We start from the raw sequence: 72089 nt of genomic DNA on the forward strand, positions 1-72089 counted from the left end.
GCCCCGGCTGCAGGTAAGGCGCGCTGGGCCTCGGGGAACGCCGCACCCCCCCGCCGGGAGCCTCTCCCCAGCACCGCTCCCTTCCTGCGGGTAGCGCTCTTGCCTTCCCTTCTCGTTCCTCCCCCGCTGGTCAACCCGTTTCGAAAGCCGCTGGTTTTTCCTCTCTGAGGTGCGATTAAAACGCGTTCTGCCGGATTAAAATATCACGGAATAACTCACATTGCCGTTCATGAAACAAACCAAATCTGAGAAGCGAGTTCACCCCCCAAAAGCCTGCAAAAACCTGTGTTTTAAAGGGAAGGGCATGTGGAGAAACTTCTCCCAGAAAGACAACTGAAGAGTCACCTTCCATTTCCCCCCCCACTCCCTATCAAATCTGCACATCTCGCCTCAAACGCGTATGTAGAGCGACTACTTAAAAAGGTGCACAATATTTGAATGAAAATAGATCATGTTGATTAAACCTGTTGTTGGGCATCAAGTCACGATGAAAGGAAATATTTGAATTAAATGAAATTATTTTATTTCTCCAGCAGGCTTTTTTTCTAATTATAAAAAAAATACCTGCCTATATACATAATTTCAATGTCTATTCAAACTTCATAAATGGGGTTCTTAAAGGTTGTTCTTCGTCATGACACAACTGCAGGTAATTCTAATGACTGTCAGAATAAAGCTAAAGCAGTATGTACTTAAAGAAAAGGAAGATCCTCAAACAGTCACACACTTACCACATGGGAAGATTAGTTAAATATGTATTACTGAAAAAAAATCTGAAATACATGTTTTATTGAAAAATGCCACATATTTTCAAAACCCCTCTTGTGATTTCCTCTTAGACTAAATTCCTGCTAACTTTGAGCTTAGTTCCACAGCTCAGTCAGAATAAATCCTCTGAATTCAGCCTTGGCAGGTACAAAAGTGTGCGGCTGAGCCCAGGACACTGAACTTTGACAACATTCACATTTTTGTGCGGCTGTACAATTAAAAGCATTTCTTCCTGTGGTTATCATTTGCCAATATATGTGTTTCTACTGAGTAATTTTAATTACATTAGTTCATGCCAGTTCATTTCAAATGAAAAAGCTTCCTGGATTGTAAAAACAACCTAAACTGCTTTGAAAGCTGATTTTCTCCTTCCTAGGCTTTCATCCTGTTGCACTGCTCAGAATGGTTAGTTCGTAAATGTCTTGGTTACAGGACAGGTACCAATTTAGCAAGGAATTACAGACCTTAGACTCAAACTGACAAGTAGTTGGTGACTAAGTGTCTCAAGAAAAATACTTTCTCTGGAGGTTTACATGCATGCATAAGAACTGTTAAACCAGGAAAAATCCATGGTTCAAAATCATAGTTTGCATGGAAAACAAGGCATCACTGGGGTATATATTCCCTCCCTTCTTCCCCTTCCGCCACTAAACAAATAAGCCTTTGCAATCGCAAACAAAATTAATTGCAAACCAAGGGGCTGATTCTGTCATAAATCTGAGGCACACTGCAAAACATTCAAGGAGAGAAGATGGATATGATTAAGCCTAATCTGCTACTGCAGGGCTCTTATTTTTCACTCACAGCCTTGGGCGTGTGTTCAGTGATATATAGTGAGATGTCCCTCCTTCTCGCATGCCAGAGGCTGCATGGAGGGAAGCTGCAGGCAGATTAGTTGGGTCCTGGATAGTTTCTACAACATGAGAATGCTTGAGCAAAGCTCATGGACATCAGGGTCTATGTGGGGAGACTGTCCTCCAGGTTAAGAGCTAGAAGATTCTAGCTCTGTTAACTTTCATAAGGAACAATAATTGAAGCTGGCATGAGAAAGATGCGATTTCACTTGTCTTTTCAAATCAAGTTGTTACTTTCTTAATCTGAACCAACACATTCTGTCCAACTTCCTGGATTTTCAGCTATTTATATCAGTCATATCTATTTTGATAGTGCCCAAACAAAACCGTGGCTCCCTTTTGCTTTCGGCTATAGAAACAAGTTAGCCTGGTCTGCGTAACTAGTGAAGTACAGTATCGATGCTGCAGGACCACTGTATCTGCTTTCAGCCTACACTTGTGGGTGCCCTTTAGAAACCTGGTGACCTAAAGCGCTCACCCAGGCAGCTGTCAGATCTCAGCTGGGAGGTGGGAGACCACCCAGCCACCCGTGTCAGCCACATGAAAGCTGTTTGCTCCTTCCTGCAAAGTCAAAACCTTAAAGTGCCTTTGAGGTTTCATTCATCATTTGCAGCCTCTGAAGGTTGCCTGCCTCTTTGACTGGACTCAAAACACACTCATTCTTTAAACTGCATAAAACCTGAGCACCTCTCTGCTCTTTGCTGCTCTGGTGTAGCCACATGGGTGGGCTGCAACTTGTGACTGTCACAGACTAGTGTGTAGAAGGTGATCCCTGACTGTCTGTGGGATTGGGTGTGGGAGGACCTTCCAGTGTTGATGTGCACCTTAAAAAGCCAGTAAAGGTCTCAGATTTGAGAGACATGTAGTTTGGTACAAGAGGACTCTTAAACACTTGCAGATATATGTAGAAGTTCATCTGCACAGATAACAGAACTGGCCTGTACAGAGCAAAAGATTTAAGTAAAAAAATTCAACTATTAACAAGACTACAAACTTCTGATTAACTTGGATAATTACAAATGGCAGTAATCTTCAACCATGCCTCAAACACTACTGGTCTGCTGGATTTTTGAGGGTCAGCTATCTAAAAGCATATTTAGGAACAAGATGGAGGTAAGTTACTTAATCCATTGCCTTTTTTACTAGAAAATAGACTGTGTGACACACTTTCTATAGATTTTTCAATAGATACGAGCAGAGCTTGTAATGAGTGCTATATTTAAGCAGTCACATGAACACAGTCATTTATTAAAACATATTCTGTGAATGTTTATTACTACATCAATTTCTATACACTGTTGAAACATTTCAGTTCAGTGTTACGCTTGTGGGAAGTAGGACATCTGATACTTGTTCCATGAAGGTAACTCCTAGAATTATATTGCCATCCTAAACACCCGGTTGTTACAAATCTGAAATTCATTTTCCAGGAAAACATTAACATCTCTGCCAGTTAACTTATTTCCCAGCTAACCCAAGATACATACTAACCTATTTAAAATGCACAGAGTGAAAACAACAACAGATAAACATGCAAAAGAATCCTATTATAGGTTATATAAGTTACTCTAAGGCTTTGATGTTTATGAAATTGATAGTGCAGATAACTTGGTGAGAAATACAGACCTCAATCTAGAACAGCAAATGTCTAATAATTAGACAGTATTCACATACTTAATACTGTATTAGCAGCATACTGCTAGTCCTTACTGCTTTTGTGTAGTATCCTTCCACTGGTACAAACAAAAAAAAATTAAAATGGCTGCAACAATGGATTTCTTTGACCTAGCTTATGACCTTCCAGGGTATTTTGAGGATAGTGAATTTATATGTTAACTTGTGTATTATTCAGGATATTGAAATATGTCACAGAGTTGCTGCTGATACAGTCTGAAACCTTGCCATGCTAATTTATTTATTTTAATAAACAAACTTGTTTGTCATACAGATTTATTCAGGATCATTTTAAAGACTCTCATACAATGCCCTATACATATATAAGTATGTTTAATTGTGAAGTTTTGCTTACAGCTCATTTTGCTACACTAGAGAAGCAGATTTTAATTTCTGGTGAACTTTAAATTCATTCTACTTATTTTAACAATATGACTTTCTGCTGTTGAACAATATCTTTGACAAAAACACCTTAGAGCACAACACTTGAGAAGGATGTTGTACAGATTGGAGCAACTTCCCAAGTGTTTTGGTGAGAAAGTGAAATTTTCAGCTACTATTTGTATTACCTGGCAGATGCGACAACTGTATTGATCAGAACATCAGAGCGTAACTAGAATCCAGTATTTCACTTTAAACTATTGCTAGATATATCAACAGTAGAAAGTTAACACCCATCCAATTGCTAACATAGCACTGTCACCACAGATGGCCCCTGTACTGCCTGTCTCTGCAAAGAAAACACGACAAGACAGCTACTTTCCATGGACCAAGTAAATCTAACTTTGCTTACTTGCCCAAGGAGACTTTGCATGGTTTACATCCGTGCTAAGCAAGATCAGATGTGCCTAGGGTTTAGAAACAAGCTAGCTGGTACGCCAAGAGCCAAATAAGAGGGTGCCCCTTATAATAAGATGCAGACACATGCATTGGTCCACTTTCATCAGTCAGTTCTCCAGTTAGACCCGGAGTTTTGCTGCTGCTGGGTTTTGTTCCTTCTTTCTAATTTGCCCCATGAAAAAAAAAATCTCTTCCTACATTTCACTCAAGCTGCACTCTGCAGTATTAATTGATCTTAACATGAAAAATAATCTTAATGTGTGAAAATTTTGCATTTTCTTCTCTTTCATGATCTATTTTAGAGAGACTTAAAAAGTATCATAAAACTGGGCCTATCATAGACATGCATCCAGATTAATACAAAGACGGCATGTCACTTTATTCCACAAAGTGCTATCCGTCAGTGACTACTGTCAATCAGTTGTGTGCAGTTGGCTTTTCCAAATGGTGAGCAAAAGTTACTCACTGTCCCTTTATTTTCACTTGTTGCTTGTGCACAGCTGAAAGGAGATAAAATTATTTCCTATGCAACTTGGAAATAAGAAGAGTAAGGAAGACCGCCCAGAAGAACTGGAGAAGCCAATGAAGATGGCAATATAGTGTCAGGTGCCAATTTGCTAAAAGCAAGGGCAGACATGAAGAATGAATAAAGAATCTGGAACCCACAGTGGCATTCTGGGGCCATATCCCATAGGAGTTTTTCCTTTTTATCTCTCTGCCCCTCTACTTCTGAATCTTATCTTGTGACTGCCTTCCATATATCCACTCCCTTTCTCCCACCGAGTCTTTGGTATTTTCAGCTTTCCATCATTTTCCCTCCAGTTGGTTCATATTGATCTAACCACCAGAGGATGGAGTAAAGAATATATATAGACTCATCGGCTATGCTGCAGTTGTAGTGGACAAGGCTAGTAGGACCATGCAGAGGAAGGGAGGTAGTTACACTTTGGCACTCTGGTTGAATCCCTCCTGAATTTCTAGCTGCTTTTCAGTCAAGCACTTAAAGGCACTGTCATTCAACAGTTTGGATTCAGCAGTCAAATGCAACTGCAGTGCTAATTCTGCTTATACTATCTATAAAACCACTACTGACTTTTTATTTTAAGGTAATTCTACATGCAGTTTTAGATGCCTGCAACAGCAGCCATGGGAATTCAGGCATATGGCCACTACCATATGACAAAGTATCTTTAATAATTTTTAGTCTTTTCCACATGTCCACTTGTGGATAAGATACTTCAGTATAACAGGCATTTCATGCTTTGATTCGTTCACACAAAATCCACTTCCAGTGACATTTTAAGATACTGGTACTACCTCTGCCAGCTCTCTGCCTCATCCCATTTCAGTCCTGGAGGTTTGTGAAACTTGCATAATTCACTTTTCCTCTCGTACTGAAGATAATAAATACAAAATTCCCAGGAGAAATGCCAAAACATTAGGTACTATTTTACAGTCCTAATCTGATCTGATTCAAAGTAGAAAGTGTTGTTGTCTCATCATACGGGAAACTGGGGCAGATATTTGTTACCTTCATCTCAGTTACTTAATGGCATGTTTAGAACATGAAGATGTGTCAATATATGCACAATAATCTGGACAGCATGTAGTCTGTCTGGTAAAACCAAATGGCTCCGTATTCAATGCAGACAACAGGTTATGTATATTTTTCTAGGCTCTGGGAAAGACGAAAATATTATGAGTCCTGCTGAACTAGTTCTAAATACCAATAGTTAATAAGGTCTACATATGCAGGAAGGAATCCTACTGTGAGTGTATAGCATTTGATAAAGAAATGCATGACAGAGGAAAGGTCCAGATGTGCAGACATGCCAAGAGGCAGGCTTTTCAATGGAACAAACCAGCTCAGTAAGGCCCATAAAAAACAGCCAGCAGAGAAACGTATGTGTGCACACAAGCGTGTATGCACATGCAGCAGTAATTTATATATGCAGCTTAAGTATTATCTGTGATACTGCTTAAGACTTCCATAGCTACCCAATTCTGTTCCTTGGCTGGCATGCAGTGTCCCTTTGCAGTGATGGGCTGCCAGCTGACAAGGCAATTAGATCTCTTGATTAGTATTTCTTATACAGATATAAAAGATCCTCTCCTTCCTGTTATTTCCATGCTCTCACTTCCCAAGCATACAAAATAAATCCCCATACCATAGAATGGATTTGACCTTTTATGTATTAAAGACTAAAATTCTCCATGCCATCCCCCCATAAAATTGCTAAATTGGTTGTTGGTTAAGGTCTGAAGGTAAACCAGTTGCTTTAGAAAGAGATTAGTAATCAACCCATTCATTTTGATCTTCAGTACTGTAAAAACTAAAACCAAATAAGTACAGAAATATCCATAGGTTTCCTTAATCTGTTTATAAAGGACCTTCAGACACATTAGGAGCTCATAGTAGCAATTCAAAAGCTAAATATAAAAGAAGCTTTATGAAGTACTTATAAAGTCGGTAAGAGGCTTTCTGGGAAACCAGAAAGATAATACTTATTTTTAGCGTATTTGCCTGTGAGATAAAGATAGTAAATGTAGAATGTGTCCATCCAAACCCAAAATGAGATACGCAAAAGAGATCCCACGACATGCACCAGGAGTGTTAGAGAATCAACATTTAGAGAACAATGTTCTGACAACACCATCTGCTCATTTGTGCTGTATCTTCCTATTACAGGCTCTTTTAATGTCTCATGCATGATTTTCTGTGGAAGTCAGTAGGAGTATATGATTTATTTTGACATTAATATTTACCAGGCTGGTGTATGCTTAAAGTATCCAAGATGCTGAGAATTTTTGCTTGTTTAAAAAGCCATTGAAATGGCTTTCATTTTTCTTTGGAGACATTAACAACTTATTTTGTCACTTCACCAGTTACATACAAGTCAGATACCATTCACACTGCATTAATTTAAGTAAATACCACTAGTGTTGCTTTTACTAGAGCTACAGACTGAAAGAAAAATTGCTTTGGGGTAAAAAAAAGTTTGCTAGCCTTTTGTTTTGGTCACTAAAGGATTGTGAAGCAAAGCTTCAAGTTGTGAAGCTTCAAATTCTTTACTGTTAATAATTTATTGTGAAATTGAAGTGAAAGAGACTCCTGCAAAATTCATTCTGAATATTGAAAATAGTATTGTCTGATAGTCCCTTCCTAAAACCTACAACAGATATTTCATTTGTATTTATTAACATTTAACAGTTGTCTTGCAGATTCTGGGTAGGTATTCCTGTCATGTAGGGTTTTTTTTTTTAATTTTTGAAGCAAGTCTTACAAATAAGATTTCAGTGCTTTGATGAAATATAGCAAAAGCTTGCACAGTCCATGAATTTCAAATCTGTTGCATGACTGCATTAAACTATTGATTGATACTCTCTTCATCCAGAAATGGATTACAGAGCTGACAGATTACTTGAAATAACCATTATGGATGTGAATCATACTGACAAAAGCAAAGAAATCCCATTCAGAAGAAAACATCTTGCCTCAGCCAAACATTTTGATGAATGTGGATAGTTATATAGGATTATTTATATACAGTCACAGGATCTTTTTTAATAGCTGGAGGTAGAAACATATAATTTCAATTTTCCTCATTAACAAAAAGCTTACCAAAGATATCATAGAGCAAGCAGAGATGTTGCTCTTAAACAGGTCTGTGCTCTAAGACAGGGTAGTGTATTTTCCATTCAGAGGAGTGCACTGATATGCCATGGATGCACTCATTTACAAGCGTGAATAGCAGAGACAAAACTCAGTGTTTATGATTTTCCTGCACATGATCACATTATTTTTCAAAACAATTACTTTTCCTAATATTTAAAGGACAGATGCAAAAATGAAGCCGGTGTAGTATACTGGAATGGAACTTCTCTTGGTAAGTTAAATTATTGCTGACACCATGTCTTTTTTGAAGTTTTGAGGTTTTTTTATTGTTGTAGGTATTTACAAATACATTTATAGCAGCACCTATTCAAGATACAATATCTTCAGTGTTGAAAACCTTGTGAAATTTGTGTATTTGAAATGCAAATGCGTCGTAAAACATTACCTCTGCACTTTTTTTTTTTAGGAACTGCAAGAACTTTTGAGACCACACCTGACAATGTGCTGTCTTAAATGCTGCAGTCTCAGAGCCCTTTTTCTATTGATGCTGTGTAGGTAAGAAATATTTTCTAAGAATATTATTTCTTCAATGTATAATAATATCATTTGGTTTATAATCCATTTACATTTAATTAGAAATATATCTGACCAGGTAACAAAGCCAAATCTACTTGACAGTTGAATCTTGCCCTTTACAAAGATTAACCAACCTGGATATTAATAACAGAAATACAGGACTGAACTCCTTCACAAATCATCTCAGCTGCCTTGATTGAGTTACAGTTTTAACTGAGAAGTCTGATGGGAGGGAAAAAAGAAAGGAATTTAACTTAAGCAAATAATCCTTCAAACGAAGGATTATTGTGAAGAGAGAGTGAATATCATATCAGATGCTTAGCAAATTTAGAAGGGCACATGGTCCTTGCCTGGAGCATAGTACCTTGCCCAAGGACAGAAGCACACAGTCCACCTAGATGTACTATAAGCTTGAGGTAGTAAAGTCATCATTGTGCATTCATTACTAAAGGAGACTGTCTTAAAAAGAATTACCTGGTTAAAACATTGTCTTCCTATTCTCTGTTGATGAAATCGTGAAGTCTTTCAGAAAGCCGTGTTGTGTTAAGCTGGAAAGTGAAACTGATCCCTTCTGTGTACAAGTAATCCTGCTAACACTGCAGTTGCCATAGCAAAAAAAACTTAAGATAGAAATGGAGCACTTAAAATATATTCCTTCTGCAAAAATGGGGAAAAAATTATTCTTTTAGTAATTCTAATAAGAAAATGCAGGCATGGACAGGTTAAACATTGTCACTACTACCTTTACCTGAAATACTTAAAGTGTCTTAGCCAATTCTCTGTACAGAATTGCCTAACCTATTTGGTCTCCCAGTAAATTCCTCAAGATTCTGCCTGAGCTTTAGTTCAAGTGGGTGTGCAAACACATGTTTAGATAAAGCCTCCGCTTGGTTGTGAGGGCAGGTGGAACAGTCCCCTGAAAGAGTTTAAAATATTTATCTCCACCACCTTCTCCAGTGCTATAGAGATCTTTGTCCAGAATACACACCTGCTCTAATTCCACCTTCCTTCCTTGTCAGCTGTGACTCGCACACTATAATCACCAGATGATTCATAGCTTTGCAGTAATAAAACACTGCTAAGAGACCAACAAAATTTCAGAAGCATCTAAGTAACAAGGAAGCAAAATTCCCTGAGATGTTCAGCCTGTAGTATATAATTGCCTTCATTATTATCAGGTAGACCTTGTGAATCCTCTCTTACAGCTTCACATGGCTAAGAGTATCCAGAAGCACGGACAGTTAATTGCTGTATAGTATCCATGGGAGTTATGTGCATGTACAGCACCTGTTTAGCTTGGACACAAGTGCACAGCATTGAGCTGATCCCATCATGTTGTACCCAAATCCAAACATGGGCTGAGGAGCAGCTCTGCCCCTCGGTTAGCTCACAGCCAAGATGATGCTTAGGTACTCAAAATGCCTTTTCCAGTGCACAAATCAGGGAGGTTGGGTCAAAGTGCTGTTTAAAACAAAAACTATTCGCCTTCACACTGAAAGAGAGAAATATTTCTAAGCAATATCCAAGGACTGAAGCAAGGGCCAGGATTGCTCCCGAAGTGGCCCCTTAGATATCCCACTTGTATAAGCTCTGGCTAGTGCATGAAGAGGGTTTCCTCTACCGAGTACTTTATAATCGAAAAAACCCCATCAAAAAACCAAAACTAGTCCCCCTGCTGCTCCCCCCTTAAGTTTAGAGTCAGCCAGAGCTTCATCTTTCCTGTCGTATACAGAGGACAGGATCTGTCACAATGCACGTGCTAACAGTGTCACACCAGGCTATCAGACCCCACCTTACCTTCTAGTCCTCCCTTTCTGATTGACATCTCTTAACTTCACTTTCAGCACTTGACATCAAATTACATTATGATCACATCATAGACACACATAATAAAATCTATATCCAGGGTGATGCCTGGATAGTCACTTTCCCAGAAATATTTTAAGAGTAGACATGAAAAAATTGAGGCAAATTTATCAGAGTAATCAGTAGAATTTACACTTCAAATCATTATCAGGAATCAGCTTAAGTAAATAGATACTATTTGATCCCAAGAAAGGCTCCCATTTATTTCCGGAAGGGTGTTTTCAAATTAAAGAATGCTAGCCTGTGTTTATAGGATCAGAAATGCAGAAAATTCTGTGTTTTTTTGTTGGTTTTTTTTTTTTGGCTGAGTTTTAGAGCACTTGCATTATTTATTTGTTCCTGTATCTGGTAAGTGGTAATATAATGCTACTGCTTCAGCCTCACCAATTAGCCAAAAACCTGTGACAGTACTGGCTGTTTTGAAGCAGAGAATTAATCAGTGTTGTAGGTGATTCTGCTGGAGTTTATCTACAAAGACCATACAAAAGCTTGTATCCTTGAGCACATCAGGTATGAAACCAGAAGTACCACCTTTGTTTGCATCTAGAAACCCTTCACCTGTCAACGGATTGCCTGAAAAAAGCTTCCCCCCCAGCTTTTCCTGAGGGGGGTGTTTCAAAAGCTTGCTCAGACTGTGTTTGGCATTTTGTTTCTCCCTTCTCTCAGTTCCAAAGTGTTTCTGCCTCTTTCATGATACATAACTTCTGACAAAAAATAGCCAGGAAAAATATTCCTATACATGTGTCTAGACTGTACTTTTGTTTTAAGCAGTGATATATACTACTGTTCAGGGCAGATGTTACCTTTTCCCCCTCTGGTTACCCAATTGTGTTAAAACACTAACTTGAAAGTATCTTAAATAACAGGAGTTGTTATACCTTCCAGGTTTAGCCTAGCCTGTAAAAATACTAAGTTTGAGCCATAAGAATAACTAAGGAAATTAAATAATTATAATTTAGCTTTTATAAAAGCAAGCATGGGTCATTGAACCTGAAGAGTTTAAAACATGTATTATACATTGACAGCCCAGAACAGATAGATCTTCCTGGCTGTCAGATAAATATATATATTCAGTTTTCTCTTGTAAAAGCCTATTCTCTCCCCTCAGTGGCTGGAACAGCTGTTTCAAGGCAATTCCATACTTAGATGCATGCCAATATATTTCAAATACATTAAGAAAATGGAGGAACTAAAACATAGGCAGCTAGTTAAATATAACAACTCAAATTCTGGGTAAAAGAGAAGCTTAGATGCAGATGTACATGCATAAGGGGAACAAGTCTCAGCTTTTACTTTTATCCTTCATGATCCCTGCATAAGGCTATATGACAGAATAGAGGAATGTGTGCAGCTGTGAGCACACTCTTGCTTAGTGATGAATGGGGCACATGAATTTAAGAGCACTTTAAAGTAACAGAGCATCCTCCCTTAAAACGTAGATAAACAAAACCACTTGGGGCATGTAACATCTGTAGGTTCCTTGCCTTTCAACACTTGCAGACCGCTTCTGAGTATCCCCAAAATTACCAGGATGGTAACACCACACACTCACCTTTAGGAGGCATCAGGTTCCTCACATACGTTGGCTCACTAGGATACAACTTCTCAAAGATTGTATGGCAAAATAGCACACAAGGGACAGTGCCCCATTAATTCACACCCTCAATTACTGCACAACAGCTTTCCCATGCCAATATGTATTGGCTTTGTGTGGCAAGGTTTTGGTAGCGGGGGGTGTTACAGGGGTGGCTTCTGTAAGAAGCTGCTGGAAGCTTCCCCTGTGTCCGACAGAGCCAACACCAGCCGGCTCTAAGACGGCCCCGCTGCCGGCCAAGGCCGAGCCAATTAGCAATAGTGGTAACGCCTCTGTGATAACAGATTTAAGAAGGGGATAAAAGTTGCAGGGGGCACAGAAACGGCAGCCGGAGAGAGGAGCGAGAACATGTAAGAGAAACAACCCTGCAGACACCAAGGTCAGTGCAGAAGGAGGGGAGGAGATGCTCCAGGCACCGGAGCAGAGATTCCCCTGCAGCCCGTGGGGAAGACCCTGGTGAGGCAGGCTGTCCCCCTGCAGTCCAGGGAGGTCCACGGTGGAGCAGATCTCCACCTGCAGCCCGTGGAGGACCCCACACCGGAGCAGGTGGGTTCCCGAAGGAGGCTGTGACCCCGTGGGAACCCCGCACTGGAGCAGGTTCCTGGCAGGACTGCGGATCTGTGGAGAGGAGCCCACGGAGCAGGTTTTCTGGCAGGACTTGTGACCCCATGGGGGAACCACGCTGGAGCAGTGTGCTCCTGAAGGACTGCATGCTGTGGAAAGGACCCATGCTGGAGCAGTTCGTGAAGAACTGCAGCCCATGGGAAGGACCCACATTGGAGAAGTTCGTGGAGGACTGTCTCCTGTGGGTGGGACCCCACACTGGAGCAGGGGAAGAGTGTGATGAGCCCTCCCCCTGAGGAGGATGAAGCAGCAGAAAATAACATGTGATGAACTGACCGTAAACACCATCTCCGTCCCCCTGTGCCACTGGGGAAGGTTGGTAGAGAATCCAGGAGTGAAGTTGTGCCTGGGAAGAAGGGAGGGGTGGAGGGAAGTTGTTCTGAGATTTGGTTTTATTTCTCATTACCCTACTCTGGTTGATTTGTAATAAAGTGAGTTAATTTCCCCAAGCTGAGTCTGTTTTGCCCATGACAGTAATTGGTGAGTGATCTCTCCTGTCCTTATCTTGACCCACAAGCTCTTTGTTATATTTTCTCTCCCCTGTCCAGCTGAGGAGAAGGAGTGATAGAACAGCTTTGGTGGGCACCTGGCTTCCAGCCAGGGTCAACCCTCCATACAACAGTTCTTACTTAACCGTAAAAATCAAAGACATGAGGCTACACATCATGTATTAATGAGGGAAATCAAGAATTGCCTCAAAGGGCACTACAGGTGATTTAAGGAAATGACTTCTATATAATAATCCCAAATATTTAAGATATATTTCAGAAAATAGCTGTCAATGATAACACAGCAGACCACTCTGCAATTGCATACTGATCAGCAGAATAATATTATACCCTTGCAGTGGAAGAGGGAAAAGTTTTCCTTTATTGTTTCACAATATGTGAAAGTTATTCAAGAGCAATCCAGTAAAGCTGTGAAACTAAACTCATGCAGCTCACTGAAAACTTAGCTAAAACTATATGTAAATTACAAGAGTAGAAATATCTGTTGCAAGTACAGTATTTAAGAAGTGAATTAAATTCAAGTACATTTCCAATTCCAACACTTTCATGCAACATAAAGCTGGCCTTTTTATTTATATTCACATGTCAACTCAACGTGATTGTGCTTGTTTCTTTAGGACACAACTTACAGGAGAAACATTCCCTATTTCAATGCTGGCATTACTCAAGACCACACTTAACATTAAGTAAAGTAATAACATAGATCTCTAGCAAAAAAGAAATAAAAACCAGGGACAAAATAAGGGAAATAAATAGGATCATTCAAGTATCTAAGCTATACGAGCTACAAGACTGCTAATGAAAACCAGCTACTTATGTGGGAATAAGATCTAGCGAACAGAAAAATTACACAGCAATAGCAGCACTTCAAGGCAGCAGACATCACATCTAAAACCACAGTGTGATTTGGCCATGTGCATTAAGTGAGATCATTTTAGCATTTAAGTTTTGCCAATCTAAGATGCTAGATTATTCCTACTGGATGAAAACCACAGTTTCCTGACAGAACAGCTCAAGCTCTCTCAGAAACATAGTAAAATTAAAATCAAGGGAGCAAGGTTTGGAAAGCTACAGGAGGCCCAGAAATATCATTAAGAAGGGCAAGCAGAGTTTTCAGGAACAGCTTCTGGGAGAAATAGGGAAGAAAAAAAAAATCAGCAAGGACTTGGCAAGACTAAGAAAAAACACAAAACACCGGTGCTCCCTTAGCCCTCAATTTGTACTTACCTCCTTCTCCCCAGCACTGAGCTACTACAGCTCTTTTACCTGGTGTAGGAGAGCTAAGGGATAGAGCTGGTCACTCTTAACAACCAGTCAGTTCTGGTGTGGGGGGTAAGAAACTTAGAGACCCTCTCCTGGTGAATATATAGGTGGCTGCTCTCCATCAGCAGAGATAATGCCTCTGCTTGCAGCCAGCTGGGCTTCCTTGAGTCAAGCAATTACCTGCTTCTCACTTTTGTAATTAAAGAAAAGTCATACCCCCACTCTTCTCAAATCATTGGCAACAAGCAGTCAGTCCCACTTGTGTTTTGATTTATGAAGAGCACAGCCTGAATCTGTGATGGCTGAGCACACCCTGCTCGCACTGTTGGGGTGCTCACCTTAGGGGTTAGGCAGAAATTAAGAGTAAAACCATGATATCTTTTGCTATGGGACTGGTACTTGCAGTGTAACAGCCCTTAATGGCCCCAGGTGTCCCTCCCACAGCTGCTAACCATCAAGACCTATAAAAGGTGAAGGGGAGTATATAAAAATGAATCCTAATATGATCTGAGTAAAGAATTGTAATTCAGGTATGTGTTTTCCCTAGTCCCTTCACTCATTTTCCCAATGAGGCTATTGTAGGGACGCCCAGGGCAAAAATGGGGGATTATGATTGCTTATTGATATTTGATTTCTGTGGATTGTATTTGTAGCTGTTTCTGAACAAAGGATGGGTTTACATTTTCATTATACTTCACTGATTTTGCCCAACAGCAGTATTTCTGTAACGTGGTGAAAAATTACATTGTAAAAACAGGATTTTAAAAGTGTTTTTATGTACTAATCTCTGATGCTGGTTTCTGTCTCTCTCTGGGAGCTAAACTGAATGTATTTCATTATGTAAAAAGAAGCTTAATTTTAAATGCTGAAATAAACAATCAGTACCCCTCCCACATTACTAGATTATAACAATAGTGCCCTATTTATAGAGAAAGTTATTAAATAAGACTGAACTGTTTTTTCAGGTGAGGTGTTAAGAAATGATAGACTTTAAAGAAACAATAGGCTTTAAGATATAAAAGTGTTTTTTTTTTAATAAGACTAATAGAGATTATAAAATATGATATTTTTCTAGAATGTTATTTTTTACAGTGCTGTGAAATGCAAACATACAAATGTTTCATGACCTGTTATCTGGTGGACAGTAATCATCAGTAACCTTTAAACTAATACAGCATTTTCCTGGAATGTCATCTCTGCTGTAACTGATGATGCTCTTTTAAAACATCCTCACTTTTTTCATTTTTTTAGGTCAATACAAATTCCTGAAGCTGAAGCAAAAGGTGAAATTCTACCTCCAACTATACAAAAAGTAATAAAAGGTTACAACAAGTATCTACGTCCCTTTTTTGATAGTAAGTAGAAAAGCTGTTTTAATAAGATTGAGCCATAACATAATGTAGTGTCTGAAACTCAGCAATGAGAGCAAATGTTTTTTCACTGTACTTTTTTTTTCTCCAACGCTTGACAGTGACTGATCTGATTATACATGATGTACTATGATATAATAAGATAGAGCATAACAGCTTTTGTGGCCCAAGGTGAAACTTATATATTCCAGGCATTCACAAGCAAAGCTTCCAGACTCTGTTAGAAACTTGGCTATCAATGTTCATGCGTCCTCAGTGGAATAAACTGTAATACCGTACCTATTTAAATGCATAATTTCCTAAATAATAGCTACAAAAAATTTTGATTAAAGATAAGAAAGCTTTATTTGTCAAACTGGTCATAAAAGCACAGGCAAATCTTGATAGTATACCAAGTATTATGTGCATCTATGATAAGATTGCAAGAGAGTTATTTGATAAATACTTCTTGTCTTGGGTCTTAAAGGCCACTGAACTGGCTCACTGCAGAACTGTGAGGCAAAATGAATATAAAATGTCAGTCCCCTGTGTCAGAAGGCCACAGTCACCAGGTTGGAAGACCCACATAGTTACTGTCATAAGGCTGATTTTACTGCCCTGCAGTGCAGTCAGTGTTAGGTACGTGAAATCTCAGTGACAAACATCTTCCTTGCTTGAATCAGGCTATTGCATGTATCAGAAATACTGAAGAGTCGTGAGGTGGGGTGAAGATCTTTGCCTGGAGTAACTGCAGAACTGTGAAAAAAACCTCTGCATGTTGAAAAGATACTCAGTACCGCGTGGCTGTCAGAAGATAAACTTGCAGAGTGAATGCTAGGCAATAGTTCTTAAGTTAAATATTCAGAAAGGTTAGAGGTTTCAAATGAAGACTTTTATATCCCTTTATATCCTGCTTAAAAATTATTGACTAATTATTTTTCAGACCCTACTGTTTCCTCTTGCCATCCAAATACTTGGTGGGACTATCAGCCTGTTCAATAAGGGCATTACAAACCATGTGCAATTTCTGAATCGATTTCATAAAAATATTAAGATAGATCTGGATTTTAGGTTTAGGAGAAAGGGAAAACTATTTAATCTGTTTGGTTTTATTGTAATGGTCTCAGCTGCTGATACTACTGCTAAAAGTATTTACATGGCCTAAGAAGATTTTCAGCAAAATAAAAGTAATGCTAATAAATAAACTAACCCCTTATCATTGGAGATGATGCATAATGGAAAATACATATTTAGTGGCCATTAATATATTTCATTCATTACTTAGTGCCAACATATCTCTAGTCCTAGCATTATCAGGATGGATGTGCTTTGGTAGACAGCAAACAGAATTGCATTGCAAAATCCTATGATAGTAAAGACCAACAGTAAAGCACTTCTTTAAGTTATGAATCGACCTTTCCTGGTGTGGGCCAATTTTTTTTCTCAGCTGCTGTAATGCAGCAAGGCCATAGCTCTTTTTCTGCCTGGGAACTTTGTTCAGAGGGATGCTAAGGACTTTCTGTGTTTGCCTGGAAATCTCATAGGAGCTCAAGCCCACATCAAATCTATGTCATATACAGAGCCAGTCTAACACTTCCAGACGCTGCCGGCATCGCTGCATATGCTCACCATAGCTCAAGCACGCAAACACTGTGCCTAAAATTTTTGATGTATCTATATTAGCCCTACTGCTGAAGGAATGGGGTGAGACTCTGAAAATATGTTTTATTGATGCCATTTCTAAATGCAGTGTTCGTGGTTTTGTGAGAAATGACTTTCTTGTGGGATTAAGTTAGGTTGGGATGACTGAGGAAGTATTCATCCTGATTTTTGGACCTGTAGCTTTCTGCAAGATTATTTGGGATCATTTGCCATGTGATAGAGGCATGTATGCCTGGGGTGGGGAGTGGTATCTGCCCAGCCCTGATGCCTCTCTGTTACTGGCAAGGTGGGCTGCATCTTGGATGAGATTCAGGTCCAGGAGAAGGTATTGCTTTTTCTCAGAAGCAGAGCTAGTAAACCACCTGAATTCTCAGCTTAAAAAATCAGTGGATTATAGTGATCTGCGTGACCACAATTATCCTAGCTTTGTTCCAAGTAATATTTTCCTTATTTCTATGGATATTACCTGCCTGCAGCTGGTGTATCTTGTATCTGTTCTTTGTGAGAAAGATTTCAGTATAACTGGCTTTACTCAGAATTATATCAATGGCTACAGCACACCTGCTAAATAGTTGATGAAGCCAAAGTATTAATTTAGTCATTTATACCGCTTCTGTGACGTGCTTTTACCCTCCTTATCCCCCCAAATTAATTTCTTTGGTATGATATTTGCATGTTAATAGTAAGAGACTGATGAATCAAAAATGGAACATAAGATCCAAGTTCTGGTTAGACTTGAGTAGGCTAATGAACAAATGCATGATAAGAACATAAACTGGGGTATTCTGGTACTAGTGGAGATTATCAGCTACTATAAAAGCCTGCACGGTTCTAATTGTGCCAACCTATTGGTGCTGATTTACTCTAGAAACATGAACATAAAAGGATCCCAAGATCTATGTTTGCTGTTGGAAGTGCAGGAAGGGATTCGCATAAAATGCAAACCTAGTATGTGTATGTTGACGTGCAGAAATATAAAAAAAAAAATATCCTACAGTCAGCCTCTTTAAGACACTTGTCTCTCCTTTTTTTTTTTTTTCCAAGATTTCTTTGCTTTCAAAAGTGTGCATATTTCTGTGTGGTCAGTTAGATATCCACGAAGAAATTTGTCGTAAAACTAGATGGTATTTGTTGGCATCTACAGTGCTTTGAGCTTAATGTTAGCTAGTCAAAATGGAACACTGAAATGTGATTTTTATCAAGTGTGAGAGGGGCAGAGGTCAGCTTGAATTTTAGTGTAATGTAATTCAAAGTCATTTCAGAGTTATTTGTCCTTGAAATTTTTCTTTAGGCAGGAAATGGGGATTTTTGGTGATGCTTGCTGCCAAGATACAATCACACTATTACAAAATCAGTGACACTGAATTCCTTAATATTTAGCAAAATGTTTTTTTTATTCCCCAAAAGAAAGCATTAGATATAAACAAATGGTCATAAAATGAAGGTTCCTTTTTCCTAAAGCCAGGAGAAGCAGAAATATTTACTAGTCAAGGAAATTTTATGGCAGCTCTTAAGTTCTTAGTTTAATAAGCCCTCAATTTACCTATTTGTTTTTGGTTCTTGTACTGGGACTGGTAGATGACTGGAAATTACTTAAGTGGATACAACTCAGCTAGTGTTATTAACGAGGGGATTATGAAAGTATTTTTCATTTGAACCCAATGGCTGTGCATAACAACATAAAAACTTTCTTCTCCTCTCCTTGTATGGATTGGAACTAATAGATTTCTAGATTTTAAGCCTGGATTAATCTCACCTTACTTTAGTCAACTCCTCCCCCACAGGTCACCCCTCCAGACCCTTGCTACCCAAACACTGCCACTTGTGACCAATACAGACTGTCATTCCAATCACTAGTTAGATTAATTGAAGACAGTCTTAATATGGTAAAGGGTTGCAGACAAGTAAAATTGACTGAATGTTTTATGTTTGTCTATGGTGGGTGGCATGTACCAGTTATCAAATTATGGTGGTACTTTTACACAGTGTTTAGCACAGAGGAATCCCACCTGGACTGGTTACTTGGCTCTGCCCTCATCTAAATGTTGCTATTAAGAATGTTCTCTTTCCTTAACTATAGCATTTTAATGTCCCTCTTTGAGCTGGTTCATCAAGCAAGTCTTAGTAAACTGAACAGATAGACCCAGGAAGTTCCATTAGTAAACTAAAAAATTACCTAACCTAGAACGATTTTAGCCGTTCTTTGGACTGGAATATGAAATATTCCTACACTAGTGTTAGTAGATAGTACCCCTTAATGTAATAATATGCATCCTAGACTTTCAGATAATGCGAAAGTCTTCCACAGAAAAGCTGACATAAGAGATTTAAAAATGCACAGTTATTTCCCTTAAATGTGCTACATAACCCTGGCACTTTATCTCAGCAATACAAGCTGATTTCAACACCAGGTTTTCTGCTGAAACTGTGTGGACCAATTTTATAAGTTTAGGTGCTGTGCCAAATCTCTCTGAATTAATAGCAATTCCTGCTGACTTCAGTGAGCCTTGGATCAGGTTCATAGAGCTGTTAAGGGATGCATAAAATCTTGTAAATAATTTTATACAAATAGATTTTGCTCTGTGATTGCATGTGATAATTTAAGTGTTCTAATTAAAAAGAGAGAGACTAGGAAAAGGTCATAGCTAAGTACATTTGAATATGGAAGCTGCTTTCAAGTGGTATAGAGAAGTGTCATGCTTAAGTCAGTTATTCTAAACCACATTGAAAAGATTATTTTCCTTAGCTTTGTAATGAGTAAAATATTTCATGGCCTTAAGGTTTAAAATCAAGAAAGCAAATTAAATCGAGTCCAACCTTCTGTGGACATAAATTTTTTTTTTCCCAAATGTTGTTTATATTAAGTTCTATGAGTTTAATTAGATAAAGGCATTTTAGTCCTCAGAAGTTTACAGTTTACTCCTAAAAGAGACCAGGAGATACCAGAATGTTAGCCATGTCTAAGAGCCTTTGATTTAGTGAGACAAGTTCACAGGGTACATGAGAAGGCAATACCAAATAATCATCATCTAAAGACTATTTTATATACCAATTAGTTAACATCTAATCCTTCTGAGAAAGGCAAAAAGCCCAGAATATGTATGGCCAGTTGTATATTGGAAAAAAATATCTTTTGAATCCCTACTGAATCCTTAAAATTGTGATTGATTCAATCAATGACTTGGTGCAAAACTGTAAACTTCAGCATACAGATAATAATATAGATTTTCCTTCCTTTCCCATGGAAATAAGACACACTGTGAGACTACCATTGCTACCAAACCCAGCTTCCTGCATGTAGGACAGTTTTGTTTCTCCCCACCCCTCGCCCCCCGCCCCTAAATGCTGAGTTCTAGACACCCTAAATGATGAACAGTGATTAAGTTCAGTTAGGAAAAAAAAAAAAATTATTTGAGGTTTCATGTTGTCTCTAGCTTCCATAAACTGGGATCTTGCTTTGTTTTGTCAGACAATGTGTACAACTTTTTTGTTGTATGTTTTCCATGCACTTACTGACATTGGGCACGTCACCTTTCTGCCTTTTCTTTGAGGAGGTGAGCAAATGCTGTTCCTTAATTTTCACATTACAAGCTTTGATAAAGCTTCCAGAGGTTTTTTTGTCTTTTTGGAATATTTCTCTCTCTCAATTGAACTCTGTCTGCTGTTTGCACGTATTTTTTTTCCAAATGTGGAAAACAAATCTTGTCACAGTAATCTCATAACAGTCTTGCCAATGCAGTCTAGATTGCAAGATAACTTAATTCTGTGTGTTGCTCCCTGTTGCAACAGTGTTTCTGCCAAAGCATAATATGGAAAGATCATGTTGAAATGATTATCTGTGACAACCTCTGAATCCTCAAAGGCACTGCTTGCCAAGATAGTTTCCCATCCTGTACATACTGCCTGCATTATTTGTCCTCACATTAATTGCTTGCATTTGCCTGTATTAAAATATGTTTTTCTGACAAATGAAGTAAGAAGCTGTTATTACGGTCCCCACCAATTTTTGTCTTGTCCACAAACTGTACTAGTGAAGCTACATCACTGTAAAGATCATTGATGCAAACAAACAGGATTGAAGCTGATTCCTGCTAGAAATGGGTCAGTCTTCTGATGTCTTTGTATCAAAGATTACAGTTGAGATCTGTCAGAAGGCCTATCTTAATCTGTCCAGCCTCCTCATGTAACGTATATTTATTAAGAAAGATGTCTTGTGGTGGGAAGTTAAATGCACCAAAAAAATCCGAGTGTAATGTATCACTTTTTATCTAAAAGCCCCATAATACTCTAAAATAAAGCAAAGTTGGCCATCAGGCAGACAAAAACAGTTTTTCATAAAACTATAATAAATTGTTCTAGTGATACTTTTCCTTCCAATTCTGTTAGAGTTGCACAGTATTTTATCCAGTATTGTTGCAAGGATGAGGTGTCCTTTCGAAAAGCCATACTTTTTGAGATATTTCTGAATGTCAGAATTGTTTTAAGTTTTCTTAAACTAGATGAAAAAAGCTAGTACTAAAAGCTCAGCACTGGCAGTTCCTGATAGTGCCGATTGACTTTAGTAGGTCTTCAGAGTTACAAATACATATGTGACACACTGGTGGCTTACTTTGTTGGTACAAAGTCTAACAGACTGTGATCGTTGCAGTGATCCAAACTTAATTTTTAGGTATGCTATCTGCCACTCTTCTGGCTCCTTTCCCATGGGGGATTACTGTGAATATCTGTAAAGTACATAAAGTAACAGTCTTTGTACATAAATTTAAGTAGAAGTTAAAATGTATGTTAGATTGTGCCCCCATTGCTGTAACAAGGCACACCCTTTGGCATTTCTTTGCTATGTTTTGAAGATTCCCTTCATTGATGCAGGACAGAGTGACTTTAGTTTTCTTCTGAAGATCGGTAGATTTCTTCTGAAGTTGTCACTATACAGGCAATTCCTGCCAAACATAAGGAAATGTAGGAACTGACTGCCTCATCTGGTCTACCGCCCGGTTTTTGGCACTGTCAACAGGAGCCCTTTCAGAGGAAGTTCAGGGGAAACCCTGGTGGATAATTACGGGAAGACTCATTCTGCTATTAATACTTTGCTTACTTAGTAAGGCACCATAAATTGTATTTAGCCTCATACACACAAAAAAGAAATTAGCATTTAACTATTAATATTGTTCTGATTTAATTAACTGTTAAGGCAAAGCTATTCTCAGCAGCTTGTATTGTGTTACTAAAGACCCCTTCCATATTTTATTCCCCCCGCCCCCCGCACAACTCTTCGCTGGCATGTTGCTGTATCTGAGGGGATGTAATTTTCTGCTGAGTTTTCATGAGTGTCTGGCTTGACAGGCTGGCTGCACAGCACAAGCACTTGGGTTGTGGAGACTGTCAGGGCTGGCGGAGCAGGATGGTTTTGTCCTGACTACACTACCACCCCTTAGCACTTGAACCACGTGGCAGGTCTGTGCTAGGACAACCAGTTTGAGCTTGAAGTACCTCTTAACCTAAGCTAGATGTCGTCAGGTGGTTGGGAGTCACCCAACACTACAGTTCTGCTGTGTTACTCAATAATATTTTGCAAATTACAGCAACCGGAAAGAAGGAAGGAAGAGATGTATAAAGTCCTGTTTCTGTGATTCCAGAAAAGTTAAACCTAATTTAATTTCAGTAGTCTTTCTAGAAAGTCAGCTTTTCCTCTCAGATGTGTAACAATAGCACTGATGATACTGAAATGCTGCTAAAGAACCTTTCCCCTAATCGGTATCCCCTTTACTTCAAGGATCAAGTAGTATTCTTACCAATAAAATATGATATAATAGGAAAGAGTCTGATTATTCCCAGTGACAATTCCCACATAGCCAGCTGAACACTGCATTCTCATCTCCTTAGGGTGGTCCATTAAGCATATGCCTTCCATGATGAAGTTCCCCCCAAATTCTTGTGTGACAGTGGGCAATAATATGTTTTGTTACAGTCATACACAGGAATCTGTAGGAAGACTTTAAAAAAATTAGAAAATGGATTATGAAGCACCCATTTTTAAATTTAATGGGTTTTGAGGGTCCAACATCTTTGAGGCTGGCAATATTGTACCTATAATAATGATATAGTACAATGGTAAGCATAAGTATCAATTGACTCTGCTGTTGCACCCTAGAAAGTTGGGCTGAGTTTCCTAGAGGGTCAGGTTTTTAACCCTGGAGGGACAAAACATAAATGTATTCTTGGAGCATCAAAACGTGAAAAGAATGTGAAGAAACAGAAGAACAAGCTGTCAATGGTCTGAGAACTTTTCAGTCAAACAATTTTGTTCCAAATTCAACCTCCAAAGCTTTCTTCCGATAGATGAACAACTTCTTCTAATCCCTATGTATGATTTATAGTATATAATAAACACTTAGATTACCATCAGGGGATGCTGCAAGCCTACAGTCTGGCTGGAGCTTTATATTTGAACTTTCAACTGAGTCCAGAACAAAGCATTTGTAGATTCTTTCTGGAGTGCCAGATGTTTAACAACTTTAACACCTGCATTACAAATGGAAATTATTTTGGGAAAAAATAAAAATACTAATACACTTATACTGCTTGGAATGACGCATTTTTTTCTCTAGTGTTACTCAGTGGGGTAGAGCAGGACCCCATCTTCCTCTAGATGCCATCTGGGGGCATATAAGAGTTATGTACATAATACATTACAAGGAGCCAAGAGGGGGTTTCAGCGGTGTGCCTGCGATATACTGGCACCATCAGCTACATAGATCTTATCTAAAGTATTTCTGCATTTCTCAGTACTGCATTCTCTGCTTCTCAATTGCTTGAAAAGATGCGCTTATTTAATATGTGTTTCCTTGTACATGTACTCTGTTAATTATTCTGCACATATTCAACCAGGAATAATGTCATGTTTCAATGAAAGCTCTGCACAAATTCTGCATTTTAAAATGCATAGCTGATGATCTTCCTTCTGACACTGTAAAATGCACGTTCACAAGAAAACAAGAGTCTGAGCATACTAACATTACAATGACAACTACTTAGGTAAGGTATTTAATCACACTGAATAAACCTTCAGCTGATATTAAATATTAAAAGAAGAACAAGATGATGAGTTTTCCTTTACAAATGCAAGTATTTAAATCAAGCGAACTGCTAATGGTCAAAAGCAAGACAGTAAAATGCAGTGACACAATACAAACAATCTATTCTTAAATAGGCAGTGAATGAAGTCACTCAGCTGTCCCATCTGGATATTAACCATGTGACATTGCCAGGTGCAACTCCTTAGTTCACTAACATCTGATGGACCAGATGTTGCAACTGGAAGATTCTTTCCACTGCTCTGCACCTTGGAGCAGGAGGGTGTGATGTGCCATGGGGATTGTACCTTCCGCACCTTGTTGTGCAACATTTTTCCCAGCACTTTTTTTTTGGGGGGGGTGAAGAAAAAGAAAATTCATATAAACCAGGAAATATTTAGGAAATAAAGCATGTTTGTTAAAACTAAGATACTGTTAGTCTAGAAGCATTATCTTTTGGTTATGAAATTGTTAAAATTCTTTCATGATCTAAGTTTGAGGAATATTTCCTTTTGAAAAAGCTACTAAAGGTTTAGAAAAAAATGGATCCTATTGTTGAAGATTTTGGAGCCTGTTCTGCTGAACACTGAGTATTAAAGAACTTTGTGCTAGATTGTGACTTTCTCTTTTTTGCAGATGGTCCTGTGTCAGTTGGAATGAGTCTGGATATTGCAAGCATTGATACAATATCAGAAATAAATATGGTATTGTAGCTTTTGCAATCTCTTTCATTTGCTTGTTGATAAGCTAATGTCTCGTGTTTACAGCTGCTGGCAGTGTGACTTTGACGCTTTTCTCCTTGTGCAGTCAATGTGTGTTACGAGATGGAATTTTATTTTTTACTGCGCATAGTGGCTATAGCACTATACTTATAGAAGCGCGGCTGCAAATCACACCTCTCACAGATGCAAACAGAAATTTGCTACTGACTGCTAATCTTGACGAAGGGCATGTAGACTGGTATTTATTTTCCAGATGAAATGCCTAAATCTTTATGCATTTCAGAAAATTAAAGATGTATTCATGTGACTTTGAAGCCACTCCCTTTCTTTGTGATTAGACACAGCTGAACTCATGTTATTTTTCTCTTTTGCTGTTACTGTCACACATTAATTTATCCCAGCTGTGTTTCATTACATTTGTGTCATTTTATTTTTGAACAAACTATGAAGTGGAGTATACTTTTCTAATTAAAGATCCTCTGTTGGTACATAGAAATAAAAGGAAAAATTCATTAATCAGATATTCAATATTAGAAAATATTTGTGTGCATGTATATATATAAAAATGTGTACACATATAAATATCTAAAAAAAAAAAGTGTTATGTATATAAAAGTACCTCACCATTTCACTACTCAGGCTTCCACAGAAGTTGAATATTAGAATCCCTCTGTACTTAGTAAGTACTAGTATGTAGAAAGGGGAAAGTAAGGTCAGAACTTAAGATGAACTTATCATACTGATAAAAACACACTATAAACCAAAAAGCTGATTAAAAAGGTGCTAAGAAATAGTGTGATTTTAATGTAAGACTACAAGGCATATCTGAATTGAAGGTGAATTGGGCTGAGAGCTATATTCAAGGTCTTGATAAATTTGGCACCACTGTTTCCCTTGTGATGCTGAAAGGATAAATTGTGCTAAAAGATGATGATTCCTTCCTATTTCACTAACTTCTGTTTTTTTGTCTATCTGAATTTATACAACTTTTTCCAAAATTTTCTTAAAAAAATGCATTATTTAGTAGTTTATGTGAACAAAGTGATGTTTGCCACCACTTATATAGATCATGCTAAAATTTAAAGATTTACAGAGCCAGATTATCGCTTACAAAACTCTGATGACTTCAGCTGATTTATAGCCCCAGACTTAGGCCATCAGCTTTTACTGTAAAATTCCAATGACCGCAAGAACAAAATCTGCTCAAGATAATATTTCTTAATGATGTCAAGCTCACATCAAGCACTGGAAAATTTGGCAGTACAAGAGCCAGCACAACTGCTATTGGAGTGCCAGCATTTAAGAATGGGGTGTGGAGAGTCACAGCTTATTTGTGCCCAACAGCTGTTTCCGTATACTTTTGTAAAACAGAATATAATATAGACTTGCCCTGTATGATAATTTTGTTTTTTCTCTTTCAGGACTACACAGCTACCATATTTCTAAGGCAGCGATGGACTGATGAGAGACTCTGTTTCGATGGTAATAAGAGTTTAAGCTTGGACGGTCGGCTTGTGGAAATGCTTTGGGTACCGGATACCTTCATAGTTGATTCAAAAAAGTCTTTTCTTCACGATATCACTGTTGAGAATCGTCTTATAAGAATATACCCTAATGGAACAGTCTTGTATGCTCTACGGTATGTATATAACACATACCAGCCTATTTGGCTTCTACCTGCATTTTAAACCTTCTAGGTTAGCATGATTTTGTGCTTAAGAAACTTCTATTTGTAAAAGCAGAATACGCATGGTCTTGTAGTGTTATGAATATGTAACAATGTCAGGCATTGGAACAGGCTGCCCAGGGAAGTGGTTGAGTCACCGTCCCTGGAGGTATTCAAAAAGCGCATACACAAGGCACTTCAGGACATGGTTTAGTGGGCATGGTTGACAGTCGGACTCAATCTTAAAGGTCTTTTCCAACCTAAATGATTCTATGATTCTAGTATGATTGACCAACATGATTAAATTCTTAAATTTAATAATAGGTCTCACTTTCTTCCCTGAGTAGACCCTTTTGCTTTCATGTAGACCAAATACAGGAATTGCATTTTGCCATTCCAGTTGTTTTGCAATGAAGTCATTACAGAGGAAAGCAAGCTGTGATGATTGATTTGCATTATTTATTGAAGATTATCCTTTATAATAGATTTTGATAAATATTACAAAATTGTAAAATGTATTGCGTAATATCAACAAAGGAAAAATGCACTCTGTAAGTGAGAAGGGAGCAGGGGGTGGCCTTTTTAGGCTGGAACTGAACTCAGCTATTCTGGAGTGGTTTGGGATGCTATTACTCTTCCACATTAAATAACGGCAAATACTAGATTTTTTTCCTTGCAATAGGTATTTGCCTGCAGATATCAGTTCAAGAAGGATACATGGCTTATTATTATTTTTACTGATGACAATTTTATCCCCTTAATAATGAGTAATACTTTTTTTTTTTAAGGATCACCACAACTGTTGCATGCAGCATGGATCTGACTAAATATCCAATGGATAAGCAGATGTGTACTTTGCAACTGGAAAGCTGTAAGACACTTAATCCTTATTATTTTTATACAATTAGAAAAATATTTCTGATCTTCTTTAAGGGCTGCTAGATATTATTATCAAAGAGGCTGGAATTTTAAAGCAGCCAAGGGGCAGTACGTGACCAGTCCTTGATGAATTACAATAGTATCTGTATACAAAGATGAATGCACGAGGCATCACTGAAAAAAGCATGGCAGTACTGAAATGCTGCCATGCTATTAATGATTAAACAAAATCTCAGATTATCATAGGCCTAGTTTTGCAGCACATCCTGCAGTTATTCTGTTGGTCTTCAGGGGGAGTTCTGTGAGCAGACATTTTCCAGCACAGCTGGGAACATTTTTTTTTCTTCCTCTTTCAGATAGCAAGTATTCCCTCCACCCTGAGGCACAATTCTTTTAGGAAAGAAAGAAATTAGAATAACGCTTATTTGTAAGGCATAGAGTTCATATTTAATGAATTTACTGTCTTCATACTGAAAACAAGGTAACTGTTTAGACAGTTCTGTTCTGAGATGGATATATACAGATCCTTCTATGACTTACTTAATTGTCTCTATGCCACAGCCCTCGGAAAACATGCCATCCGTTGATGGACCAAGACTAAATGTACCTTTATAGGTTCTCATTTTATCAATCAATGTCCTCATAATTTTCATTAAAATATGCTGTCTACTACTTTGTAGGTATGTGTGCTTTGCCAATACCAGAATGTGCATGTTTATAGTTAACTTCTTTGCTATTATACATACGATAAGACTCTAGCAAAATATTTTTGCATGGGATAATGTAAAAGGGTGCTAGTCCTGAAGATGAAAATATATGTTCAAATATACGTCAAGACCTATCCAAAATTTTTTGGAAGGTTTTTCAGTACTCATCAAGTTTTATTCTTTACCGTTTCAGATGTGTGTGTTCTTTATCTCCTGTTGGTAATGACCGATTAGAATATTGCTGCAAAGTTTCATTTTAGACAGAACCACAAAGGGGATCAACCCCAAAACCTTCCTTACACAGGAGTCCCTCTAGAATCAGCAGTTTTATAAGATCTGTTTAACTAATAGTGATTTGAATTAGAATTTGGATTTATCTCTAATTTATTTTCCTTTGAAAAAGCATATTGGTAACTCAGTGCATATGGATTTACATCAGCAGCATTGCCTAATGAGTCATGTAAATGGGTCATTTAATATTTTCTCTAGTTCCAGAATGAAATATATGTCCCATAGGAACTTAAATCTACTTGACAGCATTAAAAAAAGGAAAATTCCCTATATAATTAAAAATAAGCATTTTTCAGAATGATTCCATCTGCTTTTTCAACAGCACACAAGTGTCTTCTGTCCAAGGGGAAAACATAGTAATGTCCTCACAAATGCTCCCATGACACTGGTGTTTAGTTTTAAGGCAAACAGCTAGAAACAATAAATGTAAAAGGAAAGAGTGTGCCTTTAGCTGTGGCCCTTTTTCTTCAGTGTGCTGTAATACTTTCTTTTGGGTACGCTGGAAGTGGTGTTTGTTCCCTCGTGAGATAAGCTATTTCAATATATAGATGAATAATGACATCATCCTAGAATACTGCTTGCAAATACCATTACCTGGAATTAAGAATTGTGAATGCAACCATGCATACACATCAACACAAATACTGACATTTATAAATAAAAGTAAAGTATATAGCAAATATTGGAGCTGAAACAAAGTGTTAGGCCTTATATCAGGTGATCACTAATGTAAAGACAAACATGACATGATACTACCAAGTAATGGCTTTACACAGTAAAGCATACCTAGTGGCTTTTACAACATGCTGTTCTGCTCTTACTAGTTAATAACACTAATTGACTTCTACTTTCTACACAGCAAAATACATTTCAGACAAAACGTCTATTGTTTTTTTTCCTCCCCTGTCGTTGCAACACTTTAGAAGGTAGTACAGGCATATGTTCGGAGACGGAGAGTTGCCACTCTGAGTCTCTGTTGGTATGGCAGATGTGACATTTGGGGACTTGGAGGGCTCCTGTGTCGGTAGGTGCTGCCGGGGGGTTCGTGCTCTCTGCCGTGTGGTAGGGGACACCACCGTTCAGTCGTACTGGGCTGAGGGCTTTTTTCCTCTTCCTCCGTGCCCCTGCCCACACCCCCGGGCCTCCAGTCCAAATACATATTCATGTTTTGGGCCCATCTCTGAGATTTTATTTCCTCTTTGAACTTGTCCTTTAGCATTTATTCAGTGAAGAGCCATGTGAAGGCACTTAACTTGTGCTCGACAATCAGGGGAAATTAAAATTAGCAACAGAAAGGTAAAGCAGCTCATTTGTATTAGGCGTTATGAATGTTTAATCCCAAATTTACTATTCCTGTAGTTAACCCTGTTGACATTAGCTGCTCGCACTGTATCAGTGAAGTACAGGAGTGAGACATTTTGGGCTTGAGGAATTAGATAGAATGAAAACTCAGTGTCATGTAAAGAGAATGGAGATTACTTGTAAAATCCAAATAACATGGCTTAAGGATTTTGTCTCTCTAAACTTTTTAAACATTTCATAATTAGTAAAATACTAATCCCCTGAATAAAGAATAACTTTGCACAGAGGGACCACTGTGCTATTTAACTTTACTGTCTATTGGGAAGACTCTCTCATGAAAATTCTTCACAAATAAAGTTTTGGAATTAGTATTTTCAAAGAATTTTCATAGGAAGGATCACCAAAACCTACTAATTGTTCAGCTAATGAAAATACTTTGGAACAAAAAGAGTTCTATTAAAGCAAAACAACCTCCATGTGGAGATATGCTTGTTATCACCCATTTGGGCATCGAGAATTTCTCCCACCTCACACAGCTTGGAAGACTCAATATCTTGTAAAAAATAAATAAGAATTTACTGTGGTACTCTCTAGTTCTTTGGACTTTAAATATCTGCAGTCCATTTATACTGAAGGAAAGTAAAATGAATCCATGCCTGGAGTCATGTGTAAAAACTGCTTCTATGAACCTCTTTGTTTTGACTGAGGACAATGCAATCATTTGTTCATAGGAAATGTTACTTTTTTTTTTTTTTCCATTTCCCAAATCTGGGAAATTTCCCAGCATGTGGTTTTAGGGAATTGAGAACTTGGACACCCATGCTTTTGGTTTAGTCTTTTGACCCAGCAGTGTTTTGGCTTTAATTGTTATAAATGTGATAATGTGAGCAGAGATTCCTGGTCATGATACCTTTTCAGAAAACCGCCAATGATCGTGAAAACAAGATTTACATTTAAAGAATGGTCAGGGAAAGAATTTTCAGGTGAAATTGTCATTTTAATTGGTAACCAGCACAGTGTTTCCTTGAAATGAAATTTCTGAACTCTTGTTTTTCCTACATTAAATGGCTGTAGGAAATGAGTTCTTTTTTGTTATTGCAAGAACCAAAGCCGTTAACTTAAAAACATTAAAATGGTCTTTTTTATTTTAATGCATGTCTTTTTCTGTGATTCTGGAGCTTTGTTCTTTTTGCAACATATACCCTTGTGCAATGTATTGCCTTATTGTCTCACACTGTAATTTACTTACAATTGACTGGAGTCTAAAAATAATCATCTGCTCATGTTTCTGTCCCCTAAGCTTAGCTATTAACTTGCACAATATAAGTCTGTCAAATACCAGAATGATTGATCTAAGTAAGCTAAAGGAAAAGATGTTCAAATGCTCCCTGTTAACATGTAAATTACATTAACATAGTCCTGAATTAATCATATACACTAGCCTGAAAATTGCCTGCCTTTTAATATAATGGGAAAAAGCTACAGAGGTATTTTAGCTATGATTGTGTCGCATATTGACAAGTGTGTGCAAAATACAGTTGCCTTCTGATAGATGATTCATGTCCCGTCTCAGCTCCTAATTACTACTTGAAGGTTAAGAGGAAATCTCCTGGGGCCCCTGAAGCGTGCCACGCTGTTGAGCCTGCAGAAACATCAGCATCCAAGCTGGTGTCCTTGGGAAGCATCCAAGCTCCTAAGCCAAAATGTCATCCCAAGCTATGACCCAAGCCCAGCTCAGAGCACAGCACCAGCACGCAGCAGCCCTGCTGCTCTCCTCACCCCTTCATTTCTATGGGAACGAGGACCAAACGCACTGCATCGAGAAACAGCAGCCTGGGATGCAACAAAGGGCACGCAACGTTTAGTCCAGATACTGGCAGTGCTGTAATCCATCAAAACTGTGTTGCTTTAAAGCTAAAAGCTATTAAGCTTTACAATACCATGTGGTACTAATCTCTTTTATTAGTCTATGTTGTCTATACTAGAATAAAAGATATAAAAAAGACGCCTCCGAAAAAGTCAGCTTTTAAATGATAAGACTTTGCATGTTATTGGGAATTCTGTTGCAAACAGGCATTACATTCTGCCAAAACCCATCATTGTTTATGTCTAATTGTACTTTCTGACAGACAAATAAGAAACGGCTGAACCGTAAGTGTGCTCAACACAAATTATTGTGTAAAATAAACACTTTTGTTGGCTTGTGTATCACTACAGGGGGTTATAATGTCAATGATGTCATGTTTTACTGGACTAGAGGAAATGATTCAGTTCGAGGTTTGGACACACTCCGACTCGCACAATACACAGTAGAAGACCACTTTACTTCAGTATCCGAAGCGGTATACGAGACAGGTAAAAACACCCTTCTAACACTTTCTAGGTACAGTTCGGAATATGGCTCTGGAAACAGAGCAACATTAAGGAACTGAGCACATTGCTTTCTCTTAAGATGACAGTTTTCATTTTCTGCTAGATTACATTCTTGAAACCATACATACTTTTCCAGATGTTACCAGTAGAGACCCAGCTAATGTAAAGGTTGAGAGTTTTTGAGCATTTTCTTGGCTACACATTATCTAAAGAATGATAAACAAGAGATGTACTACTTCTTCCACGTAGTGTCAGGAAGAGCTCTTGTGAAGGAAGAAGAGCCTGTAAATTGGGTATTTAAATTGGAGAGAGACCAGGGACCCTGGGTACCCAGCTCAGAACAATTCCCGGCCTTCCTGGAAACAGCCACTCTGGGCAAGTCAAAAGCCTCTGTTCAGCCATGGAAGTTTCTGTGAATATGCTGGGTGCTTTCACAACTGCAAGAACTTGGTTTTCATGGCTAGGGCTTGTCGGAGTGGCTCTTTACCTGCGGCAGCCTCTGTCCAGTCTGGTGGGCAGCAGAGCGCAGATTGCCCGGCCTGAGGTTCCGCTGCCCGGGGAAGGGTCAGAAGCATTTCCACAGACCTGCTCTTCTGCTCATCTTAGGAAACTGCTGTAGAAAGTTTCCTCTAACTGCAGCACTTAACCTCAGAAAAGAGTCTGCTCCTGCTTATTTTCCAGAGATTTCGAAAGCGCTTTCAGAGAGTCCAAGACCTGCCAAACCTGCTTTGCGCCCTTTGAGTTACTCCTGGGTCCTTCACTGCTGCTCTTCACTGCACACTCAGTTTCTGTTCTGCTCAAGTCAACGTGCCAACTGAAAGGGTGGTCTTTAAATGAAGACCCGCACCTCCTTCAAAGCTGTAGTTTCACTAGAGGATATGTTGCTAATTCTGAATCACAGAAATACCCAACAATGAAATAGAGAAAATGTGTTTCTGCCTGAATAATTCAACACAGAGAAACTTTATGCTTGAATTTCAGGTATTAATTCAGGGTAAAAGTCAAAGTTCTCTAAATGGATATAAAAGTAGAAATGAAACACATACTAGCAGGCTCCAGGATCTCAAAGTATCTTGCTGATTATGTAAGTGACATCTGTTTTCTCTCCTCCTCTTTACAGCTTCTGGGTAAGCAACATCAGGTTCAATCAAAGGAGAATAATCCTGTACTGTTGTTCTGCCCAGAAGGGTATTAGGACCTGTTTACCACACAGGAAAGAGGAAGAGGAAACCTGCTTAATTCTTACCACCTTCTATCATAGAGGCCAGACTCTAAAGCCAAAAAAAAGTTCTATTATTTTTTACTAAACAGAATAAAAACAATTTCCAGTTATAACTGAAGAGGCATGATCAGATGAACTGTGCTGCTCTTCTCAGTAAATGATGCTGTCTTCCTCCCTTTATGTTGGCAGGAATCAATCATATATATAAAGTCAAAAGCCACTTCTAATTATGCATTTTAACACATGTAACTTAATTCAATTAGAATTTCCCACACCTGCTTGTTTCAATTCTCCTGTTTGAGAAAGCCATGTTATCAAGTGCTGTGCAGTACTTTTAAAATTAAATCTCATAATCCTCTTAATTTTCTGTTGAGTCATTATGAATTAGGTGCTATGTTCTACAGGTTTTTTTTTTGTGTGGTTTTTTTTTTTTTTTTTAGGAAAGCAGTGCCTATTGTAGCCCCTATTAAAATTAAAAAACGAACCAGTTTATGGAACTCTGTAATCACTTTTGAAGTGAAAAATGATGCTTTGCACTTCCTTAACACCATTAATAGATATCTGAGAGTATTTTATAAATAAGTTACATTATAAATAACAGTTATTTGTAACAGTTATGATTCAAAAGGCTAAAGCTAAAGATATGAGAGAAGAGCCGTGTGTAGTATTCCCTAACACAGCAAAAAAAGCAATCAGGATTTGATACTCTGTGAACTTGAACAGACAGTACAGCTGCTGTGCAAGTGAAATATTGTACAACAATGCAAACCCCGAGATCACGTACAGCCACTGACAGAGCCAAATTTAAAATGTAGTCAGCAAAATTCCTGCATAAGTAACTTCGGTAAATTTAAGAAAAGGGCCTTGTGGATTAATCTTGTTTATAGGACAGCATGTATCACATAATAGTAATCACATTATTGTAATCACATAATAGTAAGTCAGTTCAAATAATGTTAGCTAGATTGCTGGCTAGGGGTTGGCGTTGATTTCCTTTTGGTACAGAACAATTTCATTTTGGATATGGCTAAGTTAATTGCTAGAACCACTTCCTACATGTCTTTTAACTATAGTCCTTATTCTGCATGCACTGATACACTCTTGGACCCCAAAACCATAAATCTGCATCAGTGGCTGCTGGGTTTTTATTTTAGCTGTCTAGCCAACACCACCTGCATTCTCAGAGTAATAAATAGTGATATAAAAAGCTTGCCTTTCTTATTGGAAAAACATAAAAGCAATGAAGGACTATTACAGTCTAGCTTTTTGTGTAAATAATCATAGAAATAAGGCTGAAATACACTTTAAGAATTCATTTAATCTATTCTCATGTTGCAAGGCAAGGTCATCTATATCTACAGCCTACTTCCTGACAGATGTTTCTAGGAGTAAGTTAGACAAACCTCCAAAGTGTCTGCTTCACCCTCCCTAGGTGATTTTTTTCTGGTGATTATTAGATGCATATTTTCCTGATGTCTAATCTTGATCTCCCTTGCTGCATTTCAAACCCATTATGTGGATATAGAAGACAAATTTCCGGCTCTTTTTCAGCAGCCCTTTCGCTATTTCAGGACAGATATATCTTTTCTCAACCAACACTTCCTTCTTTTTAATTCATATAAACGGTTTTCTAGATCTCCTGTCTTTGCTATTGTTCTCCCATTGAAATTCTCATACCTTTGCTGATGTGCAGCACCCAAAACCGGGTACCCTGTTCCCATCAGATATCCTCCATACAGGGGAGGGTTTACTTAATGCATTTCATGAACTCTGTTCCTCTTTATCCATTCTGGGTTGATATTTGCTTTTTTTGCAGAAAATTGTTGTGCATTTTTTACCTTGCTCAGCTTGCGATTCCTTCTAGTACTCTACCTCCTTTATTGTCCTGTAGCCACATATTCCCTGTGCTCTGTTTAGGGAGCTACCAATTCCTATCTGAATGTAGGACTTTGTACTTGCTTTTGTTGAATTGCATCTTGTTTTACTCAGGCTGATAGTTGTTGGGATAATTTTGAACACTAATCCTGTTCTCCAGTGTGCTAACGCTCCTCTCTTAAAAGACACTCGGTATGTCATCATGTTTGTTAGTGAGCGGTACTGGGCACAGGACAGACCCATGTGTTCCCACTCAATAAATGTTTCTATTTTCACAGCAAGCGATAGCTAATTAATCTCAATTAACTTTTTTAATTGGAGAAAGAAGCAAAAATGTCATTTAATACTTGAGGCTAATTGGCTGCTGACAGCTTTTCTTCTGGTTGGCAAATTTCCTTAAGCCTTGCTCTCACTACTGCAACCCTCCTGCCAAGTCTGCGGCAGCAGCAGGAACGAAGAGGCTCAGCTTGCTCAGGTCTCGTCTAACACTGAGTCTTCAGCCTGAGCCTGGAAGGCAAGGAGAGTTGTATCAGGCAGTCAGGGCTCTCAGTGCACTCAGTGCTTAGAAAACTATGAACTTAGCAAAGTGGCATATTCAAATGGTATCTTGGCGGAACAGAGGGAGAGAAGAGGCAAAAGCATAAAGTCAGTCTCCTCTCCTTGACGCACAAAGACAAGACACCTGCCCTCTTGAAAAAGACTGCAAAGGGAGCTGGCTGCTGTTCCTTGTCTGCAGTCACTGCCAGGGTTTTGATGTCTATCGCAAATCCTGCTTTAGCATCCTTGGGCTAGAGGTCTCGTCAGACCTTGTTTGGCTATGCAGTGTTGAAACTGTTGACCCCTGGCTGCTCCATGTTATCGGCTTCTCAGGTGGGAGGTCATGACTAAGCCAGTAATGAGTTGCTCTCATTTATAATTAGTGATCTGAGAATCACCAAGTATATAAACTATATATAAAGGGTGTATATGAGTGTATAAATATAACAGACTCCTACACAGAGTGAATGTTCATCAGTCAGTCTCTTTCTCTTGAAATAGAGACATTACTTTGGTTTGTCCTACAGGCCCATCGGCAGTTTCCCAAGGCTCAGGGATTTCTCAGTTAACAATCAAAGTTTTCTAGGATTTTCAATTCTTCTTTTTTGAGGTATGGTACACTGAGTAACTTCTCTCATTCCCTTTATCAGTTCTTTTATAATCGGTAAGTGCTCTCTAATTGTTATTTCTGAGAACATGTTCTTTGCCATACAGGGCTTACATCCAACCTCAGAACCATATTCAGTATAATCTTATCTGGTGAGCCTTTGGTCTGCCTCACCTAAGATTCAAGCAGTTACACATGCATCTGTTATCATGTTATGTTCAACTTGCCTATCTGAGCTCATATAATCACTCTTTGTAAACGAGGTTGTCCACTTGAGTTGATGTTGAAAAGTTTTCCATCGTGAGTTGTTTTTGTGATAGTTCTGTAAGGTAGAACAGTTCAGAAAGAAAACAGTTTTGGAAAATGCATTGAAGAACTTACAGTAACATAAAAAACATATGGAAATGCAATAGAATGAATATCAAGGATATTAAGAAGTGGCATTTTTTTGTTAACTTCTGGGAAGTTCTTTGTAGTATAGACACAAATACACATAAACACTTGGAAAACTTACCATGGCATTATTTTTTTGTACTTTTTTTTTTACAGGTGAGCTAAATGGATAGATATATCTGCACACCAACACTATATGAAAGGGTTTGTTTAATTCTTAGGAAATGTGAATTTCAAACTCATTTTGTGTAAAGCATTTTTGTGAAGATGAAATGCATGTTGAGAAACCTGTCCTGATCTTTCATTTCCTTTAGTTCACCTCTGAAGAACAAGTAGGAAAAGAGGTAGTTTATAAGGTCTTGACTGTGAAGAACAAAAGACTGATTGCCCTCTGAGGGAGGGACAAAGGAGCTGTAATAACAAATTAGCCATATATATTGACACCCTTGGCATCCTACATCAGTCAGAGAATTACATTTCAGGTGCACAACTTATTTGTGGGGTAGAAGTGGGGGCACTACCCATTCCTTAATGCATATGTTCATTGTAAACAAGCAATAAAAAATATGTTCATTGTAAACAAGCAATAAAAATCCTACATTTTCAGCACATAATTAAAGCAGTAAAATTTTATTTAAAGCTTTCTCATACTGTGCCCTTAAAAGGTGCAAGAAGAGAAGAAAACGATGCATTGGTAGAGTTATACTGACGCAGTTGTGTGAGATGTACATCACATATTTTAGCTGGCACCCAAGGGGTTAGCATACATATTTCATGATAGAGAAGAATGTGCTCTTTGTGCCTGACTGCACACCCCTGTGCAGGATACCAAAGTGCTTCTTACATAAAGAGTGATGTGGAGCAGTCTGTTACTGGAGTAGAGTTCATCAAAAAGTCCACAGAAAGTAACTGTGGGGAAGATGCTCCCATCCCGTAACACCAGAGTGGGAGTTAGGAACTGGTGACAGCGTTTGTAGAGCATCAGTCCTTCCTTCAGGCACCTCTGCTGTGAGCGTCCGGTGGTCAGAGGGCAGCAGGACAGAGCAGAGAGGCAGCATTCTGCCATCAGCTGGGAACAGACGCCATAGAAAAATGAGACAATCAAAACAGACCTAGGGTGATAAGAAAGCCTGTTTGTTTAGGTTTATATCTATTTCTTAGGCAGTGCAGCAATAGTCAGTGCTGATAAAATCATCAGTGTTATGGCAAGATCTATACGAAGTGTCAGATAGGCAGTGCTGTAAATTAGAATATCGTTTTCAGAAGCCAAAAGCCAAACTTCAAAGGCAAGCTATAAAGAGGAATACACTAGCTTCTCTTGCCTTCAGAAAGATCTACCTTAGACCTGGATCTACACCTGCTCAGCTACTGGGAAAGAGTCTTTGCTGGTATAATTTTTATGATACTGAAACAAAAGTAGGCAGCTGGAACCAACTGAAAGTTGATTTCTTTCACCTCTTTCTACTTTCTAGGGTACTCCTTTTTTTTTTCTTTTCTTTTTTGAAAAAGCAGTAGAGAGAGTTAGAGTAGATATGGAGACTATAGTCTGCTATCTAGATCTGTTCTTCATCTACAAGCTAGCGCTACTGTCTAGTTTTGTATTTCTACCCGCTAATAAATTCTATAAAGCCCAAGTAACTCAGCTTAACCTTCTTTCGCTGTGGGGTGGCCCAAGTAGAATACCTCACCTTCTGGTGGGTTTAGAGTATACATACTGACAGTCATTTAAGTTCAGATGCATCTGAGAAACTTAAACACAGCAATTCGATACTTTGGCAAGCACTAACACTCTGACTTTGCTGCAGAGTTAGCTATCTGCACAGACATTATTCCTACCACATTATCAAATTTAAATCACTGAGGTGACATCCATCATGGGCCAGAAACTTGAATGAAGAAGCATCTTCTCATTTCAATGCAAACATCTTGTTGTCAGTAAGACTCAAGCAAGGGGCAAACTTGACAGTTTTGAGGGGTTAACTCAAGCTGTATTTGAGCTACCTAGTAAAGCCAGGACTAGGATTACATGAACCTGTTTCACTTTGATCTGAGTGATGGCACCACAGCCTCAAATGTGCAAGTCAAAGGCAATGAGTTACATCATTACTGTCTCATATGCTACTTAGGTAAAGGAGTAGCAAATCTGTTTCTTTCTAAAGATGATAACTTTTGGTACACGTGGAGTATAGATCAAAAAAGGACTGTAATATTTCCCTATCTTCATTTTGTCCTATTGCTCATTTCTTTAGCATGATAAGTATGCATTGCATACTTTCCTTGACTACTTCTTCCTTCAGTTTATTACAGGAGGAGCTCATATGAATTCTATATATAGGTTGCTTCAAAATTTCCATTATAAAAGCTCTTCTGCACTCTTTAGAGAAATGCTGACACTATTATTATCATGTCCATGATGTGTCTTTGGATTCTGGCAAGCAGAAAGCCTTAAGGTTAGATAAATGCCTTTTCTTTGTTCCCCCAAAAGACACTCAGCTATAAGCTGTTACATCTCTCTTTCTCTTTGTTGTTCACATTGCTTCAGAAATTTCTGGCATCAGGAAAAATAACACGAAAGAACACAGGAACATTCAAAGGACTTGTCTGCACTTGGAAATTGCAGCAAAGTGGCAAAGTGTGACTTTCAAGTTTGATATTTTGAACTAACTTCCTATGTACATACTTGGCTTTTATACTAAGGTGAACAGAGATACAGTTGTAGGGTGCTAATGAGGAGAAGGTATTGCTGTATGGCTATTATGTATCAGCTATTTCAGAGTTTTCCTTCTTAAAGACAAGCTCTAAGGCTGAACCACAGGAACTCCCAAGTGCCTGGGGTACCCTGCAGGAAGCATAGTCCAGTCTCTTCACTCCCCTTTGCTGGGTACATGGCACCACATCCTTCCCTTTGGTCAGCACAGAAACACAGTGCAAATGACTTTTGTGCAGGATTCAGTTTCCTGCTGATGATTTGCACCCTCTGCACTCTCGCACGAACTCTGGGCTGACACCCTTCCCTCACTGACGGTGGCTGTGCCATCGTCCTTTGGGTGCTAGCTACAACCATGCCACAGTAATGACAGTTTGAGGTACAAACACTGCAGAGAAAATCACGTCTTTCTATTTAAAAGTATCTGGTTTTGAGTGCTAGTTAGACAGCAGCCTAGAAGATTGCATGCAAAATTAATAAAATCCCTAACAGTTTTTATTAAGGTTTTAAGTGCTTGCTCTTGCACACTAGGAAGGCACAGATTTACAATTGCCTGTACAGCCCTAATTGTCTTTCCCTAAATATGCTTTATGATGTGGTCTTTTATTGTACAGACTGAGTGTTCTTCCATAGCACTAGTGCTTGATTTAGTGCAAGGATGAGTGCAGACAGAAGCAGAAGTAATGCTGCACAGTCAACTGTAAGTTTTGCACTTCCTAACTTTTGAGTGCTTTACTTTGGTCTGCTTACACTTAAAATCAATTTTGGTGAGCAAAATGACTTTTACTGAAACAGCTGTACCGGTAAAAGTCACAGTATTGATAGAGGTACACTAGTGTAATGTTCCTCTTTTCACATAAAAATTATGATAACAGTATAAATCATCTTTGTATCTCCTGCCTCATGGAGAGAGTTAAAGTCTACTGTCTGTCTTTGTATCCTTTTTTCCATCAGTCAGAAACTTGAAAAACTCAATATGTTGAACTTACAAAGAAAAACCCTAATAAGTACAGTGTATTTGTACCTTCAGGAGGAGGAAGAGCTGACTACCCAAGAACTATTTAGTCTACTAGCGAAAAGGCAGAGTCAACACAGCAGAAAGCTGTGAAGTCAGGTTAAGATTAGAAACTAGGCATTTGTTTTTAGCAGATAGAATGATTTTAATCATTGTAACAGATTACTGAGAGAAATGGGGGATGCTGCATGTCTAGATATCCTCAGATGTCTAGATGGCTATGTGAAAGGTGGACTCTATGCCAAAGTGATTGAGTTCAAAGCAAGGGATAATTGGGGGAAATTTAATGACTTGTGATTAGGGTCAGACTACAGCACTTAGTGATTCTTTCCAATTTTAAGAGTCCTATGAAACCTTATTGTTCTCTGGATTTGTTTTATACAATACTTCTAAAAATGGAAATTTAACTATCCCTTTTCTAGCCTGGGAGCAAGAAGACATTTCTTGGCATCCATTACTTGCACTTACAGCTTTTAAAAGTACTCTTCTTTGAATCCATGTCTCACAGTGCACCTGAGGGATGCACAAATAGCCTGTCTATGCATTTATTATTGTTGCTAAAGTGCATTTACCGTTCTGTAGTTCTGTCCTGACTCTCAGCACTCAGCACTGGAAACAAACATAGGTCCTGGAGATCGTAATTTGTTGGATTAAAATAAGTGAAGCCAAAGCTATCTGACCACAGTATATTCAGGCATTACTCTCTCACTGATATTCTGGTTCAAGAGTTCTGTTAAAATAATGTTTTAAAAAACTTAAATACTTTAACACTTAATTTTGAACTTTGAATGTCAGAATAAAAAGTTTGTTCTGCACGTTTAAGTTAGTAAAAAGCAAGCTTTTGCCTTACTTTGATCCGTTGGACTGGTAACAATTTCAGATCCTGCACTTCTGTTGCCCAAACATAGCCAAATTTTGCTCAGTTAGTGAGCTGGATATCAAATTCAAGCTTTGCTTACCAGTGTGCTGTTCACTAATGAAACCCAATTCTGTCTTTGACTGTGGGCCCAAACTTTCACCTTCTGGAAATCACTCATTTAGAAGCAAACCATTTGTGCCACAACAGTGACACCACTCAGAACACCACAAACACTGTAATGCACTAATGTAAAGGTAAAATAGATAGTGAAAATGCAAAGACACTGCTTGTTTTTAAGTAGAATATAAGAGGCAGGTCAGCAGTATCAGAGAAGGTAACTTTGATCCACATCTTGAGCCACAGTAAATGAAAAGGAAAGCAAAATAAACCAGATATCTGAGGCAGTTAAAGATAAGGACCCATGCTAACTTCATAACATTACAATTGTTATTATGCTTGTTTATATAGTAGCTCATTGTGGTAATTCTTCTGAATAGTCACAGCTAGATACATCTGTGATTTCAAATTTCCTTGCATTGTGTTATATAATGAAACATCCTTTCCACACATTGATGGATTTATTTTTTCCTTCACTAATCCTCAGTGAATTTCCAATTATTCTATAATGAAACTCCGGATATGGTGACTGAGTGTTATATATTCTGATTTTTTCCTTCAGTTCAATTTAGAGTCTTTATGATAGAATTTTTCAGTGCAGTGTTTAATTTTTTTCAAGCCTGTTTGTTAAGCTTTTGCTGCATTGCAATGCACAAAAGTAATACAGGTTGATAATTTAAAGAACTTTTTATGAATTGCACCTTCACAATATTTTTTTCCCTGCCCTTTCCACAGGACATTACCCAAAACTAGTGTTTCACTTCGAACTCAAGAGAAACATCCTGTATTTCATACTAGAGACATATGTACCATCAATCCTACTGGTTGTGCTCTCCTGGGTATCGTTTTGGATAAGCCAGTCATCAGTTCCAGCCAGAATCTGCATAGGTGAGAAGCCGATAAACCAAACCAAACCAAGAGTTGGATCATTAAGGTGCTTGCTTTATTGCATGTACATGGCATCCATTTCCAAAAGTTGCAAACACTTCTGAGTTTTATGGAATTACCTTTCTGGTTTACCATCTGCAGTACATCATGCAGATTCCCCTTAAAGCCTTGCTATTCTTTAACTAAGAAAACATCTTTGAGAGCTACAGGAGACTCGGAGGCAGGGGAGGCTGCTGAAAGCAGAGGAAAAAACTCAGTCCTTTTGGAAATAATTTCAACATATTCAAACACATGGCATGCACAGAAAGAATTGTGAGCCTTTTGTGAGGTCTAATGATACATACTAATTAACACGTGAATAATAAGAGAATTATAAGACATTAAATATAATTAATTTCAAATAAAGGATACTCTGAAAGAGAAAGAAAGCAAAACAGTTCTGATCAGACTGCAGGTGGGGTGGGAAAAACACTCGTACAGAATAGGGAAGAAAGAAAGATTTCACATCAAATGAGGCCAGTGGGCAAGTGCATTGAGCAAAATGATATCTGAATGTTTTAAAGCGAGCGTTTGCATAGTATTGCAATAATAATGTATTAATCATAAATATACATTCTATGACACCAAAATCTCTCTCATTTTAATTTTCAGTATTCTCAGCTTTACAAACATTTTTCATTTACAAACATGTTTTTAAACATTTAAATTCAGGATCACAAGTTCATTTGAAAGTCTTCTTTCCAAAACATGACACATTAAATGCTGTGGCACACTAAGCATTCACAGAGTCAGGAAAAACTGTCTTGTAGCAGGGCCCTTGCAGTAGAGGCCCTCATTGCTATCCATGTGTTATTAGAACTTAGATTTTCACATTCCACAGGTGTTACCACAGTCCTTACTATGACAACCCTGATGATGGGAGCCAGGACTTCACTCCCAAATGCTAATTGCTTTATTAAGGCAATTGATGTGTACCTCGGTATCTGCTTCAGTTTCATCTTTGGAGCACTGTTAGAGTATGCTGTGGCTCATTTCTGCACTCTGCATCGACTCAGTTCCAAGGAACTTCCAAAGGTATTTTAATTCTTTGACTGTTGTCCTACAAAACAGACTTCAATTATACCTGCTAAAGAGAACGAATTATCTTAGCATTAATGGTAAATGTATTTAAGGAAGTTTGCTTTTTTAGAATAAGGACAGTGAAAACACAATAACCTTGAGAAAAAGAAAAATTATTGTACCTGGAACTTTTTGGAAGAGATCAAACTGAAACACCTTTACATAATGATTCTCTCTTTTGATATGGACTTTATGGCCATTTATCAAGCAATGTGCTAGGTGTATCACAAAAATCACAGGCACTTGTCATCTCCCGAGCAATGGCATACACTTACAGTTCAAAAATTAGACTGAGCTCAGTGACTGGGTCTTATGGCAATGCAGCAAAAAAGAAAAGATTTTATCACATTCCATTTATAAAACCTTCTGCATATGAATGGTACTTGAGTCAGTTTACTAGCAGGCAGCTTCACGTATTAGGTGTATCAGATCTCTATAGCCTTCCACTTACACCTTCTCTTTCAACAGGTGCAGCCGAAGCTCAGACTGGGATTCACTTTCTGTTCTGCATTATTGTTACGGCAGCGCTTTTTGCTGCTCTATCGAGCTTCTCACCACTCTGAAATACTTTGACATATACTTAAAATAAAAAGGGATCAAATCAACATAGGCATTTTTGAGTCTGGTGGTTGTCATCTTGCTGAAATAATCAGGATAGATTAATGAAGAAGTTCTGTCACATCTTCCATCTCCAGTGTTTAGCACTGCTTTCAAAACCAGTGAAAAAGAAATCACAAGGAAGTTGGAAGCTGATTGTCTTGCAGCTTTTAATTATTGAACTGAATCTAATATTCATGATAAAAAAGAAAATTTTAAGCAGCTTATGAAATTTCTGGACAAACAGAAAAAGGTAAAACATGGAAATTGAGAATAACAGAAAAAGGGGCAGGAAGAAGTTTGACTGAGTGCTGTAGGGATAAACGGCCAGAAGAAGGAAGATTGTTAACTATTTAATCCAAACTAGAACAGAGCATCACAAAAGCCTAAGCAAAGCTCCTCAGTAGGGTCAAGAAACAGGATATTGAGTTCAAGTGGAGAAGCTTAAAACCAGTGAAGATTGGCCAAGATGTGGGTTTTTTATACCTAGATAGTTCAACAATTAACATGGGATTTTGGCTGTTTGGATGAGAGATAGGTTCTGTAAATGCACAGGAATATGTTCAAAGCTGTATTAGATCTAGGTGTGTGGAGAAGGACTGAAAAACGGACACAAAGCTGAGCCACCCAGTGCGTTTCAAAAGAAAACATCTAATAGGGGGATGTCTGCAAATGGGCAAACACTCGTTTTGAATGAGGATTTGAATGGAAAGCCTGAAAGTAATTTTTCTTGGCAAGGTAGCATAAGTGACAATTCCCTCTGAGCATATCTGTCTTGTGAAGTAAGTGGTTGTCATTTTGCAAAAAGAGCAGAAAAAAAAAAAAAAGCTTATTGGAGCTTTGGGTAAGAAAGTAAAGTGTTTCAGTGCTTGGATGATTAAGCATCTTTGGATCTGTGCAGGGCACTTATGACTGCCCTTGCCTTCGCCTACCGGTGTCAGATTCCCTTTCATCTGGGGCACAAGTACTAGTGCTTGCAGAAGGGGCAGGCATGGGAACACCTGCACTTGAAAGACGTGCATGCAAGTAAGTGGAGGTACCGCCCTAAAATGAGGAAGGAAGAAAGACTTAACGTGCAGTTTTGTGATGGACTTACTGACTGAAAGGGATGGTCTGTCACTTCAGGCACGTTCCTACCTTTTGCTGTGCATCAGGAGCGATTGAGCCTGTCCAGCTTGCTTCTTACTCCCACAAACACAAGCATATAAAGGAAGGGGCAGTTGTTTGGTCCTAGGTCAACTCAAGACTCCGTAGAATAAGGAAAATGCCTGTCATGTCCTTTTCCTACTGTAGCCAAGGACAAGCACTGCTTATTGAGCAGGGTGCCATGGAGAGCACACTTGACTTGTATTTCTCACAGTAAAAAACAAAACATCACAAGGACAGAAGTACCAGCTAAAATCTCATGTCACTGTCTAGCAGGTACTTAACAATTTCTGTGTGAGTATCGTCACCATAAATGTGTTGTCCTCATTATCGTATTCTCTTGTGGACACAGGTTAATTGGAAATCTCACTTCCCAGTTTGTTATTCCCATATGCAAGCTGATACAAAATTTGCACTCAGAATTATGTAAATAAATGTAGGAGGTGAAGTTAAAATGTAACCCTCTGCCTTGTATAGGAATTAGTTGTACTGGTTTGCTTTCCGGTTTGCTCTTTAAAGTGGTTGGGCACTGGCATATCAGGTCCTTTTGAAGCTCTTGGGTTCTCCAGTTTAGAATATAAACTGGTGAAAGGGCTCATTATATCCACGCTTTTGCAGTGTCTCACCTTATGTGAACCAGGACCCACAGCGACAGCTTCAAAGCTAATGGCAAAAGCAGAGGAACCACCTGCTGCCAGGAAGGTCAGGCAAAATAAGCCATTCGCATCAACTGCATAACAGACTGCCTAAATGGAGACGTTGCCTGTCCAAAATCCTGAGTTTCTTCTCTTTTATGCAAAGGTGTGAATTGTGCTGTCTGATAAAACAGGAAATCCTTCCTTGGACTTCACCTGTCTTTCACGTAAACCTCTCCCTTTTGGTCAGAAAGGAGAAAAGTTTGAAAACTGGAAATAAGGTTACAAGGGCAGCGTTCAGCCTACATGGCGTTTCTGTGCAAGCATCGTGCAGTCTTTCTGAACACCGCATAAGGTCTAGGTGTGCAACACTAGGTTGAAATATTTTTAATCTTGAGCATCTTTATTATTCAGTGGAAGTGACAACTTTCCTCAATTCTGTTGGCTGTTAGATGTCAGCAAACACTTCAATACAAACAGCAGCCACAGTAGCAGGTGCCATATACAGTGCTTTTCAGGTGATGTACAGTTCATTTCCTGGATGCTATGGATTTTGTTTCCAAACAGAGCCCTTCTTGGTGCTACCTGCCATTTTCCCATTCACAGCTGGAATCCAGAGAAAACTTAGTATGACATTTAAAATTAGAGCCACAGTTGAACATTCTCAACGCAATATTTTTTTTTATAATGTAAACCAGCCTAGTCTTTCATTACATTCAGTTCTCCATAGTGAGTTGGAAAAGTCCCTTGATAATCCCAGTTTACAAGACTGCAGTTTTTTATAAACTAGCAGTTGTGGTTCTTCTCTAGACTACCTTTTCTCCTTTTCAAGCAATGCGATACAGCACTTTTGCTGTAAACTTGTCTCTGTTCTGCGAGAGCCCTGCCTTGTAACACTGCGAACAGAATCAAGCACATACACACCATGTACGGTATTTTCTGCTTAAGTAATAACTGCCTCTTGGGGAGTAGAAAGGAGTTAAGAACAGCCTAGTGAAGCATCAGCCTCCTGCGAATTGTTCACATGTGGTTGCGTGAAAAGAAAAATGGCACGTACGCAATGTCCTTTCGTGCTCTGCAATAGAACTGATTCTGGACAACTTCTAGCCAGCCCTACCTGAGAGACAGATGCCCCAAATCCTGCCATTTTTGAAGTATAGATGTTGTTTTGCTCTTTTTTCCCTTTCTAAAAAATGGGAGCAGAGGAAAAAACAGCCAGGACTCTTCTGACAGGTTTCTTTATTTTATTAACTTTTGAAGCACCGAATGCATTCCCTAGGCTGTCGCTCTGATGCCTTGTTTCAAGTGCCAGGCGCTGCTGACAAAGGCTCCACTGCCGTCCCCAGCGCTTCCCTCAGCCGCATGAACTTTTTGAAGCAGAAGAGCTAGGTATTTATAACAGAGTGAGGCCCCAAGTAAAACTCCAGGTTTGAGATTTAGTACTACCCTGGGGATTGCTTAAGGTTCCGACTGGAATTTTATGGATTGATCCTCTTAATGCTCTATAGGCAAGATTTCTATCCTGGCCTTTGGTTTCAAAATTCTCATGTAGCTGTGGGAAGCTAGGTGGAGGATGAGTGAGGTTTTGTAGTCCATGTATTTTTAGGATGACACATTGTGTTGAGCTACGTTTATCTCTCTCAAATAAAATATACTGGATTTTTTTGGCAAATTGAAAGTGAAAAGCAGTAATAATCCCTTTTTCTAGCTCCATCTGTTCTGGCTCACTGATTCATAGCAGTCTGAGGACATTGTCCAGACTCCACTTTAATTTTCAAGGACATTACTAATTTTAGATGGAGAAAGGCTCAAGAACTGTGCTGTCTACAAGTAACCTGGGCAGAAGAGCAATTCTGCACTGGCATGGAGATCACTCAGGTGGCTTAATGAGCTTTCTTTGACTTTAATAGCCGGGATATTTCTAAATGAGTTTTTTGTGTGGCTCCACACAGGGCTGTACGTCTCAACTTCTCTAAAGTTTGTCCTTGTCTAGTCTATTTCTTCTCATGGTGCAAATGGAAAAAGCAAATTGGTCAGAGGAAAGAGATTCTGTATTCTACATTTCACAAATAAATTTTTAGCCTTTTCTTGCTTGTATGCCACTCACTGATTTGGAAGGTAATGAAATCATCAGGAGAAAATTAAAATTATGTGTATACCTGCCTGAATTAAAATGACCCTTCCTCCAACTATACAAATTTAGGTTTAGTTTACATACAAACTTGGAGCCAGCTTGGATCTGCTCATATCTCTGCAATATCCCAAACCAAACTAAATACCCCAGAACTTTCAAGAAAGTTTGTGTTTAGAGCTGAAGCTGCAGCTGATGTCTAATCCTGTGTCCTCTGAGTGAGTAACAGAAAACCCGCTGACTTCAAAGAGTGAAGATTTCATACATGAACTTCATGGCTCCGAGCCACTTCTGATCAAAGAAACAAAACCCACCAGAAGGCTTATACAACATTCTCCAAAGAGCTGTCTTGATGCAGTGAAGCACATAAAAATGTGCTTAACCTTACCATAACTTTGAACTTAAAGCATGGGTTTCAGGACTTGAAACAAAGTAGTATGAGCTATTTAGTATTGATTTAGTTGGGGGCTTGTACCTCCTTGTGATCCTCTTTTTTTGTGCTTTTTGTTGGTTTTTTGGGGGGTTTGTTTTGGTTTTTTTTTAAAGTAATTCGATTTTCATTGCAAAGCACCAGGAATAGAGTAGCCAACTGCACAGAAGGGAAGTGTCTTGTATTCTGGGGTGCTTGATTTGGGGTGCAACCAGCTTGACTAGCTGGTCTGGCAGCTCCCCCACCTTCTTCATTTCCAGACTGGGGCTTTGCTTTACCCGCTTTCTAGACACTGACCTTTGCCAGTATTTTCCCTGAGCAGAAGACAGCTTATCGTTGTGCATTTCATGGATTTGCTGCTGTCTTAAGTAAAGCTTAGTGGGCCATATTTGAACAAATCCAGCTTTGCTCAACAGTTGTATGAAAGCTTTTGCAGTAAGATGTTAGTTTAAGTCAGTGTTTTTCCTGTAAATGGAGGCTTTGAAAGCTGAAAGGAGCTCTCTGGTGCAGGTAGGTGCTCACCCTTGTAATCAAGAAGCAAGCTACAAGAAGAGTCGTAAGAAAAATCCTATTATTTGCTGCAGCTTTAAAGTAAACAGGTGATGAAACATGCATTTAAGTACCTGCTGTTTTGTTTCCTATCAGGATGAGGATGAAGAGGCTGAAGAAGAGAGGAATGGAGTCCTGGCAGCAGTTGCTAACAGTTGCAGTGCCCCTGACAATGCCAACAAGATCGATTCAAACAAGAGCAGCAAAACCAGCATTGACGGAAAAAAGGAGAGAAGTAAACACAATGGGTGTAGTTCACCAATGTCAGTAATGAAAAGACTTTTCTGTATCTTTGATTGCTTCCATGTTAAAAATCCTTACCACATAGACAATTACGCCAGATTTTCTTTCCCGTTATCATTCATCATAATTAATGTATTTTATTGGGTATATTATTTGTATTTGTAAATATTTTAATGTGTAAAATCGCTTTCAAGTTTAGAAAGTGGATATGGGAGGGGAAGTTGCAGAAGAATGAAGAAGTTGCATTTGGATAAAGGGATATGAAAGGACATGCCATCTTTTCAAGCATTTCTATAAAGTTTATTGTTAAACTCACTTTTCCACTGTTAAATGACTGCCATCCAAAACTGACTTTCCTATTAGCATGCATGTCCCATATTGAGCTATTTATCAAAGGCCAATAAGTCCTTTTTTAATATTTTAATGGTCAACTTTGTAAAATAAGAGTTATATTGCACTTGTTTCTGAACTGCATTGAATACATTTAAAAATAAAAGCAACGAAGTGTTGTTTTCCTGCTATGTTTTCAGTATTCAGTTCATTCTAGCTAGTCAATAATGCATAAATTTTCCAGATTATATAAGAAAATGTATAATTGCAGATCAAAGTGGTTTTTCTTCATAGCAAGAAACAGCTTTGAAGGCATGGGCTACCAACACAAACCAAACAATATATTCATCTTTGTAAGGTCACAAATATGTATCGAGACTCTTCCCTACATCTTTAGACAGAACTCCCATAGGCATCAATGGCTTTTCTGAATAAGTGCAGGGCAGAATATAGAAAGGGACTGGAGCCAAAAGGTATAGATCCAGAGAGATGGATCTCTCAAGTGAGGACATACTTAGGTGTTGGCCAATCCTTAATGGAATATGGCCATTTATCCTGACATTAATACTCTGTACTCTGCTCAGTCACAGCTTCCTGGGTAATTATTATGCAGAGGAAAAAATTGATATGCTTAATTTTCAGCTTAGCAAATTTCTCTTGAGCCATTAAAAATTTCACGTAAAGATGAAAAAGCTTACATCTTGAATTGAAAAGAAAAGTGAAAGTTTTACACAGATGAAATTATGACCTATATGAAAGAATAGTTACACTTGATGAAAAACCATAACAGTCTTTCTGAGTGGTTACTTCACTGACAGATATTACAAAAGTTATTGATATGGCAACCTGCTTCTTATACTGCGGTCTGGAAGTTTAGAAGCACTTATTATTATACCTTTTTCCTGTCCTTAATATATGTGTGGGTTGTATATATATGTATAAATGTGTATATGTGCTTTTATAGGCTGTGTACTTTGGCATTTATGATGATCTGACACACTGCACACATAGAAATGCATTAAAAAGCTCCCATAATATTGACACTCTTTGATGCGCCTTTCTACCAGCACGCTGCTGTGAAGAACACCATTACATGAGAAGAAGGGAAGTGCAAAATACCAGTGTGGGTTAGATTTGCCCCTGCTCACAAGTAAATCCATAAAAATCACTGCACACTGGTAAACTATTATTAGGTCAATAAAATCCCCTCAATATTTTTATTTTCTAAGAGGGTTGAGTACTGAAAACTTGTTTCTCTACTGTTATCAGTAACGCCTTTTGCAAGGCTTATTGAGGCAATGCAACTTCATAACAGTCTAGTGGCTTTTGGTACCTCGTGACTCTTCTGACATTCATATAAAAGCAAAAGCATTCAATAAATCAAACCAAGACTGCCTGTGTTAAGGACAAGTAAAAAAAGTTGTATTTTTCTTTCATCATTCTGCTGTTGCAGATTTAACCTTAAACCCCTTTTTCAGGAAATGAGGTGTGAGATCTCTCTCCAGTTCTTACTCCCATGAAATTCACAGAAGGCATATGGTAAAGCTCTGTATTTAGTTTCTTGAATTTGAAGTTTACATTAATCCGGAATCTTTTCAAATAGTTATCCACATGTTGCAAGTTACCTGTTGTGTTAACACTAAATTTGGGATTTACATTTACTACAAGCATAAAGTAAGCTTTTAGAGTTTCATAGCTTCCAATTAACTTGGAGATAATTCCTCTTCAATATTCTTTTAGAAAGCTGCTGAAGGTCTGGACAGCTTTATTTACAGTGCATTAACTGATAACAGGGTCTGTTTTCCCACTGATGTGCTAATTGTAAGCAGAGTTACATACTGAATTCCCCCATGTTTTCATGAAAGAATAGGCTGCACAGCCAGATTATTTATTATTCTGCTTTGCATAATTCTGCATTAATTTCTAATTTGAAAAACAAAACTTGGTTTGACACGAATTTGTGTAAGTAAAAGATGTTCCCTCCAGGGGACAGGGGAACAGATTTTTAGTGTGGTGTACGAAGAATAGCATTTAAATGATCCCATTCAAACATACAAATCTCTCCCCAGAAACTATCAAATTCCTTGGAGTTAGCTGGAAAGGCTCTTCTAAGTAAATGGCATTCATGGACAATGGCATTCACTGAAGGCTAAAACTCAGAGGTAAATTAGAGATGGACAAGTTGCTTTCAGAGCTAAGAATAGGGGCCAAAGTTGAGGCTGAGGCACTCAAAGCTAGCCTTGGCAATGAAAATGGATTTGTTCTCATACCTGGTGAAAAGGAAAGGGGAAAGTCCTTGGACTTTCCACAATCACTTTCTGGTTGATAGTTGTCTTTCTTTTGCTTACTTTGATTTTAATGTTTTCTGATCAGAGACCTTCTCAGACTCATAATTCAGAAATGTCCTGTCATATTTTGAGGCCACTTGAGGCAGATGTACACGTAGGGACCCGAGGTCAGTGAAGGTGGGTAGCGGCACAAACTGATGATGCACCTTCATGTAACTTTGCTGTTAGCAGGAGGTGCGCTATGTTCCACATGTATCTGAAGGCAGCAGCCAGCCCAAGGAATAAATTTCATTCCTCTGTGAAATACCTGCAAGCCTGGTTTTTGGTTTAGCAGCCATCTCACAGGTGTCTAAGCATTGTGCAGACTAGAAAAACATCTCTGACCTTAATAAGCTCTTTGGTATTATTGTCCTTCTTAATGGAAAAGTATTAGGAAAATGAAATCTTTTGCTGAGCTATTTCTTGAAATATAATGATGATTTTTTGAGATTTTAGACATTTGAAGGTGTTAATCCTTGCTACCTTTCCACTTTGGCAATTATCTGGTGTGTTTCTCTGATTCAGCTATGTTGTAGGTAAGTACTTCATGCAGCCTGGTTACTGGGATGGTAGTTGGGATGTTTTGAGAGTATTTGAAATATTCCACCTAAATCAAAAGAGAACTACTAAGGAAGGTGACGTTTAGAACAGGCATTCATTAGCTTTCTCATAAACTAAGACGGCATTTCAAATGAATATCAGAACATGTATTTATTTTAAAACATAAACAATAAAATACCCCATCTGAATACTCCAGTCAACGCATATGGCAAGCATAAGTTAAGGGCATCCATCTGTTGCTCTGAGTACCCATTTTCAGCACAGTGGCTTGCTTTATTATCAGTGCAGCAGTAACTTAAATAGATCGGTTTTCTTCCCTGCAAATCTCTTCATTGTTTGTGCTAATTCTTTTAAGAGCACTGTTATGTCTTTTGGCATGGGGAAATGTATGAAAAAAAATGATGCCCCACATTGCCATTTTGCAATTCAAAAAGAAATTAACAAAAAGACGAGAGATTAAAGAAAACCTACGTAACAGTAAAGCTGATGACAGCAGCAGAAGAACATAAAGATATAAACCTTCTGCTTTCCGCTAACAGCCCTTGCCACTGGCGTGGTGTAGCAGAGTGCCTGAAACACCTCTACGAGTGCAACCTGAAGAGGCTACTGGAGACCTGGCGCGGCTGGTACAATTCACTCCATGCAGCAGTAGATGGAGCTAATTAACTACTCTTCATGATTGAATGAGCAAATATAAATGGCAAATGCTAGTTAAGGAGGACTCTAGGGAAAAGCTATTACAAGCTGACATTTGTACTGTGGTAACTAGGTCATGTTTGTAGTGACAGATTAATTAAAATCAGACAAAACAGCATTGTCAGGTGGACTGCTGAGGACTCCTGTTTTTCACAATAAAGTTCAGGCTTCTCAAACCCAGACTGTTGTTTCCATCATTTTAGCCACTGAAATCGTTAACCTTGTGCCAGTCTGCACAGTAACTCCATGACCACAGTACTTTGTGTTTTAAGCCTGAATTTTCTATCCTTATGTCAAGGTTTTCTCCTGCAGGTTATAATATTTCAAATCAAAGTATTATAGCACCTCAGTATTTCAAGGCAGGCAGGACAGTGGCTGTTTTCCTATATATAGTATAGTTTTCCTATAAATATTTATGAATCCTAAATAAATGTTCCCAGGTAATTCACTGGCACACTGCTAACAGTTGACACAAGGATCAAATTAATTTTAAAAGCCAGTTGAAATCTTTTGGAAAAGTTTCCCTTGAAATATGGTTTGTTGAAACGGTGGGAAACTGAGCCGTGGGAGCCTTCTGGGCTGATTAAACAGGTCGCTGAAAGAACAAGCTATCTCAATCTGAGAGCTGAAGACTGGAGTGGATTCTGCTTAATGTAGAGAAGTGGGTGCTTGACAGTGCTTAAAGCAGATAAGCTTGACATGATTTTGAAGTCTGTAATGGATTTGCCATTACTTGTTATATAACTTTATAATTAAAACCAGGGGTCCACTTTAATAATATTGCCAAATTCAGCTTTTCATCAGTTTCCATTTGGAGACATCTTTCTTCCCCAGTCCCATCTGACAGTCAAACTTTCCATCCTCAGGAAGAGAAGGATAAGGGCACATTTGGGGGCATTTCAGTCTCTTGATGTGAGTTTATTCATATAATTTGGGTTCTGGGTTTCTTTCCAAACTGGAAAGGACCTTATTTTCTCATTCCAGATCAAATGCAGCCAAAACTTCAGAAGACAAAAAATGCCATAAGATTTTAGCACCATCACATGTGCACACAAACCATAACCTTGATTCATTTTCAAACTCTGCTCTGAATTTAAATTTAATCCAGATTTAACCACAGGATAACCTCATCTGTATTAATGCACAAACAGCTGCACCACTATTGCTTCCCTTGCCATAGCAGGTAACTTTAGAACCTAGACAGTAAAAAGATTTGATACCAGGGTTATTTGATTTCTCAGAAAGGAGAGGAATGTAATTTTTCTGTTTTAAAGGCAGGTCAGGAACGGATCCAGAATAGCAGCTGTGGCTTTAGCCGAGGCTTGGCCACTTTGGAAGCACAACAAGCTGGCAAAGTTAGAAAAAAATTAACATGAGAGTATAAAATGGATTTCAAACCTGAATTACATATTGACATTCTCAGCTTGTATGCCCCTGGCCCTCATGCTGATGTTAATGATGTTGCTACAAACAACATTCATTGCATCTAAGAAACAGTAACAAACTTGTGAGATTTGCCAGCGTGGGTAAAGCTAGCTTTGCACCCACAGGTATATTCCTGAAAGATGCAGGAGAAGGGATTGTCTGCTCCTTTTCGATGTCCCAGTTTCTTTAGGAGCCAGTTCATTTCAGTCCACTTCCAGTTTTGGTTTATCGAGCACCTGCTTTGGATGAATGCCACTACAAGTTGAACAAGAATCACGTAACACTGCATTAGTCTCTTCTAAGGGAACCATCTGTTCAATTATATGCATTTAAATGCTAGTCCATTAGACTCATACGCTAAAATATGTTATGCATGTAGCTAATTCGGTCCTAATCAAACTGCTTTCCATTCACAGCAATATGTTTTTTATGATATCTAATGCATACAACTGTCCTTTTCTGTGGTATTTTCCATCCTCATGAAGAAAAGAAGACCTATAGGAAAAGCTTCTACCCTACACTATCAGTGTATGAATTGGTCAAAGGGATCTGGTCCAATCCTTGCTGTAGTTTTATAAGGCTTACCTTGACAACCTCTCAGTGCATTTCTGAGAACAGAAGAACTGACAGTCTTGACCTCTCAAAATGGCACAATCTTTGAAATAATAATATAGGAGATTAAGGTCTGAAGAAATTTTGTAAGTAGCTAAATATAAATTGGACTTTGTTCTCAACTTCTTTCCCAGAAAGATGAATAAGAGATTGAGCATCATTTTATCATCTTTCCCCATCATTCTTTATGATCTTTGTATAAGTGTTGTGCTCAAGTATCATTTCTCGTACTTTTGGAGGTTCTTTCATAATGAAAGATTCAGAGATGCTTGTCATTTTTTGTTTGTTGTTGTTTAAAAGAAAAAAATAAAGTAGGATGTGCAAATAACTGAAAACTTTGAAGTCTGAGGCTTCCTATGCCCCAGGATAATTTCAATTCTACTGAACATCCTTTTCATGCACTGCTGGTCCACATTTTGTGAAGCCTGATAATAAGAACTGATAACTCTGGAGATTTCCATACATTTCCATAGAGGATCCCATATGGATGCCAGCTACATGGCTGACCCTGCACCATTCAAACCACATATGCTCACAGATGCGAGGGTCTTATTTCAGGTGGAACAAATGACCAGACTCAAAAATGCAAACTCTTTTTTCTGTGACTGTCCTTTCCAGTATGTTCCAGCTGCTGGGTAAAGCCTTGCTAAAGTTTTGGAAAATGAGGTGATACAGCAGCTGTAATCGTAAAGATTCTTTTTTGTGGTTGATCAGTGCCACACTGCACCTCCAATGAAATATGCTGTAAGAGCCCAAAAGGAAGAAGAGCCAATTCCTTTATTTCTACCCTAGTATCCTAACATCCAAATTTCTAATTTACCACTTCTGGGCCAACAATTTCAAAGTTGCATTTGCCTTGGGTTGCCACGCATTACTTTAAAAATCTTTGGACAGCATCTGAATCTTGGTTTCTATAACCCGGCTGTAGATTACTGTTTCTGTAAGCAAGTGCAAGTAATGGCCTGAGTTGGATTTCTCTCCTGTCAGATTACTTGAATTACCATGCAGCTCTTTACCAGCAGGATCAAAAACTGATTCTGTATCTTTTGCATCTCTGCATATGCCTGTATTCTAGCTCTAGCATTTCCATCCCCAGAAGGCTCTACATTGTTCTGTGATAATGTCAGGTCTCCAGATGCACTGTCATGCTGTACTAAAGATGGAACTAAAGAGGGACAAGCCAAAATCATAAATTTTAATGCTATTTCAGCATCATCCTGGTCCTGTGTCATTCCTGTGTACACTGCAGCCATCAATCTATGTTTGTCTAAAATAGTTCGTGCCAGAACCTTAAACATAGAGAGGGCTGAAGAGGCTAATTTATTATATTTTGACAAGGACAAGCCTCATCTGGCAATCCAGTGTGGCTGAGTACAGCTGGTGAATAGTGCATCCACTTTCTCAGATCCAAATTGCTCTGTTAGTTTTCATGACCTTCTTATCTCTGTGCTGTCTCTATCCACCCTGGTTTCCTTATCACATAATAGGATTGTGCCTGTATCTTCCAATTTAATTTCTGTTGGCTTTCAATGTGCGTGCTGCTGAGGGTGCGTGCTGGTACGCCAGCCTCTCTTGCTGAGAGATGGGATCGCTCACCCCAAAATGTACTGCCTCATCTGCAGTGTGGGAGACTATTGGCCATGGATGCTGGCTCCTCTTGTCTCTTTGGGTTTAATTTCTGATTTGAATCACTACCTACACCAAGGGGAACATCTACCCACACTTCTGTCTATCAGGAGCTCTCTAGCAAAAAGGTTCGGAGACTTAAACAGATGGGGTGAAGAGTGCATTAGGTTAGATGTATCAATATATCTACCCATTAGTCCACGCTACCTAGTTTTTTGGACCCATTGTTGTATTTTTACCAAATATGTGAAAGGAATAGAAATCTCAGAGATAGGATGTTCCTACAAGCTTCATGAAAATAGCTGTCCAGGTCAGAGAGACATCTGACTGCTACCCACTGAGAAAAACACTACAGTGTGAGCTTGAGTCTTTTTAAATCCCAGAGAATACACACTGAAGAGAGCACATCTAAGTGCCTCACAATTTACATCTTCCAGACGTGAGAGTCAATCAACACCGAAACACAAATCTGGAGAAAATCAGGCTTCATTAGCTCTAATATTCATGAGCTACTTCTCTTCTCTGGTCCTCAGAGACTGAAAGTGAGGTAGATGGGCAGAGGCACTGCTCTCTTTGCTTTTTTCCTGAATTACAGTGGGAGTTAGAACTTAAGTCTTCAGCTTGGCCTGTGTGAGAACACTGTACAAATGATGCTGCTATAGCTATAGAAAAAATATTTATGTCCCTAATCTTCCTCTTGCTCTCATTCTCCCTCCACCCTTTCCTCCTTCTTTCGTCTTTGTAAATGCACTCTTTTAGTATTAAACTGGCATTTTTTTTAAGCTGAATTTAAATGTCTCGCTTGGTGACATGAGCTAAATAAAAAATCAGCCTGCCTCCTTCACCTCTGGCCCTGGATAGGCTCATGGAAATCAAACTGGAACATACAAGGGGAAAGAGTTACTGAAAGAAGTGGCTTTGCCTTTGTAAAAAAGAACAACTAAAGTGAAAATGCTAGCTTGTAGCTGAAAAAAAAATTATTGTATTCATCTCCCGAGCAGATTATGTATTTGTAATCCTTATTAAAGAGCAGGTCACTGGAATTTTACAACATATGCAGAAGATATTTTATCTAGATCCTGAAAAACAAAATAATGATCAGAAGAGGGTGCTCTCAGCTCATGCAGTTTTGAGGTTTTTTTGGAACATTTTCATGGGAGTCTGCAGAATTTTCTCCTCTCTTTTTTGGGATTAATAAAATGTCTTTTTGTAAAATATTTTCTGGGATTTTGCACTGAATAGATAACCCTTCATACTGCACCATGTGTAAAATATAGGCACAAGTCTTTGATTCTAGACTTTTCTATATGCTTTAGAAGGCTTTCTGTAATATTAACGTAAGTCATTCCACAATGAGCTTGTTGTTTGGGCTCACACTGTTTTCTATGTTATGTTTATGTTCTCATGCAGTCACACTCTGGTGACATTAATATTTAGAGGAACTGAATTCCTAGCACCCATGACTGAGTGCTATGGAAGACTAAAAATTGCAAGAGCAGCAATTCATTCCAATAACACTTGCATTTTTATCCAGGCATGAAAAAGAAACAATAACATATAGCTTCAGTGATCAATTTCCAATTATTGAAATATCCCACATAGCTAAGTATTCACAAACAATTGACTAATTGATTGTTAGAGAAGAATTTAATGAAAACTTAGTGCTGCCTATAATGAGTTTTTTAGCAAAGCATTTGAGCACAGAGTTCACTTCAGGGAGTGTAGTACATCAGAAAATAGCTGACATTTGATAAATTTTATTAAAGCAGTGTTGATGTTGTGGATAAAAATAAGCCTTTTAAAAGTTAGTTGATATATGTGTGCAGTTTCTGCATTTTTTGAAGGTCCAGTCTTTTAAGGTGACGAAATTTTGCTGTGCACACAGCACTAGAACACAGGAATAAGTCATAGCTATAATGCTAGACGTTTGCAGACTCAGTTTTCTTGTCTGAAGTGGTATAGCAGAGGGTAAATTCAGGTAGAAGGAAGGCATCCTCTTTGAGTTGGTGCAATGCAGCATTTAGCTCTGGTCCAGCCTGCTCATGGAAGAGAACTACCTGAGTCTGATTCCCCACTACTTCACTTTTCCTAGCAATACTTACTCTTGTATAAAGTACTCTGTAGCCATCTTTTATGAGCACATACAAAAACTGCCTGGGGGGGGAGGCTCATGCTTCTTGTGTTCAACAGCAGTGACTGAAGTGGATTGTAAAAGGATTCTCACTCTCTGTGCATGTATATAGGTATCTACATATGTCTATACATATATCCGTACAAACGTTTCTTGAAAAAGCATGATTTCATGGATTGGTTTCTTCTGCACTTAAAAGACTGCTTTTCAATTATGTGCGTCAACAGTCAGGTCAAAAATCAAACCAAGTAATAAACAGAGCTCCTGTAGGTCCATGTGCAGAGAGGAGCTACTCATCAGTGGCCTTTTGGGAAAGAGTTAAGAAACCAAGCAGAAGAAAAAATACAGTCTCTCCCTCACTGAGTCTGTTTACATTTTGGGGAAAATGGCTGATGTTTGCCAGGACTCTGATTGAGGAAAACCCATCTTCCACCATTTTAAATGTAGGTTTGTGCTTTCATTGTTTTTCAGAAGAAAGGGAAGAAATTAAAGTGAGAAAACACAAAGCCAAGATCAGTTTTCTTATGAAATGTTTATATGAAAGCACCATATTACAAGGAGGTAACCTGTCACTGCTATTCTAACAATTTCCATCCAAGTTCTTGCTGTTCCTGCACTCCTCAACATGACAGGTTAAAAATGAAGGAACTGTGCAGCTGGACAGCGCTGTCCCAACAGTCAGGAGAGAAGCTCATTTCTGGTCTCACATGGACTAGTGTAAAGTGGGACCCGAAGGCATAACATAGAATAAAACATATGAATTACTGGATATCCACAACATGCTGAAGAAGGGAGGTCAGAGACATAGGTCACCTTGTAGCTACTTAGGCTGGGAGAATGTCTGGAGGGTCAGCAATGAGGGTACATTAAAAAGTCATAGGAAAAAGTAGGAACTGAGCCATCAGGTCAGCAATAAGCTAGCACAGATAGAAAGGCAATACATACCCTCTAATCACACCGATGTGAAAGAGACACTAGAATGTGGAAAGAGACTGCAGAGGGATGTTCACAAAATCACAGCTGACCTCTCCGAGACTTGGACTGGGAGAATAGATACAAGTGATCTGCACTGCAGCTAAAACACTGCATTGCAGACAGGAGAACTGAGTTTTGCCCTTTAAGATCTAGCAAGTATTACAAATACAAATGTGTGTAAGCATGACCTGAGAGCTGGTAACGCACTGCTTCCATTGCTGCCTAGTAAATTCAGTCAGCTTCAGCTAAGGGATTGTGATGATGTTAGTAACAATCACCCATTTTCTAAATGCCTGGGAGAAAACAAGCAGAGGTGTAATGAGAGCCCCAGAAGATGACACTCTGGAAAGTATCAATCTATTTCACCTATTTCCAAGATAAGTTTCCACCCAAAATGAGGCTACTGTAGTAAAGAAGGGGATAGACAATCCCAGCCCAGAACACCACAATTTCCCTGATTGCCTTTGCATTTGATGAGATGTAGGCTGAACAAAAGAAGAGTCTGAAGGTTTGATTTTCAATAGATTTTATTTCCCACTGACAAACCAGCATAAGGAGCACTGTAGCCTCACAGAGCACTGGATTGCGCTTTTCTGAGACTTCAGTGCTAGTTCCAGCTCTGTTGGTGTCCTTTTCAGCTGAAACCTCCCGACTTACTAGCAGGTCACGTAAAAGTCCTTGGTCTAATAAAGCAAACTGCTATTAGCAGCTATATGTTACTCTTAAAATAAGAGAACAGATTTTCTAGTAGGACTTTTGGCATCCTTGTCTTCTGGACTGGAGAAAAGGAAGGAGCACCAGACTCTTGGGGTATCATTTAGGCCTCATTTCTTTGACTCTATGATGACCTTTATTATCAGGGCAAGTGAAGGCATAAAGACATGTCAAAAGTCATACGGTGAAGATATCTGTTCAGATTTGAAATCTTTCTTGATAGAAAACAGTGTCAATAAAAAGCAGACAGATTCAGTTTATCATTATAAGCTCTGAATCACAGCTTTTTGGATGTGGAAGGCCAACAAACATGAGTATACTATGTAAAAGAATTAGCTGCAAACTATTTTGCAATAGAAAACTACCTTGTATTTAAGGCAAATTTAAATAAAATATCTCAAATAACTCTGTGTAGTTTTTCTTGTTCAGTGGAAAAAGATAATTGCTTTTCGCAAGAAATCATCTTAGCATTTTCTCTGTTTGGTGCCTCAGCCTGCAAAGAATGAGCTGAATTATTCCACTACTGAAAATACCTAAGGACAATGGGCTGTTTTTTATAGGTCACAACAAAGAATTTATATTCAATATTTCTGCCTTGGTTTGTCTCTACCTCCACCAGCACTTTCAGAGCTAGCAAATGAGCTGTGAATAGCTGCTCCTCTGCCCCCAATATCTGAGGGAGCAGCAAGCTGTAAATCGCCATGGCTGTGCATATTCTTAAACATTCGCATTTGTTGCTTGTGTTCTTCTTCTAGCTGTCCCTGAAAACCTGACCTGATTACATGTACCAGTGTAGATCTCTATTTATTGGCTATTGCTATTCAGCTAATGATTTAACCTCACATAATTTTTGTGCAGGTTTTATTGTTCACTACTAAATATTTTACCATTCATAAAGATTCATGGTCTGATAGCTGTTACTAAGCTGACTTACCTGCATTGATTGGCAATGATTTTACATAAAAAAAGATCACCAGTATATTTATTTCCTGGATCCAACTTTTGGATCAATTCTTAATCACCCACTTTTGAGTGACTACCACTTTACTGCAGGCGGGGTATCAGCAGAACAGCTAGAAAGTATCCTGCTCCTATGAATAGCCAGCATGAGGGCTTACCAGGGGGATTTTGGACCTCTGAGGAAAACACAAGCAAGAAAACTGAAGAAATCCTTGAATAGACTTCAGAATGTAATATATATTTAAAAAAATCGGCTTGGATTTCTGCAATAAACCTAAAGCAAAGAATATATGACTGATCCTGCACCCTTTGCTCCTTGTTGGTAAAGTCTGTGGGGATCCATCTCAGATTTTTAAACAGAAGAAAATAAACTTTAAAAACAGCAGCAGCTGGGTTTTGATTTAAAACAGGTATTTGTACAACTTGATTTTCTTTTCTCCAACAACAACAAAAAATACAATGAATATTTTATAGTTAAAATTCATTTATGTATAAAGAACCACAAAGTTATTTCCTCATTGCAATGACTATAATTGTATTGCTTCAGATAACCCACAGACATCTCTATAGGACAGAGAACTATTCAGTACCATGTGAATTCAATCATTTTCAGAACTATCACAGCTGGTGGCTAGGGAATAAATGACTGAATGAAGGTTTGCAAAATCCTGCCCTATACTGACACAGTGATTTCAGCTATTCATGGGATTGTTTTGGGAATCTTTTCGTCAAGTAAGATATTTAATCTGTAAAGGCTTTTCAACAGTCCTTTTTTTAACAATACATATGTCCTTCTTTTTTCACTTCTGAGATCTGTTTAAGGTTTATGTCTTTAATATTGACTTTCTAAAGACTTAAAAATCTCTGTGTGGTGCACTTTGGGAATTTTGCCTAAGTAGAGGATTGAATGTTGATTCCTGTGCTTAGATGCTTTGCTCAAAGATGAACAGTAATGTGGGTTTAAAATATACTTGCTGTCCATATGCAAGTATTTCTCCTGAAATCTTGCCAGTGAGAGAACTGAGTCTGAGTCTATTGCCAGGTGAAAGAAGCAAAATAGTAACTTGTTGTTTTAGTTTACTAGTAAAATAGTATCTAATACTGATAATGCCTCTGGAAGTAGAGACTTAGGATTTAAAGGGACTGAAAAGAAGAGATCCAGCTGTTATCACTATTGAAGACCTACAAAATTCAGATGTAGTGATTGAGCCATACTTAATCTTTGCACCAATGGCAAAAAGGCTTTTCTGTAAGCAACTGTATAGCGGCTAACAGCCTACCATTCCTTCCTCTTCCTTTCTTCTTCCCTGATACACGAGTTGCACATGTGTTGGATGCTTCTGCAAATGAACTATTAGAATGAAGGATAATGCTTTTTTTTTTTCTTTTTTAATCAATGGAAATACTGTAATTGGTTGTAATCAGGTGTGAAGCAGGACCTGAAACCTTCCAGCTAACATCTAAGAAAAGATCTGTGGAAAGATATTGATACCTGTGGTGGGTGACTGAGTTGCGCGCTCCCTTTCTCTCCTTCAAACTTTGCCTAGTTGGATAAAGCAAAGAAGCAGGGGATAACACAGAATGAAGAGATTAAGAAATGTTGAGCCAAGATATATATATAAAAACAATATTTTAGGAACAATACTTTAGAAAGGGGAAAACCATATCTGAACTTTTAGATGAGAGAATTGTATTTTATTTTTCTGTGTTGCAGCATTTTATGCTACTTCTCTGGCAGACATCCTGCAACTCTGTGAGTCTTGGGGAAAGGCTGACAGAAAGATGATGCTCTGGGGATTTCAATCTTACTGATTTATAATTTTGGTTATGCTGCTTTGTTAGTGGATCATGTATTATTTCATCCAAAGCTGCAGAAGCAGGTAATATTTTTCTCTGAATTTCAATATTGACTTGGAATGCGTGATGGTTTCATATTTTGTTGTTGTTAATGATTTAATTGACAGTATTAAAACACCCCACCCCACCCCCCAACAACAACAAAACAAGCAGAGATTGTATGTGATTAATCCCATTTAGTAGGTGCCAGTTTGGAGAGGTATGCATGCTACACTGCAGCTAGCTTGTTAGTCAGGAAAAGCGGTCCACTGGTCAACTAGCCCAGTCAACTAGGACAGATGTTTCCCAGGAATGCTGCCTCCGGTTCCCTCTGTGCTGGTGTCCAGATCGCAAACAGTCCTCATAGGGACAAGGGGCCGTGTGTTACCCTTTGCTATGCAGAGATGGATGTGAATTTAATTTTGGGGTTTCTTACACTGACAAGCATAAATTAAAATTTCTTTTTCTCAGGAAAGAAAGTAGTGTTGTTTTGCAATTATACCCATAAACTACTTTCTTATCTTCCTTCTGTGGGTATTTCTTGTTTCTGAAGATGGCATCATAGGCTCAGTTGTCCCTTGTACCTGAGGTCAGGTTGGTCCTGCAGAGTGCGTAAGGATTGTTCATTCTGTCAATGAAGGACCTGTGTAGCAGAGATTTGTTGTACTAGATCTCAGGCATGCATTTCCCTTCCCTCTGTCCCTCCTGTGCCAAATGAGGCACAGGACGTGCTTCCTCCAACACTTCATGAATGAAGTTTCCAAATACCAATGAACTATTAAAGATAAGAATGTAATTCTTTTTTGTTCTGTCACTGGGTGCAGGAATCATCTCTTTTTTCAGATGGGGAGAAATGGTAAGGTGCCCAGCAGGTTACCTAGGGAACTGAGGAGTTGAGGAGGAGAACGGGTGGATTTCAGGAAAGTCTGCCTAAGGAAGGGTTTAGACCACTGATATATGTCACTGTTCTTATTTGCTTGTGTGTATGTATTTGGTGTATACTGAGATAACCACTTAAATCTTTGCAACCCATCTTGGTGTCCATAAGACCATTCCTATAGAGTGTTCACTGTATTCTACTTAAATAGTTTTCTAACGTATGTAACTCAGTGTATTTACTGAGCCAATGTAGATCATCCTCTTTATTGAAAACCACTGAGTTCAATAACATTCCAGAAAAATGTCAATAGTCTTGCTTATTATATGACAACCTTTTCAAATATTGTTTCTCATACAAGTCATTTAAAAGTTAGTCACAGGATGTGGTAAATAGTAATGTAAAGAAAAATACGGCTGATTATGTCTAGATCCATGTTATTTGCAGACCAAGTGCCTGATTGAATTTCCAGTGGAGGTAATGAAAATCTTTGTTTGACTTCAATTAAAGTTTCGTCAGACTCTCAAGCCTCCAAGCAAATTAACCTGTGTGGAAGGAGTATGTTAATGTGAATGAGCAAGCTCTTGCTCAAACTTCTTAAGTTTAAGGTCCAAAATGTGTCTGCAACAAACAGATATTACTAAAAATTTCTGATAGACAGAATCGACCAGAATTTACTTGTTTTCCAGATGGCTAATAGTGATTTTAGAAGATAAATTTGAACTCCCCTCAATATAAAAGGAGATGTTTTTTCACTTCTTGTGATTTGCTTATTGAGTTACAAATGATGGCAATCAGGAGTCAGAGTTGCAGAACATTTTCTTTCTGTACTAAAAAAGAATTTCATAGTAAGTAACTAAGTTTGTAAGATTAGACTAGGCAAGTGAGGAACACTTACTAATTGCATCTAAAGACAACTGAGGAAGCCTGTGGCATAATAAGATTTTTCTTCCATAGATGGGTTTAGCACCCTTTTTGCCCATGTGCAGCCACTGACATGAGGAAAGCCATACTGTAAAGCATTCTGCATACCCCGAAGACTTCCATGCATGGCTTATTCTGAGTTTATTTCCAAAGTGCACCACTTAATGTGAAATGTTCTCAACGGAAAGCTTCATAGACCTTGGTTTACCACTTTTTAATTACTGTGTGCACAAATGCATTGACATTGAGAGTTAGTGCCACACATCCCACTGGTCCTGAAACTCTCCTCTTTTGTCTATCTTTTACCCAATTTTATTAGTAGTGGTAGAAATACTACTTAACATGCTTATGTACTCAAATTCTGTGTTATTCTTCACCTCTCTGCTAAAATGAATAACTGGTTTTTTTACCCCACTAGTATGTTCCACTACTGAATGTCTCTGTTAATCTCCAAATGCTAATTAACCCATTAGTGAACTCACTGAGGAAATTAAGGCTGCGAAGCGATTTTTCAACCTTGACAGACACAGAGAAGTGGCATTTGGGTAACCATTCATGTATAACTGAATATAAAGCAAAAGATTTATAATTGAGCATCCAGAGGAGACACATGTGCCTGCCTACTTCAGCTTGAAACATATGAAATCATTCCATTTCTTGGATCTGCTCAGGCTGGCAGAAATATCATTAAGGCAACTTTTCACATTAATTCCTTGGGTTTAGCCTTTGGAACTTCCAAATGATGAGCAAGAGTGCAGTGATATTTGCTGATGGATTGGGAAATCCAGGTAGCCTGCATCAAGAGGTGAAGTGATATGAGTTAAAGACACTCCTCCCAGGGTCTCCACATTCATAGGTTTAACACACTTTCTCTCCTGTAATTAGGCATGAATTTCTAATTACAGTATGTTTCATAGATGCATGATCTTCATGAAATAATTTAGAGACTCTCAAATTTTCCTTTTTAGTATCTTGTCATAATCAGGAATAAGAATTCATGAAAATTCAGCAGAATCGCCTAATCAATCATTTTCCTAAATGACCAGTATTTGATGACATCCTCGTCTCTAAATTGGGGAGACATGGATTTGACAGATGGACCACTCGGTGGATAAGGAATTGGCTGGATGGCCACACTCAAAGAGTTGCGGTCAACGCCTCGATGTCTGAGTGGAGAGCAGTGATGAGTGGCATTCCTCAGGGGTCGGTATTGGGACTGATGTTGTTTAACATCTTTGCTGGTGACATGGACAGTGGGATTGAGTGCACCCTCAGCAAGTTTGTGCAAGACACCAAGCTGTGTGGTGCGGTCGATGTGCTGGAGGGAAGGGATGCCATCCAGAGGGATCTTGACAGGCTGGAGAGGTGGGTCCATGCGAACCTCATGAAGTTCAACAAGGCCAAGGGCAAGGTCCTGCACAATACAGGCTGGGCAATGAGTGGATTGAGAGCAGCCCTGTGGAGAAGGACTTGGGGGTGCTGGTTGACAAGAAGCTCAATGTGACCTGGCAATGTGCGCTTGCAGCCCAGAAAGCCGACTGTATCCTGGGCTGCATGAAGAGAAGCATGACCAGCAGGACGAGGGAGGTGATTCTCCCCCTCTACTCCACTCTCGTGAGACCCCACCTGGAGTCTCTGGGGCCCCCAGCATAAGAAGGCCATCGACCTGTTGGAGTGAGTCCAGAGGAGGGTCACGAAGATGATCAGAGGGCTGGAGCACCTCTCCTATGAAGACAGGCTGAGAGAGTTGGGGTTGTTCAGCCTGGAGAAGGCTCCCAGGAGACCTTATAGCAGCCTTCCAGTACCTAAAGGGGAGCTACAGGAAAGATGGGGAGGGACTTTTTATCAGGGAGTGTAGTGATAGGACAAGGGGTAATGGTTTTAAACTGAAAGAGGGCAGATTTAGATTAGAGGTAAGGAAGAAGTTCTTCAGTGTGAGGGTGGTGAGGCACTGGAACAGGTTGCCCAGAGAAGCTGTGGCTGCCCCATCCCTGGAAGTGTTCAAGGCCAGGTTGGATGGGGCTTTGAGCAACCTGGTCTAGTGAAAGGTGTCCCTGCCCATGGCAGGGGTTTGGAACTAGATGATCTTTAAGGTCCCTTCCAACCCAAACCATTCTATGATTCTGTGATTTTGATGGCTTTAGGTTGTTTGGATATTAATCACGTTTGTGATGTCATTTCATTTAACAGGAAATTATCCCATTAGTCTGTGTGTTTTTCACATGGCATCACTATGCTACTTTCCTGAAAAGGAGTCCACAATAGGTACTCTATGAACAATTCAAGATCACCGTTTAGTTACAAACCACTTGAAGGAATCTGGCTCAAAGATCAGTCTTCAAGCAATTAATTGTTATGTGCATGTAAGAAGGACTTCAGGGGTTATGTCCCTTCTTTTCTCCTTTAGCTGGGTTACTGCATACTGCAGATGAAAACAAGCTGCAGACTAAAAATGTTATTGACAATCTCCTTAAATATCGGTTAGCCAGGCTCATACAGTGTTTAAGAGCAGGTACAGTTGGCTCATGCTGAAAAGTGTGACTTCAGTTTATAATGCTCATGACTACTTGATTTTGGAATAATTGCAGACATGTTCTTTTCTTTTTGCATTAATGAATCTCTAGCATGTTTGCTCAGAAACTTTATTGAGAAGATACTAGAATCTTCTATAGGTTTTCCCATTTTCAAGAAAATCTATGATAGCATATCACAGGATGTCTTTGGGCTTCAGTGAGTAAATTCAGACTTCCTAAAATGATTACTTTTATTTCTGCTTTAAACGGCAGAGTAAAAATAAGAGTGAAATCTCTTTTCTATTTACATAAACAATAGATTATGAGACATAGGAGTACTCTTGCCAGTACAGCCTAACGAATGTACAAAACCACTTTGTTTTTAAGTATACCACTGAGAAGTTGTAAAGATAAGGTTAATTTCAAGGACTTGTATAAACTTGTTTTAATGCTGATATGTGACTGTAAATCCGTAAGATCTGGAACAAACTTACCCAGCACTTGGCAACCATAATTATCGACAAATTAGCTTACACAGGAATATAGTTAATGTAGGTGGAAAGAAGACGTCTCACAGTTTTATCTCTCCTTAGCAGGTTTCACACTCCCTCAAATCACCTTGTATTTGTTACTGTGTAAGGACATATACCTAGGCAGTCACAGCAGAGCTGCTGAAGTTTATCTGTGCCCTGAGGACCACAGAAAATGCACAATAAAGCTAAGAACAAAACAACATTTCTCCATGTTCAGTCCACCCTCCTATGTTGTTTTTCTTCCTCAATTCCATTCCCTTAACAGAAGAGACAAAGTAATAAATGTGACAAATCCATCAAAGTCACTCCCCAAACCAAAACCAACCTACCAACAACCCAGCCCCCCCCCCCCGCCTGGTAACGCTATTTGAGAACTGGCGGTCCATATACCTAAAGTTCAAGCCACAGATGCTCAATTCAGTTCTTGGATAAACCACAGCAAATTTTTTACACAGTGAACTCCTTGTATAGCATTAGACTTTCATGCTATTTCAGTTCGGGAGGATTAGTTCCATGGGTTGTTGTTTCCTTGGCATTGTATTTTCACAGTCTTGTTAACTTTTTAGATAGCTGCCTGTTTTATTGTGCTATCCCTCTTTCAAATATAAAAACATAAAATGTCCTCTATGAGGTTTTTTTTTTAAATGCTTTAAAACAAGTTAGAGTTGTCAAATACACAGTATGTGCTTCAGCTACCATGAATTGTGGTTTAGGTTACAAAGAGCAAGGCAACTGAGTTGGCGTATCTTTATCTAATCTGAAATATGCTTATTAAGCATGGGAGAGGAGATAATATTTGCCATGGGGTCAGAAGGTCCTTAGAAGAGAAAGGGGCAACAGAGCTGTCAATAAAAAGATGAATGGTTTCAGTCTTTTGTGTTTGGGTAAACTGCTTTGCAGGTTATCTGTGTACTCCAGAAATGGAAACAAGAGTATCCAAGTCTGTCCATTACAGTTAGAAAATGTCTAACTTGTCTGCAATGTTTTTAATCAACAGGTGGTGATATTATAAGTGAAACAATTTGGTATGAACATTTTTTTAAAAAATTAAGCTTACATAATGTTTCTGATAGCAAAATGTAGTATACTTACAATGAAACCCTAAGTTCCTACTATTCCTTAATTGAGAAATTCTATTGTTTGTGTTTCTGTGTATGAAAACTTTACCTTCAACGTGGATTTCATAGCCAATGTCAGTTAATATAATTGCATATATATCAGAAGTTCATGTAATTCTGATAAAACTGTAATCCTTTTAATTTTAAGAAAAATATTTAATATATTTGTATTTAATTACAGCAGCCATATAAAAAGCTTTGTAGAAGTTGTGTATAAAACAGAATAAATGACAAATACTTTGTCTTGGAACAGGGTCTTGTCACTTAATACCATTAGTTGTTTGAAAAAGGTATGCTCTTCAGAGGTAGCAAACACATTCAGCTAAGTCCCTGCCCCTGAAATCTTACAGAGCAAAGCCAGAGCCCCCACACCCCTCCACAGAGCACGGCTGTCCGACATTGCCTGGTGTGACCTGTCCCCCTCCAGGCTGCTGGCCATGCTGTGAGCAGCTAGAATCATAGCACTGGGGAGATATTCCCTCCTATTCTCATTCTATTTTAATTGAGTTTAGAGGCTGAAAACCAAAAAGCCAACCCCAGGTGACCAGAATATTTTCAATAACCTCTAGGAAGGACTTCTCAGGCCACTGGTGATTCACAGCCATAGCTGAGTATACCTGATGAAAGGCATATGGCAGTTATCATCCCTCTCAGTTGGCTTTTGTTGCTTGATGGTGGTGTTTTGTTTTGTTTCTATTTTTTTTTTTTTTAACCTCACAATATATTTAGTAAAACTTTCTCTTTGTCCTGCAATAATGCTGAGCCCAGGTACCCACAATAAGCTTTCTTGGCCCTAGCATCCCATGCTCAGTGCACGTCACAGAAATAGTCCCTGTTGAGAAATGACTCGCGCTATTTAGTTTAGCCTCAGCAGACTTTATTATAGTTTTACTCACCCCTTTCAGATACAATTACTTTTTCCCTGTGAATTACTACTATCATTCATGCGTTCATAGCCCAAAGGCAGACTAAGTGCCTTGCATTACTGGTACAGGGGCAAGTAGTAAAATCCCATAGTGCAAAACTATCTTTATATTCAATGCAACTAGGATTTTCACACAATTTCCTACCCCAAAGAACATACAGTCTAATTCTGGGCAGAGTGCAGCAACAGGGAAGGTTATAGCAGACCAGAAGTTAAAAGAGATCAGAGTCGTCTAATTAAGGTATACATTGTTCATGTGTTCATGTCAATTGTGAGAAATCTCGCAAAACAAATCTGTAACAAATCCTTTTTGTGGATTTTGCTGATAAGGAAGCAGACCTTGAGGGATGGGAGGAAAAGGGTATGTGCTGCATAGATGGAAGGTTAGAAAGAAAAAAAAGGCCCTTGCTGGGTTAAGTTTCCAATGGCTAACATTTTTACATCTGGAGCCAGATTATCAAGTGAGATCTCGGTCCTGGGAGAGTTTCTGCATACAAAGCCCACCCACTCACAAGAACTGCTTCATATGTAAAAGCCAGCTGAAATCTCTAACTGTCGCCAGTACACAAAGCAACCTGTAGGTCTTCCCGTCATCTGTGATTTTAATCTGCAACATAACATCAACCTTTCAGCTAAATTCATGCACTCAGAATATCGCTTTATCTAACACTGCTGTGCTATAGCATGAACAGAACTTAAACAAGCCCACGGGTTATTTCACTACTTTCTCCATCTAGAAATAACAGACCATTCTTTTGTTTTAAGTACAGAAACAGTACTCTGGACTTCTAGTCTTATTTACAATAAAATCAGAAATACTTTTCTGGAAAGAGCTTGAAAAGAGTTTAATTTTAAGAGATTATAGGACAGCTCTGGTCTTCTTCAAAAGAAGACAGAATAATAAACAGACATAACTCCTCTTTCACAAACACACTCGCTGACTATCATTTCTAAGTACTGTTGCTGGAGCAATTCCTATTCTATTTCCAGCATCCCAAAGAGCAATGACACACAGCACTCACTACACTGCTCCTTACATCAGGAATAAAAGGAACAAGAGTAAAATAAAAGTGAACATGGACAGACTTTCCATTACTCCCATTTTCTAAAGTAAATAATTTTTCTCTCTTATGATCTGCCCCTGCACATAGCTGATAGATGAATGCTTCCCCTTACTTTAGCTGAACCATCTGTGTTAGTAAGGTTTGCAAGAGAGCTCTATTCAGTAACTAAGAACTCTTGGTGACCAAAAAATACAAGTGGCTTTCACAAACTATTTTTTTTAATATTTCTCTATTTTTATTATCTTTTGGAGCATCACGTCTTTTACTCCATAAGATGTAAAAGCTATTCTGGCTCTACCATTATTGCTTTAAAGCTCTAAAAATTATTGAAGGTGAATAGTCGAAGACCTAGCTTTGAACAAGGAGCTAGGTTGTCAACATATTTGAATTTCCTGTACTCTGCAGGGCTTCTGGAAGAATTAGATGATTTTATGGTAAAATTATAAATATTCTGGTTTGGTCTAGGCATTACTATTTTACATTACATGTTTTCACCGTATCCACATAATTTGCTATGCTTTAGTGTGTGTTGTTTTGTCAAAAGAATTTAAGACTTGAGCATTAAGCTGATAATTAGAATGTTCCTTTTAGTGCACTAAACACATCTTTGTCTGGCATGCTTTACAGTGAGTCCACTATACATGACATTGTCTCAGTACAAGAC

At 38.6% G+C, this 72089-nt stretch overlaps 1 protein-coding gene across 1 annotated transcript; it reads left to right on the top strand.

The window, feature by feature from the left end:
* Positions 1-15475: 15475 nt before the first annotated feature.
* Positions 15476-49431, top strand: LOC104830151 (gamma-aminobutyric acid receptor subunit pi-like; the record flags this gene model as incomplete). The annotated part of the gene is made up of 8 exons (XM_010564899.1): positions 15476-15539; positions 24905-24972; positions 26412-26629; positions 27445-27527; positions 32053-32190; positions 42276-42428; positions 43309-43502; positions 49132-49431. Coding segments are annotated over exons 2-8 (1134 nt in total), but the record flags the coding sequence as incomplete, so codon positions are not given.
* Positions 49432-72089: the final 22658 nt, after the last annotated feature.

The sequence above is a fragment of the Haliaeetus leucocephalus genome, unplaced genomic scaffold (genome assembly GCF_000737465.1).
Source record: "Haliaeetus leucocephalus isolate CR32 unplaced genomic scaffold, Haliaeetus_leucocephalus-4.0 Scaffold184, whole genome shotgun sequence".
In the NCBI taxonomy this organism is placed as follows: Eukaryota; Metazoa; Chordata; class Aves; order Accipitriformes; family Accipitridae; genus Haliaeetus; species Haliaeetus leucocephalus.